General features: G+C 41.0%; 1 protein-coding gene across 1 annotated transcript; it reads left to right on the top strand.

The window, feature by feature from the left end:
• The first annotated feature begins 17950 nt into the window (after positions 1 to 17950).
• Positions 17951 to 60174, top strand: ZNF366 (zinc finger protein 366). Its single transcript, XM_064140226.1, has 6 exons — positions 17951 to 18038; positions 38934 to 39003; positions 45200 to 46525; positions 48936 to 49127; positions 54798 to 54972; positions 57488 to 60174. Exons 3-6 carry the CDS (start codon positions 45227 to 45229, stop codon positions 58018 to 58020), a joined length of 2199 nt encoding a protein of 732 aa, XP_063996296.1. The 5' UTR covers positions 17951 to 18038; positions 38934 to 39003; positions 45200 to 45226; the 3' UTR covers positions 58021 to 60174.
• Positions 60175 to 60948: the final 774 nt, after the last annotated feature.

Here is a 60948-nt window from a genome sequence, read left to right on the forward strand (position 1 = left end):
AAGCACCACATGACAGAGAGCCCATGCAAATGAGACTTCTTTTTTCATTGATTGTTGTGCTTCTAGCTGTTGAATCTGCCAAGTGATGTTGATTGATCACCTCCTCTTGCTCATCTCAGTAGGGTGGATTTGGTCAGGGGGCAGGCAGTAACATGATGCTGATTCTGACTGCAGTATAGGCAAGGAGAGCACTGATCCTGCTCTAGTTCCTGTCATGGCCTATGGTCCTTCTGTGGATTGCAGGTGGAAAACCTTCTCACTGCTCTGTCTATTCATAGAATCATAGGATGGTTTGTTTTGGAAGGGACCCCAAATATCATCTAGTTCCTATGCCCCACTGACATAAGCAAGGACACCTCCCACTAGAACAGGTTACCCAAGGCCTCATCCAACCTGGTCTTGAACACCTCCAGGGAGGGCACAGCCACAATCTCCCTGGGCAACCTGCTCCAGTGTCTCACTACCCTCACTGGACGGAATTTCTTCATAACATCTAGTTTGAATCTCCCCTCTGCCAGTTTAAACCCATTGCCCCTCGTCTTGTCATTACAAGACCTTGTAAATAGTCCCTCCCCAGCCCTCCTATAGGCTTCCTTCAGACACTGAAGGGCCTCTATAAGGTCTCCTTGAAGCCTTTTCTTCTCCAGGCTGAAGAGCCCCAGCTCTTGTAGCCTGTCCTCATAGCAGAGGTGCTCCAGCCCTTCGATTATCTTTGTGGCCCTCCTCTCGACTCACTCCAACAGTTCAATGTTATTCTTGTGTTTGGGGCTCCAGAACTGCACACAGTACTCCAGGTGGGGTCTCATGAGAGCAGAATGAAAGGGGAGAATCACCTCCTTTTCCCTGCTAGCCACACTTCTCTTGGTGCATCCCAGGACATGGTTGGCTCTCTGGGCTTGTCTGGAGGAAAGCAAAACAGGCAAGGAAAAGGAAATAAGTACACTTGTTTCTTTGAGACCCTACACACAGTTTTGGTGTAAAACAGCTATAGTAATAACAATAATTCTTCTCTTCCGTGGGTGCAAAGCAACAAAAGACGTGTCTGAAAGTTGAGGCCTCTAAAATAGAATAAACTAGCTTCTTATGTGAGTCTTCACAAAGCTTTAGTGGTAGTATTTTAATGCTGGTAGGCTTTAAGCAATTTGCTACAGCCTATCATTATGACCCATTTCAAATCAGAAGGTGCACTCTATTAATTCCACAAAATGTTATGCTGAAATGGGAAAAGTTTTGCAGGCTGTCAGAACTTCTGTTTTGTTTTCTTCCTTGCTCTGAACCACACTTACAATAGCAGCATTTCTTTCTCCACTTTGCCACAGTACATAAAAAAAAAAAAAAAAAAAGTATTTTGAACTAATTAATTATATTTATTTTAGCATAATTTATTTCTAAAATCAGGATTGTAAGAAAAGGATAAGTATTAAGCTACAGAGTTTCTATCAAGTACCCAGAGAAGACTGTTTTTATCAGATATGTAACTTTGGGACCAACATACATTAAAGAAAGGCAGCACACGATGGGGCAGTTCATCAGAGGAAGGTCAGATGCTGTAACAGTTTGCATGGAAATCTTACACAGAACATCTCTACTGTTTTTAGATTCCAATAGGTAATCACATACAGTTTCATATTCCTATAAGCAACCATGTGAACACGTTCTCAGGTAGTGACAGGACTAGGGGGAATGGAGCAAAGCTGGAGGTGGGGAGATTCAGACTGGACATGAGGAGGAAGTTCTTCACCATGAGAGTGGTGAGAGCCTGGAATAGTTTGCCCAGGGAGGTGGTTGAGGCCCCATCACTGGAGGTGTTTAAGGCCAGGCTGAATGGGGCTCTGGCCAGCCTGAGCTAGGGTAGGGTGTCCCTGCCCATGTCATGAGGATTGGAGCTAGGTGATCCTTGTGGTCCCTTCCAATCCTGAATGATTCTATGACTCTATGGTTTATGCGCCTAAATGTTCTATTTAGCATTTCAGGTCACAAATTGGACACCTTCCAACAGCTGGTGAGGAAGGTTTCACTTGGGAACCACAGCTTATGCAAGATACTCAAGCACAGACAATTGCTGTGGAGATGAAGACAGTGGTTCATCTTTGGGATTCTAATTTCAGTAGCTGACTCCTCTCCCTCTTTGTGAGCAGCAGAGGTCCCTACCAAGTATGTGGCTGATTGTCTCCACTTCTTCTTTTCAGTGATGAGTGGGGAATTCAGCACCTTGCAGGAAGTGTGCAACATTCAGAGAACAGCAGAATCACGTTTTGCTAAATTTGCTGTAAAGCTGAGGAAGAATTCTATTAGTAAATCATAGTGGGAGAATTATTTAAGAGTACTGCAAGTCAAATTTTTTTGATGCTGTAAACACTAGGACTGTTTTCTGCAAATCTGGAGTTTTATTCAAAACACACTAACAAAAATTACTGATTCATTATGAAATGCACAATGCCCCATAAGTACACAAAATCTAACTGGTTTATGTCAGGGAACAAGGATATGAAAGGCAAAGAATGCAATCCATGAACATGGCAATGCTCATTCAAGACTATGCTTTTCTAAGTATGGTCACTGTAACTATCCTAATATGGACAGTGTGCTTGCAATAGCAAATAAAATCATATTTTAACATTTTTGATTCAACAAAACAGATGTGACAAGAAAGGAATTGAGATGTTAACATTATTAGCTTGAACTGTTATTGTTAACATCCAGTTTTATGGCTGTGGTGAAAGTAATGAGCAGTCAAAATGGTCGCAGTGGAGTGTTACAACTTTTGTTGGAATGAAACTAGGAGGATTCAAAGCACAGTTTCCAGACTCTGCTGTTCTTGTCATACAACTGAGGCAATGATCATACCATGTAGTAGGTACTGACTTAAGAATACTTTACCTGAACTGTGAGAAACTTATTTCAAAGTCTGAAACTCACCAACTCCAGGTCATGTTATTTTATAATTTCCAGATATGATATTTAGTCTTGATCTAGACAAAGCGACAGATGGAATGTGAATATCCACTGATATTTTTTTCCACTTTTTTCTTTAACACACATCATAGAATATAGGTGTGAAATTTAAATATGTTTTGGGTTACAAAGAAGCTGATGAAGGTGGCAGGAATCCAAAAGAAGGAATATGTAATGTATCATACATATGAATATATGTAACAGATAAGGAAGCCTTTATTTTTGGGATCTGAAAGTAGTGACCCTGAAAAAATGGGGTCTGAGAACACAAACAAGCAGAGAGGGGAAGCAGCTACATATCTATGGGCTTGGTCAAGACACATAACAGTAAAAGTGAGAAAGTTCATGACAGGCAGAAATAAAGAATGTTTCACTCTAGCATTGTCTAAGGGAGAGGGAGAAAGAGTGGGGGGCATCTGGGTGTCCTGCAAGCTCTCTTCTACTGAAGACACAAAGAATATATCAATCTGAGAGCTCTGCAGAACTTCAAGGTGGCCTTTGGAAGAGGGGCTAAAATGATATTTCCCCCCTTTCTTTTCCCATCTACCTTTTATAAGGTGATTAATTAAGGAACCTGTGGCTTCCTAGTATGACATATTGGAGATGGGATCTGCTCAAGGTGCTGCTGCCCCCACTCCCTTATTCTTCATGCAATCCACACAGCAATGCTGTTTTTCCTATGTGAACCATCAATGAGAGACTATTCCTTTATTTTGAGATGGATGAATCATTGTGCCAGGCAGGACTGTTGACCCACAGGGTCTCTACACCCAGCATCCCCATGGGACTTCTCCTGTCCTAAATGCTGCAGCTTTGTCGTGGCTTTTCATTCTCACTACCAAGAGCAGATCCTCGTGTCCCAGCTGGAACAACAGGTCCCAGCATCAAGAAGCCTGATAGGATGGTCATGTGTGCGTACAGCTCATTCTGCATGCTCTTCCTCATATTCTGGGGTGTCTCAGGACATGGAGACTTGTTATGGTCAGGTCAATAAAGAAGTGGAACAGCCATGAGAAAAGCTAGAGTCTTGTTGGGTTCAGTTTCTCCTCTGAACTGTAGTCAATCCCTTGAACACTTCATAAGTCATTTAGAGTTTGTCAGAGGCAACATTAATGCACATGAGATGTATTTGCACTAATTTTAGATGTTTAATGCTTATGCTCTCATTAGTCTATTGAACTGCCCTATCTCTCTCTCCATCACATCTGTTGGGAGCTCAGGTATCCTTGTCATACAGTGGAATGTGTCCAAAGAAGGGCAGGGTCTAGAGCTACTGCAGGGTCTAGAGAACAATTCTAATGAGTTGTGGTTGAGAGAAATATTTTGGGTTTTATTTTTTTCACCTGGAGAAAAGGAGGCTCAGGGGACACCTTATAATTCTCCACAACTACAAGAAACGAGGTTATAGAGAGTGGGGGTCATTTTGCCTGACCAAATCACAGGTGACAGAACAAGAGGAAATGGCCTCAAGTTATGCTAAGACAGGTTTAGATTAGATATCAGGAATAATTTCTTTATTAAAAAGGTTATTAGGCATTGGAATGACTTACCCAGGCCAGTGGTGGAGTCCCCATACCTGGAGGTATTTAAGAGTTATATAGAACTAGTGCTTAGGGATATGGTTTGATTGAGGATTTGTGAGTGTTAGATTAATGATTTGAGATCTTAAAGGGCTTTTCTAATGTAGTCAGTATGTGATGGTGTGATCTCTTGCATGGTCCTTCACCATTACAAGCCCAAAGCAGCCCAATATATTGAGACTGCACAGCTGCAGAAGTCACAGATCTGGTTTTCTGATCTCAAGCACAAGGAGCTGCTAGCTGGTGAATGAAACAGAATGCCATCAGCATTTCTTGTTCTGATGGACCAGCCTCTGCCATGCATAGAGGGAGTAGGTCCAAGGAGGTTTCCCTGTCAGAGAGCATTGTTGAGTGTTTGTAACTACATGTTCTCTACAGTACTTACCTGGAGACTCCTTCCACATTATCAGTCACACTTGAACTTTGTCTGTCTTCCAAGGAGATGGCACAGAAACCCACGAGGTGAAGACTGTTACATTAAAGGCACACATAACACAATAAAAAGTCTAGAAAGCCAGCCTTTTGGCATGCCAAAGTGGTGGTGCAGCCATTATATGCTGTGGATGCAAGGAATCGGTGTGGTGTGGGCAGATGCCTGTCAGAGATTATGACCTTGTAACCCGCGTCTACTGTGCTCAGCATGCCACTGAAACCATCAGTGATCCTAGCTGCTGGGGAAACAGCTCAGAACACCTTCTCTGAGTACTTTTGTTTGGCTGGTTTTGTTTTTTTTTGGTTGGTTTTTTATCAGCTGAATTAGTGTACATTTCTGAAAGTAGGATCACATCCTCTTACAAGAACTGTCCCTCTCTTCCCTGCAAAATCTTACCTGATCTTAACTCATTTAATTTAAAGATAAAATTTGGATTTTTTTTTTTCAGCTACATTCATCCTGCAGATATTCAGGTAGCATTGTGGAAACAGAACTTTGATCTTGTTCTCTTTCACTCAGATTTAGCATATTTTCCCTGCTTTTCTAAGTTTCTATGTGAAAATCTTCAATCTTGGTGAATTGTTTCTAGGTTCTGAATCAGAATCAGAGTCAGCCTAAACAATCCTGTCTTTATTTCTGTTCATAGCAGAAATCTGTCATTTTGCTCCTGGGAGCTTTCTTCTCCCATGTGTGAGACATTTAAATATATATGTGTATATATATATATATATATATATTTTTTTTTTTTTTTTTTTTTTTCCCCATCTTGAATGTTAGAGTGAAGGAAATCAAACCATAACCAGAATCAGGCATTAAGCTTCTGATTTGCTTTCATCCTGCATGAATGTCATCCATTTCAGTAAGCCCAGTTAGCTTTTTCATCATACTCTGCCTTGGCTAGCAGTTGGAAAAGCCAGGTGTACTGCTCTGGGTAGCTTCCAGTGCAAACATGAGCTGGAAGACACTCAGAACTCTTCAATAAACTCATCCACCATGAAAAGCAGATACCCAGACCAGATGGACAGAGGTGTATCATAAGGCTGTGCACACATTCCTCTTGCACATAAAATCAAAATGTCAGGCTGTTGGAAATATAGCTGATTTAGGAGTTAAAGCCCATACAGCTCTGAAATCATAGAATCATAGAACCATAGAATCAACCAGGTTGGAAGAGACCTCCAAGATCATCCAGTCCAACCTATCACCCAGCCCTATCCAGTCAACTAGACCATGGCACTAAGTGCCTCATCCAGGCTTTTCTTGCACACCTCCAGGGACGGTGTCTCCACCATCTCCCTGGGCAGCCCATTCCAATGCCAATCACTCTCCCTGGGAAGAATTTCCTCCTAACATCCAGCCTATACCTCCCCCAGCACAACTTGAGACTGTGTCCCCTTGTTCTATTGCTGGTTGTCTGGGAGAAGAGACCAACCCCCACCTGGCTACAACCTCCCTTCAGGTAGTTGTAGACAGCAATGAGGTCCCCCCTGAGCCTCCTCTTCTCCAGGCTAAACAACCCCAGCTCCCTCAGCCTCTCCTCACAGAGAGGAGACTGAGGAAGCTGGTTTGTGTTCCAGGCCCTTCACCAGCTTTGTTGCCCTTCTCTGTTACCAGTTTAAGTTTAAAATTCTGTTAATTTTAAAACCAATTAATAAATAAGGGGAATTTTGTAAGCAATCTAAACAAGTTCCATTAGGAAGCAGCTAATGCAGAAACCAAAGAGAACATAGATGTATTGTTTTATTTTCTGTTGCAATATAAATTAGACCTCTAATATCTGTAATTTTATTTTCTTGAAATGTGAATAAATCAATTGTTACAAGAAAAAGAATTGATCACATTTTTTTTCATTGCTCTAGCAGCACAGTAAGTTAAAAAATACCCTGTAAATAAAAAAAAAAAAAAAAAAAAAAAGAGAAATGGTAGAATTCACAGGATTCATGTTGATGTAAGATTGTATTCACAGATAGGTTGGGCAGGCTGGAACCAAACTTTCCATGCATTATAAAATTCTTAATCCACTTTGCAACTTCATACGTGGAAAATTAACAAAACTAGTATTTCAGCTGAGCATAAAAATTCTCACTATGAGTTGCACCCCACTGACAGCTATTTACAGCATTGTGTCAAGAGTGCTGATTTGCTCCCACAGGCTGAAGTAAGAACAGAGAAGAAACTTTCTCCTTTTGTTATTGCTATTTGTTAACTGTCTGTTATTGAACCACTTGGGCTCATACTGTGCCATTATAACCTCCATGGATGGGATGGCTGCCAAGTGGAGAACATATAATTTCTCATTGTCTGCTTTTCATGCTCACTGCCTGTTTAATGCAAGTTTTTGCATTGACAACCTTTGCAACATAGGTGGGTTTGGATGACTAGAGAAAGGCAAACAGCATGTGTGTCTGAAAATGGAACAACAGCCTTGTCTAATGATTCAAGAGCTCATTTGGGTTTCTTTTCTATATCTCTATGTTATTAACCTACTCGTTGTCAGAAGCCTTATGACAAACCAAAAAGGACAATGCTGTATGTAGGCTGACTGTTCATCTTCTAGGTAGATGTCCCCAAGCTGATGCCTACTGGAGCTTGCTGCAGTTTCTGCCTAGGGCTTGTGTCAAGGTTCACTGTGCCACAGTGTTGAAAAGCAACTTTACCATGCAGAAATTCAATATAGGCAGAGTGTACAAGGACCTATGGAGCAGCCTGTGCAGATGAAGGTGGAGGATAGAGAACTTCTGTAGGCCAAAAAAATAGATTTTTTCTTGCTCTGAGACTCTAGTCTTACCAAAATATCTCCATGAACCACAAGAGTGAATTAGATCAGACAATGTTGTCTAAGTAGGATAGTATTCTAAGACTGAGCAAGGTTCTTGACCTGTGAGAAAGGAACATAGAACACCACTAATGATGCGCTAGTGGTCTAAATCTGCTTCTGTGAAGAAGGACCAGTTGTGATATATGATGGTAAGATAGTAAGAACCAGTCCAATGAAGTTAGGAGTCTTGGAACACCATAAATTAATTGGACCTAAGAGTGACCATTATGAAAGATTTCTTCTTGGAAGGAGATATTGAAAGGCAGCAGACTGTATGCAGATGATCACTGTGAACAGTTGCTGTGAATAAGTGATTTAGATGATTTAGGGAACCACTGTCAAAGGTCTTAGAAAAAGTGGTCTTAATGAGACATTGTAAAAGTGAGACTTAACAAAGTCCTGTAGAAAGAGTAACCATATTACTGTACAGGGCAAATATTTGACCAAGCTACCAAGACAAAAAAAATAAGTCAGGAAGTCACAAATCAAAATTACCAAAGCACACATTAAAGTTACCCAGACAAAATCAAAGCTACTAAGCCATAAATCAAAGTTACCATACGACAAGATTATGCATGCTGTCAGTTGTTTATCTGCCTCAAGGAGCAAACTTGATCTCAACAGGAGATCACTGCCATGCAGTCACACTGCCTAGCATGGAGAGCTCTAAGAAAGCTCACTCACACTGTTATGTTTCCACAATCATAGAATCATAGAATCATAGAATCAACCAGGTTGGAAGAGACCTCCAAGATCATCCAGTCCAACCTATCACCCAGACCTATCCAGTCAACTAGACCATGGCACTAAGTGCCTCATCCAGGCTTTTCTTGAAGACCCCCAGGGACAGTGCCTCCACCACCTCCCTGGGCAGCCCATTCCAATGCCAATCACTCTCTCTGTGAAGAACTTCTTCCTAATATCCAGCCTATACTTCCCCTGGCACAACTTGAGACTGTGTCCCCTTGTTCTATTGCTGGTTACAAACTCCATGAGATGGGAAAGGTAGGCATGAGACTCCTTGTATCTTCAACTGTCTTTGTTCTTCAGTAACTGAGTCTTGGGAAAGCCACCTTGCCATTCATGCATTACTCACATGATTGGTGTTCTGAGGCCATATGCATTGAGGACCACTATGTAATTCTGTTCTCAGAGAAGTGACTGGGACCAAAGGAGTTCTTAGCCCATTAACGGCTTAGGTCTTTACTTGTTTTTCAGCCTATACCAAACCACCACTAATTTGGCTAAGGAGTCAAGCACATCTGTCCAACAGGGCTGCTAGTAATAGACTATTTCTAATGGTCTTTCTCAGGCAGCAAGAGAAAGTGTCCACTGTTTCAAGTCTGTGGCCGACAGGACATAAAAAGCTGCAGAAAATTCAACACACAATCATGCAAGCCTAGCAGCTCAGAGACAGTAACTATTCTGTTGTTGGTAGTGCAGTTCTTCCATCTTCATTTTTAATGACCCACCTAGGACCAAGTGTTGCCACAAAGTAATGCTGTTGTCAGTAACTGCAGGCAGCCATGCACACAGATAGATCCTCCAGAAGCATTCAGAAACCGCGCAACACTGCTGTAACTTCTTAGAATGGATATCCTGACATTATACACTTACAGAATCATAGAACCACCTGGCTGGAAAATACCTTGAGATCACTGAGTCCAACCACAATCTAGTATCTCCCTGGACACAGCTGTTAGGCTATGTCACTGAGCCCCCCATCCTAACACCTTTTAAATACCTTCAAGGATGGTGACTTCACCACTTCCCTGGACAGCCTGTTTCAGTGTCTGATGACCCTTACAGCAAAAAAGATTCTCCCTAACATCCAATCTAAACAGTCCCTTATGAACTTAAGTCCACTTTCTCTTGTCCTGTCACCTGTTACCTGGCAGGGGAGGTCAAGCCCCATCTCACTGTAGAGAATGGCCACCAGCAGTGTTACGTCAGGGTGTGCTTCAGGTGTATGAATCAAAGTGAGCAGCCCTGATGAGCAAAAGGAAAATGCACAGCTGAATAAATCCCAGTGGCATTACTTCTGGTGCAGTCTGACGTCTTTCCTGTAAATAAGGTTTTTTCCTGTGCTTTAAGTTATAATCAAATTCTTTTCTACAAAACAATAGCAACCTCAGCAAAAGTGTTGTTTTTTAAATAAAAGGAGCAAAATCTGCTTAGATTTTTTTGAAGAACAGAGGAAGCCCAACAGACCTGAGTGCTGTGCTTTTATTTTCTCCTGATAATTCTTAGGTAGATATCTTAACACTCACTTTTTAACCATTGATAACTACTCTGAACTTCTCTGAGTCTATTTGCTAATCCATATACTCTGTCCCACACAGTTAATTAGTTTACAATCTTTGACTACTGGCTGTAGCCTTTAATACATGTGAGGCCTAACACAATTATTTCCAGTTGTGGCAAAGTCTTACAGCAGACAGTAAGAGCATCAAAGGAATGGGGACTGCAGCAGTACAGCATGTGCTCTGCCTGCTATTCCCTAAGTGCCAAGTTACAGAACAAACTAAAAAAAACAAGAAAATCCAAACATAAACCAAAAGGGTGCATATATATATATATATATATACGAAACCAGCAAATACCCTCAAGCCTAAACCTAAAGACAAGTAGATTTCTTTCTTTCTCTAAAGCACAAAGAGTTTTAAAAGATTATAGAGGGACTATTTATCATCATCCAAAGAGATGGGGAGTACTGATTTCCCAAGAGCTTTCTTGGCTCTACAGCCTAGCAGCTATAAATCAGAAGTGCACTACTTGGTAGCTGTGGTGGTTAATGTTAACTATCTTTATTTTAGTCCCAGAAAAGGCCCTTTAAAAAATACTCACAACACTTAATAACTGAATATACTGGGAAAAATATAATAAACTAAAGGACAAAAGCATATATTGAAAATTGCTACTAGCTTTACCTCATATGAGATGAAGATAACATTAGCTAATTTAAATGACTAAAATATGTAACATTAAAATTACTTCAATTGCTGACTGATTGAAAAAAAAAATCAGAAACAAAATATTTTAAAAAGAGATTAATTCTGACTGATGTAAAATTAATCTTGAAATACACTGCCTGGCTTCCAGGAGAGATACTGCCCTATTGCCAGACTGGACAAGGCAAAAACTGTCACTGCACATGGAAGAATGTGTTGATATTTTCTGAAGAGCCACACATTGTATAATATCAGATGTCCAGCCTAATACTGCAGCCTGGTTAAGTCATTTCGGGTGGAACATACACTTGGTGGACACTGGAGTACACAAACCCTCTTAATCAAGTGATATCACCAAGAAAGACTAGAGCAAATGCTCAATTATTTTCCCAGTCTAAGTGGAGGTAAAGCTGCAATCTTTACTGCTGTCCAATGGCCAGATTGAGAATTCACCCAAAAACTTGATGGATACTTTGGCCACTTTCTACATTATGGACCTTCAGATGCAACACTATGGAAGTCCGAGGGCAGCGCAGCAATATTTGAAGGCTGTCCTCATGTGCAAAGAGATGAGTAAGGAGACTGACCTGGCTCGGTACAGACATTTGGTTGCTGCTGAGGGAGAAAAGGTCTATGATTGTTAGAAGAAGAGGCAGGCCACTTGGGAGGGCTACAGGATTGTTGTGAGGCTATGCAAGGAGAAAATTAGAGGAGCAAAAGCCCAACTAGAAATTATTTTGGCTTCTGATGTTAAAGAAAACAAGAAATCCTTCTACAAATATATTAGCCATAAAGGGAGAACTAAGGAGAATCTCTGTCCTTTTTGTTGCATGCAGGGAGGATGAGGAAAAGGCCGAGTTACTCAGTATATTCATTCCCTCAGATCTTCCCAGTAGGACCAGTTGTTTGCTGGATACTCAGCCCCTGATCTGGAAGGTAAGCATGGGGAGTGGAATGAAAACTGCAAAATCCACGGGGAGGTGGTTAGTGACCTGCTGCACCACTTAGACATGTGGTGTTGGGTGATGTAAACCAGGACATGCTGAGGGAGCTGGTGGAAGTACTCATCAATCCAGGTGAGCACTTACCAGCATTTATCAGCAGCCTTGGCTAACTAGAGAGGATCCAGTGGACTGGAGTTTGGCAAACACATGCTTGTCTGTAAGAAAGGCTGGAAAGAGAATTTGGTGAGCTACTGATATTTCAGTCTGACCTTGGTGCTGGGGAAAATCACGGAGCAGAACATGCCAAGTGCCATTATGCAACATGTAAAGGGCAACCAGGTGATCAGACCCAGTCAACACGGGTTCATGAAGGGCACGTTCTGCTTGATGAACTTGACCTTCTTCTATGACAGCGACAGGCTTAGTGGATGAAAGAAAAAATGATTTTTATCTGGACTTCATGAAAACCTTTGACACTGTCTCCCAGAGCATCCTCCTGGAGAAATTGGCTGCACATGGTTTGGTTGGCTGGATACTTCAGGGCTCAAAATATGGCTGGGTGGTTGGGCCCAGTGATTGGTGATAGGGCCCAAAGAGTTAAATCCAGTTGGTGGCTGGTCACTGGTGGTGTTCCCCAGGGCTCAGTTTTGGGGCCAGCTCTCTTTAATATCTTTACCAATTATTTGGATGATGTGATTTGAGTAAATTTGTAGATTACACCAATTGGGGCAGGAGCGATGATTTGCCCAAAGGTAAGAAGGATCTGCAAAGAGATGTGGACATACTGGATGGACAGGCCAGTGTCAATTGTATGATATTCAAGGCCAAGGTCCTAAACTTGAGTCATAACAACCCATGCAATGCTATGGGTTTGTGGAATGGTGTCTGGAAAGCTGGTCAGCAGAAAAGGACCTGGGGGTGCTGGTCTACAGCCAGCAGTGTGCTCAGGCAGCTAAGAAGGCCAACAGCATCCTGGCATGAATCAGGAATAGCGTGGCCAGAAGAGGACTAGGGAAGTAATTATTTTCCTGTACTTGGTACTGCTGAAGCTGCATTTTAAATAGCATGTTCAGTTTTAGGCCTCTCACTACAAAAAGGACAATGAGTTTCTGGAGCTTGTCCAAACAAGGGAAGCAAAGCTGATGAAGGGTCTGGAGAACAAGTTGTACGAGGACCGGGTGAGGGAACTGGGATTTTTTAGTCTGGAGAAGAGAAAGCTGAGAGGAGCCCTGACTGCTCTCTACAACTACATAAAATGAGGTTGCAGTGAGGTGGGTGCTAGTCTTTTCTCCCTAGTGTCAAGTGGCCTCAAGTTGCTCCAGGGGAGGTTGAGATTGGATATTAAGAAAAATTTCTGTGCTGTAAGGGTGGTCAGGCAATGGAATAGGCTACCTGGGGAGGTGGTGTAGCCACTGTCCCTGGAGGTGTTCAAAAACATGTAGACATGACACTTTAGAACACAGTTTAATGACCACAGTGGTCTTAAGTTGATGGTTGGACTCAACGATCCTAGAGGTCTTTCCCAACCAAAACAACTCTGTGATTCTAGGACTCTATGAAATTCAAATATACTGACCAAAGCCAAATTCTTGTCCACCTTTATCCTGAACAGGGATTGCAATCCTGCTCATGTGTGTTGTGGAGGCAGGAATTAATGTGTGGCCGAGTCAGGAATTTATACAAAAATAGTTATTTTATTTTCCCAAAAACCCGCCCCCAAAACTATATATACAAAGATTAATTTAGTTTAATTAGCAGATTCAGTCGCATGAGAATTATCTACAGGGATACCATCAATAATCTGACTATTTTGGAAGTCAGAAGTTGGAAAAGGCTTTAGCTATCAATTAATAGCGGTTTTCTTATGAATAAAGTTAAGCTGAGCCAAATTAACTCACAGCCAGGCTGACTTGCTCGCGGTCTGTCTCTCTCGCTCCCTTTTCAGCGGCTGTAGGTGGATCGTTAGGAATCGTTAAGTTCTTACAAAGGTGTCAATGGGGAAGCAATCCTTTTGAAGATCTCTCTGCAGCCAAGGCGAGGGGAGAGTGGGGAAGTTCACAGGCAGGCGCGTACGTCCAGGCATAGGCAAACTCCAAAGCGGGAACCTCAAAGGCAGGAAGCCCCCAATATTTATAACCTTCACTAGACAAAGGGCAGAGTTACCACACCTTAGGCGTGAAAGCGCACGGCCAATCCCAGCCTGGCTCCAGCGCGGCCACTGCACAGGGCAGTCCTCGTGAGGGCAGGACCACTTCACTCACCCCCTTCACAGCTGCAGGGCAGGCGAGGGGGGAGGAAAACCCGGCGGCTTTCTGTCTTCCCCCGAAGTCCAGGCAGGAGAGGACTTTAGGGGTACAGGACTCCAGGACAATGTGTTAAAGTATTCTGCATGTTAAAATATTAAAACGCATTCTCTTAGTCATACCATCTTATTTTAAAATAGCTTTCAATGGTACTGCTTCAATAAAGGTAGTTGTGATGATTACATACAGGGTACAGGAAAAGCCTGCCTCTAAATGACTGAAGTCAATGTCATTTACCAGAAATGAATTTGTCACAGGATGAGTTATAAAGGCCACTTTAAATTATAATAAGGTGTTTATCACCAAGAAATCTCCTACTTTTTAGCACAAATTCCTACTTTTCTCTCCTCAAAACAGTCGGTGAATGTGATCGGTCCGAAGATTATTGGTCTACAAATGCTAATAGTTCATTAAAGTGATAATTACTTCATTCAGAAGTAAAAGAATATGCAGATTACAGAGCAGTATATCTAGTTGAACAAGCAGATAGTCACGAGAATACTTTGATCATAGTGTGCTCATGAAAGACAAACAGTAGTCTAAAATGTTTGGATTTTTATATGTATATATAATATTGTAATAGTTCCTAACCTGATAAGCTGTATTTACTGCTTACAGTATGACTGCAAGGTGAAAGAAACCACACCTAAGGATATATTATTATGGACCAATGCTCAGCAATGCAACAAACTGCAGTACCTAATGAACTGTTGGTAGCTAGAGCCGCGGTCTTCACACACTGCAGCAGAGGGGAGTCCTTTAGATTCAGTTCCATTTATCTCCGCTCCCATTAGCATTTTGCCAGCTTGTTCCTGTCTATGGTAAACACCCAAAGCATAAAAGAAACCAGGAAAGCACAGTAGACAGTGCTTATGGAAAACAATCAGATGTCCTTCAGCTTTTTTTATGTCTAAGTGTGAAGTGTATTATTTTTCTTAGTTAAAATGCCACAGGTATACTGTAAACTGGAAAGAAGACATTAATCTTACTTCTTCACAGGCAGTTCAGATATATATGGCTATTGTCCTGAAGCAAGCAAGCAAACTACTAATTGTCTCTGGGTTTTTTTTTGCCTCTGGTCTCGTTTAGTACTGCTGCTGCAGTTACCTTTCATGTGCTACATATGCTGCGTGGAGGTTCAGCTTTTTTCTTTAGCGTGCCGAATACGTTTGTTTCATTCTTATTTTGAACATATATTTACTTCCTATTGAAGATTTAAAACAAACAAACAAACAAAAAAAAAGGAAATCAAGTCCTTCATAAAATAGATACCAGTGTGTACCAGACTGGCTAAAAGACTAGTACTAGACGAACCTTCCTGATCCTCAGTACTGTTCCTGAAGATGACCACAAGTATATTTTTTCCTGCCCATCTCTTACAAGAGTCCACGTTGAGGCACAATGCTGGGGAAACAAACAAACAAACAAACACAAAAACCAGAAAGCAAACAAGCAAGCAAGAAAAGTAGCACTTCTTCCAGAAATACATTCCAAAAATCAGATGAACTTGTCCCTAAAGATCTGAATAAATACAATAAATACTTGGTTTACGTGATTTTAGATACAAGTAATTTTGGCCGCGATGTTATTTCTCCACAGTCAGTAACCACACAGGCAATGACCTTGCAAGGTAGTATTTTTCTGGCATGAAAATTACAATTTCAGTACCTCTTCATCACTGAGTTGTGATTTGCTGGCAGCAGTTGGGAGACACTGGCAGAAAAGCAAGTCAAGTACTATGGTGGCTGCACACTGGCAAGCAAGATTATGCTACCTGGCCTTGGATGGGACAACTAATTAAGTCCTGAGCATTTAGACATCAGAAAAGCTTCTGACAGTGGGACCTGAGGTAGGACAAATAAATACTTTACATCTCCAGTTCTCCTTGCTGAAGGAGAATTGCTGCTGCAATCAGAATAGCAAAGACTTGCAATCTGCTGAAGATGCCATGTGCATGTCAGGGTCCAGCTACTTAGTTTTGCAATGCTCAAGAAAGGAAAACCAGCAGGTTTGAAGAGGTACAGGGAATCCATAGACTACCACATACCCTCAGTAACTTATGAAAGGATAATCCTAATTTGACCTCATTGATGTTTATAAATATGTCAAGGGCGAGTGCCAAGAGGATGGAGCCAGGCTCTTCTTGGTGATGCCCAATGACAGGAAAAAGGGCAATGGTGGAAGCTGAGGCATAGGAAGTTCCATGTAAACATGAGGAAAAAATTTTTCACTGAGTGTGACGGAGCACTGGAACAGTCTGCCCAGGGGTGTTGTGGAGTCTCCCTCTTTGGTGACATTCAAGATTTGCCTGCGTGATCTCCTATAGGTGCCTGCTCTAGCACTGGGGTTTTAAGGTCCTTTCTAGCCCCTAATATCCTGTGACAGGATTTCAACTAAACTTCTGCAATGTTTCCAGTGGAGAGAGACAAAATGATAGGTGACGGCAATCTTCAGGATCTCTTGAACCTGGCATGTCTGGAAAATAAATCAGTAAAATAAATTTTAAAAGCCTGAAAGGTGTTACCATTTTTAAGACCTTTAAAAACAAATTAATAGGAAAATTAAATTTTCTTAGCTACTAAACTGACTTGACAGGACAATACATTAATTTGATGGCTTCCCATGCCTTTCTGCTTTTCTCGATTCTTAATATATGCTAGAGATCTACATCATTAAGGCCTGCAATCCAAAGCGAATACCAAGGAGATAATTTACAGTGTGTATCCTAGGATCATCACATTCTTTTGTTTTTAAAATTCACCCTGCTGGTAAGCTTTCACCCATTTCTTGAAACAGTCGTGATGCTGTAAAGCCAGAGACCACTGATAGGACCTGCACTGCCCTGTCAACTATTGACATCCATTAGCAGATCTTTCAGTCTCTGAACGTTAAAATAAAAGCCTCTCCAGCCAAGTTATTGCTAGTCATGCTCTGGAATAGCACCAGAAACTGCATGAAGCAGCACAGGTGGCAAGGAGCTACCGGTAGCTGAAAACACAGCCCTAGCAAGGATCTGAAGGGGATTACTGGCAAGGACATTAGAATGAGGGGAAAAAAAAAGTAAGGAAAAAAAAAGGAATGTCTAATCATAATAAGTGGACTGCTTCAGCTGACAGATAGAGAAAAACACACAAGGAAAGAAAAACACAGTGGAGCACGATGGACTAAACTTTTCCCAAGTATACCTCCAGCTGGCTGGCCAGTAGCTAGTTGTCGAAATATGTTTAATGAGGAAATAAAGAAACAAAATAAAATGTAAAAGCTGCCCTAGAACATAGCACATTTGTTTGGACAAGATGCTTTCTGAAATACAGTTATTTGAGATAAATTACTTGTTACTACAAATCCAATATCAATCTACGATCCTTACCATTTTTAACGTTCATCCTCTTCTTACTTCACAATAGTCTATAAATATCCACTATGCTATTTTCTTGTAATCACAGTAAATAGAGGTTCTAGGAATGTTTGTAGCTGTATCACCGTGGAAATGAGATACGTGTGTGCATCAGTCCTGCTTTAGAGTGAAAGGCTGCATTATCTGTGCAAGCTTATGGCTAACTATTCTGCATCAGATAGGAGTGTCGTATTCCTGTCCACTACTTCGGATATTGCTTTCATATAGTTGCACATAGGCAGGCTGTAAAGTAGGTTTTATGAAGCCAATAATGCAGATATTATTCTTGAAGAATTGCTTTTGGTTTGGATATATTTATTTTTCCAAACATTTTGTTTGAGAGAAAATGAGATTGCTATCTGCTGTTTCCTTATTTTTTTTGCAGGAAAGCAAAGGGTTGTTGACTTCCTCTCCCCTCCCTTCCTTCCTTCTTTCTGAAGGTACTGTACTCATCTAAAAAAAAAAAAAAAGAAAAAAAAGAACAAAATGATTGTTCCTGTTCTCTTTCTTAAGTCATTTGAAACACTGTCCCTGCTACTTTTCTAAGTTTACTGCAATATACGCACAGAGGGAGGGAGAGGGAGAGAGAGACGGAGATTACCAACATGAGAACAGGTAGGGAGTTTAGGTCAAGACTCCTGCCAACTTCAGCAACTGGTAAGTTAAGTTGAAGTGCTTTTATAGTTGACTCTTTAGAATTCCAATATGTATACTTTTGTATTAAGAAAAGGCATTAATCAGACACGCATTTATCTGATTACCGTGTGGGCTGACAATCAGTATATTAATGCTGTAGCTACCTATAATCTGTTTTTTAGATACTGATAATAGGAAATGGTTTAACCAATGCAGACAAGAGAAGCATTTGCCAGTGAGGCTGATAACATTCTTAACACAATCTGCTGTGAATTTTGCTTGTATAGCTTCTGCTAACAGAATATTATTGCAGGCATCACTAACTTTCTCCTGAATATCTCAAGAAGATTCACTGGGCTATTGCTGGTATAAAGAGAGAAGCTGTGTCGTGTGTTTCGTATATCATCTGTCACTGCTGAAGTCTGCTCCAACCCATCAACCTGTCCTACATAGTGGGGAAGAACAACTAGGGGTTATTTTTCCCTTCAAGTTGTACTGTGTTCATGATTAGACATGTTTACATCTACTCATCTGTGTATATGATCAGTCTAACAACAGTGACACTGAAGACAGTTCCAGGTTCACGTTGTGTAGTATATAACAACACCAAGGCTGATGATCAGCATCAGTAATAGGATGGACTCAGATGTGTGTTTGCTTTTTGCATTGTTGCAGATATCAGTAATAGTTGTCATGTTTGGTATAGAGTACCAGAATGATCAGAACTGGCACATGAAATGAGTGACTGGATGCAAAGTTATGTTTCAGTTTTTGGAAGACAAAAATCCCTCCCATCCATGCTTTTATAAGAGCAGAATGAAGAGGTGGGGGGAAGAATTAGGACAGGTGTCCATTTCTTTGAATGGGAGTTTGGTCATCTTCTGATCCAGTATTTCTTCAGACTGCAACTGTCTAAAGTTCAGAGTGCTCTGCAGGATGACCAGAGCTCAGACAGAGCAGCTCCAAATGGCGGACAGGCATCGTGGAGGTTGGGTAAGCAGCTCCAGCTGCCCTGCTTCTGTTCCCACTGGGGCACCTGGGCTGCACTTCTGCCTTGTGTTCCTACTCTTCCCTGAAGCAAAGAGTGGAAAGGACTTTCTTCCCTCTCTATGTGATGTCTTTGTGCAAGTTTTTCCATAGGAAGGAGTGATCTACCCCAAAGTCAGCCTTATTTCTGGGTAAGATGTAGATTCTCTTCACTTTAGAAGAAGCAGAAGGGTCCTGCCAAAGCAGGTGGAAATGACGTGTTTCTTGGGCTGTGTAGATTAATGTTGCATCTCGGTTTAGTTTGGTTCTGGTTGCTGAGTTTATTTGGTTATACTTAATCCGCAGTGAATCCTCTGCAAGTGGCAAATAAATGCCAGATGTTGTTGTGAAAACCACTTGCCACATCTTTCACTCAGGATATCTGAGTTTATGGTTTATGTGGCTAAATACTCATTCAAATTGAATAGATGATTTGGAGAGCTATTTTGACAGCTAAATGGCAAACATCTGGAAAATCAAGCAGAAGAGTTTCCTGAAACTTAAAAATACAAAGGCTCCATGTTTGTAGTGGTAGTTTGCTCAAACTGCACAGTGTTAATCTAGATTGTAGTCACCTTTAAGTGTTGTTCTGGTTAGTTCAGAAGCCCAGTTTACCAAGAGCCAGATGGAGCCTTTGGGTGCAGATTTTGCTTCAGATGGCACTAAACATTTATGTGTTCTTGATTTGGACCATATATATGATCAGTTCTTTCTCTGAGAGATTGTCTGAAATACATAAATAAGAATGTGTGCTCACACTCATAGCTGATGGGCAAAAGCTGTACATGTTATTTTAAAACCTGTTCCCCAATAGCAAGCATAAAGGAGGAGTGCTTTTAAAGGAATGCTTAATAGTTCAACAGTGAAAAATACATCTTGAATTTCTAACTTCATTCTTAGATTTCACCTGCCAGGTTTACTGTTCCTTCAAAGAACATATCTTCGTGCTTGTTCAGAGTTTTAGTGCTTTGGTTTGGTTTTTTACCATTGTATAACAAAATACTGGGATGAATATAACATGATTTAGTATGATGGTAATTCATAACACAACTGATATTTTCCTTGATGTGTCAGAAAGAGGAGATTTTTGTGGTAGATGTTGTCCTTATTCCAGATTGCTAAGATATTTACAGAGAAGTGTACAGTCTGCAGCTGCACTGAATACAGATCTGTGACCATCTTATGTTAGTGAAATTAGTTTCCAGTTGTTCTCAACGTTACAGGAAAAGTGTTTATTGAATCAATTAGCCAAGAATAGAGAGACCTCTGTTTATTTGACATGAAAACTTAACTGTCTTTGTTACTGAGGGCCATATAGCATGGCTCAGTTATTGGCTCTGAGCATGGCTCAGTGATCAGTTACTATATGTGTTTTACAGGGAGTTATTTAAGGCCATTATTTTAATTTGAGTTGTTCTCAATTACAATATTAAAAAATACACAGAGATATTTTTTTTTTGCCTTCCCCCCCCAATTAAAACCAAAAACACTACAACGATGGCAAAGATATTCCAGAAAAAAAGTTGTATCTGATGGAAATCTCAGATAAACAGATCTAATTCACAAAGCATAGAAACTGATAGAAGTCTTTCTGTAAATGTTAATTGCCTTTCTGTATTGAGGGCCAGCTTCTTTAATGGTGAAAACTGTTGAGAATGTGAGGTTTTGGCACAAATAGTAGTACTGATTTACATTTTGACATTATTGTATGTGTTTCTGACTGGGAGATAATTTTAATCTTTGGCTTTTAAGGAACTTTTCATTGTTTCAATACTTCTTCAGACAAGTACACCAGAAAGATGTGCCTTAGGACTACCTGCATATAGTGCAGGTACTGGTGGCCTGAAGCATGGCGTACATCTCAGAGATGAACGTAGTGGTGTCTCTTTCAGGTACCATTTCTCTAAGTGTCATGTAAGTACACAGGATTTAGAATGGGAGGAACACAGGGGGATGAAACATAGTAGTAACCCAAAACAAGTCTGGCACACAGAGGTAAAAGAGTATAGATTACACATAGCACTTAGATTGTTTGCAGTCTTTGATACTGCAAAGCCTCAAGGATGCAGAAAGATATCTATCCTAACGGACCGATCTACTCAGGCAGACATGTTAGCAGAATACCACCACAAGAAACAAAATCAATGAAGGCTGAATAAGATAATACAATGTTTCTGTTGTCATGGTTTAAGGACACCAGTCAGGCAAAGATGGGCAGGAAAAAGTGGATTCTTACTAGTTGATATGGAAAGATCTACATCTGCTGAGCACAAATGCATGTTCCCCAGTTGTAACTGAACCAGTGAAATAAATTGGTCCTTCAAGCAGACCTTATGAGTATGTCTGGGGGGTTTTGGTGGTAATTTTTTTTTAAATTATTTTATTTTATTTTATTTTATTTTATCTTTCTGGCAGGAGCTAGGTCTTCTTGCTTGGCTTTTAAAACACTAATGACCCAATGAAAACTATTATTTAATCTTTGTTTTATTTCCTCCCTAACTTCAGACTTTTGTGACTTCCTTTTCAAAACAAATAATTTTATACTGATCTTGATAAGCAGAACACTGCATTTTCCTTCTAAATCAACAGTGTTTAATGCATTGTCAAGACTGCTAGTGTCATTGGAAGTAATTAAGCTAACTAGTCATACATTAAAGAAAATATTTTTGTGCTTTGAAGATTATAGGAAGGAATTATGTGAATATTATTTTTTCTTCTCTTGATTTCCTGCTCTGTATACTAGGAAGGCATGTTATTAATTATTTGAATGAAAGATGAAAAAAAAAAATACTGTTCTTACATTCTTTTCCCTCCCTCTTCTACTACCAAAGCTAAATCACTGATGTATTTTCCTTTTGCTTTTACAGGTTTGTATGGTTTCATGTGATATAAAAGAAAGAAGCATAGGATAAAAAGTGTGCTTCCTGAAAACCTGTGTTCCTTTTGCAAACATTCATAAAAAGTAAACCCAAATAATTCCATCTTTCCAGCTGGATAACCAGCTCATTAAAAAGATTAGAATTCAGAGAACACTGGAAAATTGAAATGGTCATTTAATCTGATGATTCATTTAAGTACAAAAAGCTACAAGGTAAACTGAGATTCATACATTGATATAGCATCACTTTTCTTTGGTGCTATTGAGAAAAGTGGAACTGATCTGACACAGAAAGCAAGGCTATGAGAGTGGTCATACATTTTTAGGTGCCATTCTTAGATGATGCTGCACTATATATCAATGTACACCAAGCAGGCGTTGGGCATGCAGTGCTCTGCAGGTGTGATTGAGGACAGGAGCCATCTAATTTATGCTTGTGGAAAAAAATAATCTTGCAGAGTGGTGTTTCCAGGGTGAAGGAACAAGTGTAGGTGGCTATGGGATGGCATTTTTGCCCCTTTGCAGGGAGCAGTTTATTCTGACACCAGGCCTAAGAGTGTTGGCTAGGAGGGACGAGATGATTTCCAGTCGTCCTCCTTACTGGTTTGTTCCTATTCCTGACTGTGCAAAATCCACTTAACCTTGAGTTTTCTCTCTGAGGAGCTTTCTAAAGCAAATAATGTTTCAGCTTCAGGAAAAAAATGACATTTGAAAACAGGTGTCTTTTATATTGCACTCCCTGGTAGCACAAAAAGAATCTGTCTATTTTTTTCTTTAAAGTATTTAGAATAGATGTGTAATGGAAGTAATATTAGGAGGTGAGAAGGAAAGGGTTGAGCTCCTCGAGCTTCCGTGAGGTTCTATGCCACACTGAACTTATTTGAACCATCTTGTAGGATGGATTGGTTCCCTAGTGCAGGTTTCTGAAGCTATAAGGACTGTCTTGTATTTGTCCCAAACTGTTGTCCTTTGATAGGAATTCCAGGAAACGATGGAGGACCTCCTAGAAGACCAAGTTTAGAACAATGTGCTTGTGGGTTTAGCAGAAGCTAAACTCATCCATTTACAAAAGCGTAGTAAATACTTTTCCCCACACCACCACAGCAAAGAATCACATCAGCAAGAATGTTACATTCAACTATTCCTCTGCATAATGCTGCACTCATAATACAAAGTCATCAAAGTTTCCAGAATATTTTTTATGTGTCTCTAGATAACATTTTGCCAGGATGCTATAGAAGCAGTCACATACATCAGAGAAATGGTAGACTGACTGCTTCTCTATATCCTCCTCCCTCTGACAGAAAAATCAAAATACTAATTAGAACCTTTTGATCTCAAATATGTCATTTTCTTTTTTCATGTCCCACAAAAAAGGACTTAGGCCACAGGTAATAAAAATTCAGTAGAATCCAGGCATCACTGGATTCTGTTAGAAAATATTCAGGAGGGAAGATTTTCACTACCTCATTCATTACTAGACAGAAAAAATACAGGGAACAGCCACCCAGTAGAAGGCACTGGACATGGTTAGGACAGTAAGTCATAGAATCATAGATTCAACCAGGTTGGAAGAGACCTACAAGATCATCCAGTCCAACTTAGCACCCAGCTCTATCCAGTCAACTAGACCATGGCACTAAGCAGAATTCACAAGACTACTTATTTCCTGGGTAATGTCCCCCTTCCCATAACCACAAAACAGTCTGCTGTACCTCCCAAAGCAGAGCAATAATTTCTATCATATCTTCCAGATTTTTGTACATGGCATTTGACATTTTTCCAAAGAAAACACATGAATAGGGATGAAAAGGACAGGGAATGATTGGGGGAGACAGGGTCATCTGGAATTGGGAGAGTTATATTAACACATAAGGTATTTCCTTTGGCAAAACCTGATTTTATATTGCCGGCTGGCCATTTATTGTGCATGACAGTAAAAGTGGTTTGGTGGTTTGATCCTTTCCTTTCCTTTCCTTTCCTTTCCTTTCCTTTCCTTTCCTTTCCTTTCCTTTCCTTTCCTTTCCTTTCCTTTCCTTTCCTTTCCTTTCCTTTCCTTTCCTTTCCTTTCCTTTCCTTTCCTTTCCTTTCCTTTCCTTTCCTTTCCTTTCCTTTCCTTTCCTTTCCTTTCCTTTCCTTTCCTTTCCTTTCCTTTCCTTTCCTTTCCTTTCCTTTCCTTTCCTTTCCTTTCCTTTCCTTTCCTTTCCTTTCCTTTCCTTTCCTTTCCTTTCCTTTCCTTTCCTTTCCTTTCCTCTCCTTTCCTTTCCTCTCCTCTCCTCTCCTCTCCTCTCCTCTCCTCTCCTCTCCTCTCCTCTCCTCTCCTCTCCTCTCCTCTCCTCTCCTCTCCTCTCCTCTCCTCTCCTCTCCTCTCCTCTCCTCTCCTCTCCTCTCCTCTCCTCTCCTCTCCTCTCCTCTCCTCTCCTCTCCTCTCCTCTCCTCTCCTCTCCTCTCCTCTCCTCTCCTCTCCTCTCCTCTCCTCTCCTCTCCTCTCCTCTCCTCTCCTCTCCTCTCCTCTCCTCTCCTCTCCTCTCCTCTCCTCTCCTCTCCTCTCCTCTCCTCTCCTCTCCTCTCCTCTCCTCTCCTCTCCTCTCCTCTCCTCTCCTCTCCTCTCCTCTCCTCTCCTCTCCTCTCCTCTCCTCTCCTCTCCTCTCCTCTCCTCTCCTCTCCTCTCCTCTCCTCTCCTCTCCTCTCCTCTCCTCTCCTCTCCTCTCCTCTCCTCTCCTTTCCTCTCCTCTCCTTTCCTTTCCTTTCCTATAAAACTCTGAAGCAAGTCAGTATCCAGGACAAGTGTTTGGCATCACTAATGGTGAAGGATAAGTAGCACTACAGTGGTTTAGGAACTATCCAAAATTTCAGATTTCAAACTGCATTGAGTTTCATCTCTCTATATTTTTTTTAATCCCTTCCACAAAATAGTTTTAATTTGTTTGTAACTCTAGTGTCTGTTCCAGTATGTGCTGATGACATTTGGCTAAGTCTTAGCTGCCATTCCCACTCTGTGCACCGGTTTGTTGAATTTATTAACACTGGCATTTTAAATCTGTTTTAGTGTAAAATAACCCACCTCAAGAATTCTTTTCTGTTGATTTACTTAGAGATTTGTTTTTCAGCTGATCAAAATCACAGAGACAATGTTTGCTCTAAATTTCATATGGCCCTTAGTTATGGTAACAAACTAATCTTTGTTTTAGAAACTTTCTAGGATTTAAAATAAGCAGTTAAGATCTATAACATATAATAATAAATAATATACCACATTCATTTTGGATACCAGAGGGGAAGAACATGTTATTTTTGCTGTTCATTTGAGGAGAAGATTCAAGTTTGGCACCTCAGGTAAAGCACAAAGCCAGAGAGGGAGTTAATTTAAGTTATTTCCTTTGCAGGTACTTCTTACGACCAATCAAAAATACCACTTTACACTGGAACTGCAGAACTAACCACATTACTCTTTAAACACAATTTAGGTTTTTTATTAAATGAACCTCAATTTGCAAGCAATTGTGAGATAGATATAAAGGTGATACTTTTTTCTTAATGATAAATACATACCCAGCATGTTTTCAGTGCTTGAACACAGGGTCTATGCTATGTCAGTTTGGTAAGCAAAACCCTCTAGTCACAGTATGAGTATATATAAAAGTACTTTCCTTCAGTGCCCCAAATGCCCCAATAATTTGCCCCCACAGCCATTTTTAACTCTGTCTCATTGCTCACAACCTTTTTATATTTTTCCCCCTCCTTTTATTTTTTCTTATTTTTCTTTTTCTCTTTTTCTCTCTTTTTCTGTTCCTTCTTTTTTTTTCTTTTCCTTTCTTTCTCTTTCTTTCTTTCTTTCTTTCTTTCTTTCTTTCTTTCTTTCTTTCTTTCTTTCTTTCTTTCTTTCTTTCTTTCTTTCTTTCTTTCTTTCTTTCTTTCTTTCTTTCTTTCTTCTTTCTTTCTTTCTTTCTTTCTTTCTTTCTTTCTTTCTTTCTTTCTCTCTTTCCTTCTTTCTTTCTTTCTTTCTTTCTTTCTTTCTTTCTTTCTTTCTTTCTTTCTTTCTTTCTTTCTTTCTTTCTTTCTTTCTTTCTTTCTTTCTTTCTTTCTTTCTTTCTTTCTTTCTTTCTTTCTTTCTTTCTTTCTTTCTTTCCTTCTCTCTCTTTCTTTCTTTCTTTCTTTCTTTCTTTCTTTCTTTCTTTCTTTCTTTCTTTCTTTCTTTCTTTCTTTCTTTCTTTCTTTCTTTCTTTCTTTCTTTCTTTCTTTCTTTATTTATTTCTTTCTTTCTTTCTTTCTTTCTTTCTTTCTTTCTTTCCTTTTCTTTCTTTCTTTCTTTCTTTCTTTCTTTCTTTCTTTCTTTCTTTCTTTCTTTCTTTCTTTCTTTCTTTCTTTCTTTCTTTCTTTCTTTCTTTCTTTCTTTCTTTCTTTCTTTCTTTCTTTCTTTCTTTCTTTCTTTCTTTCTTTCTTTCTTTCTTTCTTTCTTTCTTTCTTTCTTTCTTTTTCTTTCCTCCTCCTCCTCCTCCTCCTCCTCCTCCTCCTCCTCCTCCTCCTCCTCCTCCTCCTCCTCCTCCTCCTCCTCCTCCTCCTCCTCCTCCTCCTCCTCCTCCTCCTCCTCCTCCTCCTCCTCCTCCTCCTCCTCCTCCTCCTCCTCCTCCTCCTCCTCCTCCTCCTCCTCCTCCTCCTCCTCCTCCTCCTCCTCCTCCTCCTCCTCCTCCTCCTCCTCCTCCTCCTCCTCCTCCTCCTCCTCCTCCTCCTCCTCCTCCTCCTCCTCCTCCTCCTCCTCCTCCTCCTCCTCCTCCTCCTCCTCCTCCTTCTTCTTCTTCTTCTTCTTCTTCTTCTTCTTCTTCTTCTTCTTCTTCTTCTTCTTCTTCTTCTTCTTCTTCTTCTTCTTCTTCTTCTTCTTCTTCTTCTTCTTCTTCTTCTTCTTCTTCTTCTTCTTCTTCTTCTTCTTCTTCTTCTTCTTCTTCTTTCTTTTTCTTTTCTCCATTTTATCATTGCAACAAACCCAGTCTTTTTGCAAGGAATGGCACTGACACCTCTAAATCCTTCACTGCACCCCCCCGCTGAACTTACGTTCAATAACTGACTTGCTACAGAGACAGCTTAATTGGAAGTACCAGAGGTTAATAGGGATTAATCAATATTTTCAGCCAAGTAGCCCGTTCAGCAAGAAAACTCCTCAGACCTGAGCTGAAATCAAATTTATTCATCTTCCTAAACAATTAGGGAAGTGTCATCTGGTAATTAGATTTTTGTGACCTGGACACCAACAGAAGTGTTTGTTGTCAGATATGTTTTTCCCAATTCAGTTAGTTTCTGCATGAATTTCTCCTCTTTCATTTCTCACATGATTCATATGGCATGTCTAACTGGAACACATGATACCTACCACTTAAGCAGCCTTCAGTTTCACTATCAGTTTTAAATTGTGTGAAACAAAGTATATGAGAAAAATAAATACCAACCCCAATGGTCCTGTTGCAGACATAATACTCTCCTATGTTTCAGTCAAACTACAGTTTCACTAAAAATTAACCCATTGTGGAGGCTTTATATGAAAACTTTCCTGCACATCCTCTTTCCAAATACATGTGCACATTTTACCTGACACTTTCCTTTTAGAGGTACCTATTGCTTTAACCATGTGATGTCCACAAAGTGCAGTCAATGGTCTAGGACACTGCTAGCAGGCTGGCTGGAAGAACTAAGGCTGAAAGTGGCCCTTGGCTACCCTTTAAGATAACAAAGAGGTGGGAGCAGATCAAACCATCTCTCTTGCCTCTGCGGAGGTGATAATCACATTGGGACTACAGTAGGAAGGAAAGCTCAATCTATTTCCTTTTTAAAGGTCATGAATGCCAGTGAAAGGCTTACTTTCAAAACAAATAGCCCAAGCAGGACAAGTTATAGAAGGGCATGTTTTTGTGATCATGTGTGTTCTCCATAGTGCTATCAATTGTTTCAAAATAATACTGCAATACAACTCAAGCCCCCTCTATCTCCACCTCACTCTATAGTGTTTACAGGTTGTGCTTTGTAGGTTGTGTCATAAGTACTCTTCCAAAGACTCTCCACTCTATTGCTGTTTTACTACCAGATCCTTCTTTACAGCACTTACGTATTCTGCTCACTTCCTCTGTTATAATATCTGTATAGATAGAAAAAAAAATAATCCTAAACCCACATTTGTGTTATGCGACAAATTTCCAGGGAGAAGCTATTTAATTCACAGGATTCCTGTGGTGCCAAAAATGTGCTACTTTAATTTGCAGTGGCAGATACTGAAATTGACAGGAAACAGGGATGGAGTGATTAGCACTTCTGTAAACACTGCTTAAAGTGACTCCACATACTTTATAAAGGCAGGGGCAGATTTGTGGTTCCAGCCTTGGGCATGAGAGCTCCCTTGTACACTAAAGACAAAGGAAGAACTTTGTCTTATTGGCATCACATAGCTGAGAATGTTGTTCTCAGCTACGTCCCAAGTTTTTCATAAAGACTTCAGTACAACGTGCATTATGCCAGGGAGAGAATCAGGACAGTTACTCAAGAGGAATTACTTCTATTGTTTGATTCAGTAATTAACTGAGATAGCCAACTCATTCTTCATTCCAATAACTAGGGAGGGCAGGAACAAATTGCATTTCCACCCAGCCTGCTGGCACCGGTTAGGCTTTGCACGTTTGAAGCTCTGCTCCTGGATGATGTCACCATCATGGCCAATCTAGTTTTGTTGGCCTTAAGGTCTGAACAAGGCCTGGGAACACCCATGCCCAAACGCTTTTGGGTACCCAGTCCTGAAAGAATATTTATATGAAACTGCATATAAACAACATCAAATTCAGTGAAAATGCAACCGCTACAAAGTGGAGGACTGAGTCATTTCCCTCCTCCCCTCTGAGGAGTCTGGACCTCTATCTCTACCCTCTTAAGCGAATTCTCTAAGTAAAGCCTGTGAGGATCACCCTATTCTCCTTTGCCTACAGGTGGGCCATTGGTTAGAAAAAAACCTGCAAGTGTCAAGGGGCAGAAAACTGAGAGAAGTCAGATTGTGTAGTCAGGGGTGCAGACTTCATCCCTCTGGAGACAGGTCTGTTCTCCCCAGAGTCAGGTGTCGTTTCTCCAGATTTAGTGAAAGTCAAAGGCACTTCAGCCTCCCAAATGTTGAATTTATGGCTTGCCTGCTGTGTTGTGCTCCTTTCAATTTATTCTGCCCCATAACCACTCTGCACTGTGCCAAAACTCCAGGAGAAGAGCCTGAGAGTTAAGTATGACTGAGTGCAATTTGCTAAAGTACACCCTCAGCCTAAACTCAGTATTGTACTCATTTCTTGGTGAACAACTCTCATCAATCAGCCTTGCATTTCTGTTTTCTTTTTAAAGCAGGCAAAACTAGCCTGGGGTCCCTAATTAAATCTCATCTTGACATGAGCAAAAGAGCACCTTCAAAAACAGTCCTGTATCACACACTGGCTAGCCTGCTTGAGGTAATAATTTACCCCTGCATATCCTCCAATTTTCTTTTCATATTATGAATGTATTTTTATTTCCTGTTTTGGTGGCAGAAAAAGCACAACAAAACAAAACAGAAAAAAAAAGGGGAGAAGCATTGTGTATTGAAAAAACAATAAAGACTATGCAGTTAAAGCCTTATCAGCAAAAATGATCCAGCTTTACAGTGGCAAAATAATGTTTTCTGAGGTTGGGAGAAGTTGAAGCAGTACAGGGTCAGCTGTTTAGGTAGCTGGTGAGGAGACAGAAAGTGGAGCATGAGTGATCTGTTGGAAGGTAGGAGAGCCCTGCAGAGGGACCTGGACAGGCTGGATGGGTGGGCAGAGGCCAATGGGATGAGATTTCACAAGGCCAAGTGCAGGGTTCTGCACTTTGGCCACAACAACCCCAAGCAGCACTACAGGCTGGGGACTGAGTGGCTGGAGAGCAGCCAGGAGGAAAGAGACCTGGGGGTACTGATAGATAGTAGGCTGAAGATGAGGCAGCAGTGTGCCCAGGTGGCCAAGAGAGCCAATGGCATCCTGGCCTGCATCAGGAACAGTGTGGCCAGTAGGACAAGGGAGGTTATTCTTCCCCTGTACTCAGCACTGGTCAGACCACACCATGAGTCCTGTGTCCAGTTCTGGGCCCCTCAATTCAAGAAGGATGTTGAGGTGCTGGAACATGCCCAGAGAAGGACAACAAAGCTGGTGAGGGGCCTGGAACACAAATCCTATGAGGAGAGGCTGATGGAGCTGGGGGTGTTTAGCCTAGAGAAGAGGAGGCTCAGGGGTGATCTTATTACTGTCTACAACTACCTGAAGGGACATTGTAGCCAGGTGGGGGTTGGTCTCTTCTCCCAGGCAACCAGCAATAGAACAAGGGGACACAGTCTCCAGTTGTGCCAGGGTAGGTATAGGCTGGATATTAGGAAGAAGTTCTTCCCAGAGAGAGTGATTGGCATTGGAATGGGCTGCCCAGGGAGGTGGTGGAGGCACCGTCCCTGGGGGTCTTCAAGAAGAGCCTGGATGAGGCACTTAGTGCCATGGTCTAGTTGAGTGAATAGGGCTGGGTGCTAGGTTGGACTGGATGATCTTGGAGGTCTCTTCCAACCTGGTTGATTCTATGATTCTATGATGATTCTATGAAATAACCTACAGTACAAATGTGTTCCGGACGGCTTTGAGGAGCAGAAATACAGGTGTTTCAGGGAAAGGTAAATTGAGAAGAGTGTAGGTGGGCATCTCTTCTCTTGTATGGTGCTGCTTCCACTGCCTTAACTCCTCTCTAAATCTCTGGAGTTACAAGATCCAACATCTAATCACTCAGAGATATCTCACTCTCCAGCACACAGAACTATCTCTATATGCCACTCAGCTCACAAGTGTTTAACAATAAATTTTATCCACATCCATCCTTCATGGACTAAGGAAAAAATCAGAATGTAACATCTTTGAATGAGAAAAGTTCTGAGCCCCAGACAGCTGGAAGCTTGAAGACATGATAACCTCTCTGGTTTCTTATAGTCTTCACAAGATCAGTATCTCGAGTTAGTTACACTAACCAGCCTGAGCCAATACCACTGGTTTTACATCCTCCTGTAACTCAATGGCAACTCTGTTTTAGGCTACACTTGGCAGGTTGCTATGAAGAAAGAGTTTAGGCCAGAGCCCACCCTGCTGTGGATATAGATGGTGCAGGGCTACGCTGTGAGCCCAGAGGCAAGGATCAACAAATGTTTGTTTCTTCTCCCATTCCTCTCCGCTCAAAGCAGCCTCACAATTCCTTGTGCATGCCAGAGGATCAGGCAGGTGGAGGTGCTTAGACAAGGATTGTGCCTGTTTACATGCTCCAATACCAGACAATTTGCTGTGCTTTTCATCATCCCACCATGTGCAGCTGTGGTTTGTCACAACGTTGTGCAAACAGCTAACACTTCAGAGCCTGTAGTCTTACCCACTTTGTTATTCAGGTTGTCTATGTATTGCCTGACTGCTGCAGCAGACGAAAAAGAGAAGCAGAGAGGGAGTGAACCACAGATGGAACAGAGAAATGAAGTGGGAACGAAACGAAAGAGAAGAACTAAGAAAATACACAAGGAGGAAGAAAAAAAAAAAGGGGGGGGGGAAGGAGAAAGGAGGATAAGAAATAGAGAAATAAAGAGCAAAGCCAGTACAAGCCTACGATGTACTGAAAGAGCATTTTGTATGTACATTGAAATGACTAGAGATAGTTCATCAGGCATAAGGACTGTCATTACCTGTAAAACATTACTGCAGATGCTCAGTAGTTCATCTAGCCAAGTTGCTCTCTGACCTCCATCTTGTTAGGCAGCAGCAAAGTAGTAAGAATGATGGCAAAGGTTTTGCTAAACTAAGGACAGTGCACACGTAAAAGCAATGAGAGGACAGAGAAAACCCATTTTGCTAAACTGAACTGAGTACACAGCACTCACACTGGAGAGAAGGAAAGTATCTACAGCTACCTCACTACAGCACGAAGAACTTCTTTTATTCTAATCAATGCCAGAAGCAAATTCTGCCATAAATCACTCCATCAGCTTGTCTAATGCCACAAACAGTGGCCCCAGCTTTGGCAGAGTAGCTGGTGGGCCTCCTCCAGACTTTCAGTGAATGAAATCTCAGGGTCTAGCTTAACATTCTCAGTAATTCTCAAAACAAACATTATCCATAAGTTATAGGAAAGTGAACATGTATTAAGTTTTATAATATTATTTTCAGCAATTTCTCTATTACAAGAAATACTAAAGTAACTACACTCCTGTTAAAGTAGTTGTAGTGTCTTGCTTCCTAGAAATTGGGTACAAACCCAAATTCAACATATACCTGTGATGACCCCAAAAGATACCCTATGTGCAATGTAGGGAAATGTGTCCCAAACTTCTGTGTTTCCCAGCTAAAATAACACTGAAATCATGTAAGTTAAAATGTTAACATGTTAAAAGGCAGTTCAGGGAGGGTAGTCCTATTGCACAGGTTTGTGGGAGAAGACATTTCTTTGTACTGGTGTCATCTCACACAGTATTAATGGAGTTAACACTGCATAGGAAGCCCTTAGAGCAGAAATAATATCTTAAAAGGACCAAGTTTCAAAACTGAAGCAGGGAGAACATGTCAAAACACCTAATGAAGGGGGTGGGGAGAAGAGATTATTTTATATTATTATTTTATATGTATACACCTATGCAGCTTTGAAAGTTTATTGTGTGTTGCATCTGTTTACTGAGTCATGTTAAGCCATTTAAATATGTCAGATTTTTCTGATCAACAAAGATATTTTTCCCTATGTGTATATGATAAATCATAAATAAAACCATGAGGTTTTAGTCTTGGCATAGGTAGGTTCACAGCCCATTGGACAACAGAACTCATAGCAAGTAACAAGTGTGCCCAGGTGGCCAAGAGAGCCAGTGGCATCCTGGCCTGCATCAGGAATGGTGTGGTCAGCAGGAGCAGGGAGGTCATTCTGCCCCTGGACTCTGCACTGCTTAGACCACACCTTGAGTACTGTGTTCAGTTCTGGGCCCCCCAGTTTAGGAGGGACATTGAGATGCTTGAGCGTGTCCAGAGAAGGGCGCCGAGGCTGGTGAGAGGCCTTGAGCACAGCCCTACGAGGAGAGGCTGAGGGAGCTGGGGTTGTTTAGCCTGGAGAAGAGGAGGCTCAGGGGTGACCTTATTGCTGTCTACAACTACCTGAGAGGTGGTTGTGGCCAGGAGGAGGTTGCTCTCTTCTCTCAGGTGGCCAGCACCAGAACAAGAGGACACAGCCTCAGGCTGTGCCAGGGGAAATTTAGGCTGGAGGTGAGGAGAAAGTTCTTCACTGAGAGAGTCATTGGGCACTGGAATGGGCTGCCCGGGGAGGTGGTGGAGTCGCTGTCCCTGGGGCAGTTCAAGGCAGGATTGGACGTGGCACTTGGTGCCATGGTCTAGCCTTGAGCTCTGTGGTAAAGGGTTGGACTTGATGATCTGTGAGGTCTCTTCCAACCGTGGTGATGCTGTGATACTGTGTGAAAATTGTGTAGGATTAGTTTGAGATTTCTTTGGAAGTCTTTCCACAAGCTTTAGTAAGCTCTGATTGTGGCCTAGGAAGAACTACCAACTTGATATTTTTTTTCTTTACCAAGCATTTTCTGAGAAAAAAAAAAGTCATACATTTACTGATGGAAAGAAGAAGTTTTATCCTGAAGCTTGATAACAGTAGATGAAGGTAATTTCCCAGGGAGAAGTGAAAAGACACCAAGATCCTCAGTACTACCATACTAGTAGGAAAAAAACAAAATGAAACAAAAAATCCCCACCAAAAAACTGATCTGATCCACTTCTGGTTTTCAGTAGTTTCAGATAATTTTAATGAAAAAATAATGATGGTAATTCAAAAGGAGGAGAGGAATATTTATGGCAATATTTTTATCTTAACAGTGTTCTCCACTTAAATAGACATACCTGCCCCATAAAAGGCATGGGACAAGGAGCCTTCTTTCACAAGACAAGCTGAGGATTAAACCATGGTTGACAGCAGGTCTACATGCATGTGAGAGAGAGAGAAAACAAGTGTTTGCAGAAGTGGTACTGGGAAAAAAATGACTAAACACCACAGCAGCTGTTATTTCCAGCTCAAGGCTGGTATGTCAAGACTTCTGCAACATTTGTGTCTCCCCACTCAGTATCTGCCCTCACTGATTTTGGATAATTTCCTTAAATCAATGTTTGTTATTGCAAAGAAGAGCAAATTTCTGTCTCCTGCTCCACATTGTGGCAGAAACAATGCTCTCTTCACTTAAAATGAAAATAATATTTTAGTTCAGCTTCTAAATGAAGTAACAGAAAGATTGCAAGGCTGATTTGGATCTATCAACATACACACAGTTTATCTGTTTAGTCACCCTGCTGAGACCCCACCTGGAGTACTGCATCCAGTTCTGGAGCCCTCATTACCAGAGGGATGTGGAGATGCTGGAGTGTGTCCAGAGAAGGGCCACGAGGATGATCAGAGGGCTGAAGCACCTCTCCTATGAGGACAGACTGAAAGAGTTGGGGCTGTGCAGTCTAGAGAAGAAGAGGCTCCAAGGTGACCTTATTGTGGCCTTTCAGTACCTGAAGGGGGCCTACAAAAAAGCTGGGCAGGGACTTTTTAGGCTCTCAGGGAGTGACAGGACAAGGGGCAACGGAGCAAGGCTGGAAGTAGGGAGATTGGACATGAGGAGGAAGTTGTTGAACATGAGAGTGGTGAGAGCCTGGAATGGGTTGCCCAGGGGGGTGGTTGAGACCCCATTCCTGGAAGTGTTTAAGGCCAGGCTGGATGAGGCTCTGGCCAGGCTGATGTAGGGTAGGGTGTCCCTGCCCATGGCAGGGGGGTTGGAACTAGATGATCCTTGTGGTCCCTTCCAACCCTGACTGATTCTATGATTCTCTGTGTAATCAATTTAGAGATGTTCTGGTATGGGTTTGAACGTGGTCTTTTACCTTCTGTGATTCTCCAATGGCTATAGGTACTCAAGTCTAGGGTAAATTAAATGTCTTAATATGAAAAAAAAAAAAAAAAAAAGAATACAAATAATCCACTACTGAGTAGCAGTGGCAGTTTGAGTCAGCATCTAGCGTACCCATTGTGGAAATATCTCCAGATCTTTTGAGCATATTTAGAACTTCTGCACCACTCACCTCTGCAGCACCTTCAAATAAAAATTTGACTCTAGAAATAGCAAGCAAGTAGATTTTACAAACATGGAACATCATTAATCATCTAGTTCAGCTTATTATTCAAGACTGGGCATAAACCCATGAAAACAAACAAGATACACTTGGAAATGGCAGGTTAAAAGCATCCACATGATTGTTTTCCATCTCACTGAAATGATGAAATTCGCAATAGACAAGAACATGAAAATGTCAATGTTATTGCAAAACTTCACTCGAAGCAACAGAAGAAAGAGTGGAAGAGAAAGAAAAGAAGTGACTTAGGGAGGGTTCATGCTGCTATTGTAGGAAATAGCAGGGAAAATCATGAGTAGGGTTCAGATGCGTACTAATTGAAAACAGCTGGTTAGCAGTAGCAGATACATTCCTGTCTGCTCAGGTATTCCTGCCAATTTCAGAGGATGACAAAATAAATTTGCTAGGGGACACTGATTTGCAGCTGAAATGAGAGGAATTCACCACCGAGAGTTGGAACTAGGTGATCTTTAAGGTCTCTTCCAGCCCAGATTATTCCGTCACTCTAGACTAAAACTCCTCTTACCAGATCCAGAGATGATGTGATTTTTAATTTGCATAAATAGCAAATGACTGGAAATTAAGTAAAGAATTTGGTCCTCAGTTCAATGTCTTTGTGGTTGAACATAATTGAAACCAAAGCCTCTTTGGAATTGTGAGCTGAACAGAGGAGATCCCATTAATCCTGGTAAGATAACCATAATCATCCCTATAATAACAGTTTACAAATGTCAGTGGCTGACAGAAGCAAATAGCTTGTTATTCACTAAGGCTGAAGCTCTCCAACTGCTTAACTTTAGCTCAATATATCACAGTATCACAGTATCATCAGGGTTGGAAGAGACCTCACAGATCATCAAGTCCAACCCTTTACCACAGAGCTCAAGGCTAGACCATGGCACCAAGTGCCACGTCCAATCTTGCCTTGAACAGCTCCAGGGACGGCAACTCCACCACCTCCCTGGGCAGCCCATTCCAGTATCCAATTGTCATTGAACCTCATCACATCCAGTAGAGAAGCAGCTGCTAGATTCCCTTTTTTTTTTTTTTTTTTAAAATAGATGTCAATATTTCAGGCCCCAAGTGAAAAGCAGATATGCACTTTCACAGGGAATGGTTTCTACATTCATACATGCTCAATTAAACATAAAATTTCTCATCAAGCATAGAGAAGTGGTTCAGCCTCTTCTGAAACCTCTAGATTCCCTACACTTTCCTCTGTTTCATCTTCTGAAACAGCAAACAAAAGTAATAAAGCACCTGGTTTTGCTTTGTCAGAAGGTACATCTAACTTTCACTCATCTTGGTCTCATTTCTGGTTTCACCATTGTGTTGATTGAGAAACTTAACCTCACATTTTTATGGCTGGGATTACTGTTCGGTTATACGGAGCAGGCACTTTCATTCAGGACTCTTGGTTCCTCTGAAGTGTAAAGAAAAAAATGCCTTTGACTTCAATATTGAGTATCAGTTGGGGAGTGTAACAATAACATGTGGTGCAGCAGACATGCTGGAGGGCAGGGATGCCATCCAGAGGGACCTGGACAGGCTGGAGAGGTGGGCACAAGCCAACCTCATGAGGTTCAACAAGACCAAGTGCAAGGTCCTGCAGCTGGGGCAAGGCAATGCCAAGCACAAATACAGGCTGGGCAGTGACTGTCTGGAGAGCAGACCTGAGGAGAGGGACTTGGGGGTGCTGGTGGATGAGAAGCTCAGCGTGAACCAGCAGTGTGCATTTGCAGCCTGGAGGGCAAACCAGATCCTGGGCTGCATCAGGAGAAGTGTGGCCAGCAGGTCAAGGGAGGTGATTCTCTCCCTCTACTCTGCTCTGCTGAGACCCCACCTGGACTACTGCGTCCAGTTCTGAAGCCCCCATTACAAGAGGGATGTGGAGATGCTGGAGTGTGTCCAGAGAAGGGCCACGAGGATGATCAGAGGGCTGGAGCAGCTCTGCTGTGAGGACAGACTGAGGGAGTTGGGGCTGTGCAGTCAGGAGAAGAGGACACTCAGAGGTGACCTTATTGTAGCCTTCCAGTACCTGAAGAGGGCCTACAAAAAAGCTGGGCAGGGACTTTTTAGACTCTCAGGGAGTGACAGGACTAGGGGGAATGGAGCAAGGCTGGAGGTGGGGAGATTCGGACTGGATGTGAGGAGGAAGTTGTTCAGCATGAGAGTGGTGAGAGCCTGGAATGGGTTGCCCAAGGGCGTGGTTGAGGCCCCATTCCTGTAGGTCTTTAAGGCCAGGCTGGGTGGGGCTCTGGCCAGGCTGATCCAGGGTAGGGTGTGCCTGCCCATGGCAGGGGCATTGGAACTAGATGATCCTTGTGGTACCTTCCAACCCTGACTGATTCTATGAGTCTATGATTCTATGAAATAGGCTTGCACAATGAATAGGATGGTTTGCATACTTTAAAAAAAATCCTTTATATATAGAAATGTGATGAGTGGAAAAGAGACAGTAAATGATGATTCCTAGTCTGCATCTTCCTCTTTCATGGAATCAACAACATTATTAGCTGCTGCATAGATATTCTATTTGGGAAATATCACAACTATCTGAACTTGCAGTGCCTTTTCTTTTGTTTATTTTATTTTATTTTATTTTATTTCCCAAGAGATTTTATTGGAGGTTTTATTTTTCAAAATAGGGTATTTATCAGTATATTATTTAGCTAAACAAAGAAACTCTGAAGTTGTTTATCTCTCCTAAAGAAATGAACATTTAGTAAGCTCTGGAGTGGTAGTTTAGGGTTTTGGTTTTTTTGTGTGTAAGTGCCAATACAGAATGGCAACCTCTGCCTCAGTAAGCTTTCCAGTCAGATGCTTCAAAACTGGGGAGATGAAATACTACTGATAAAATCTAGTATTTTTAATGTCTGTACAGGTTTAAACTAACCACAATATATAGACTCACACAGCATTGTGCTATGTAGCATTACGTTCCAAATACAAACAGCCAAAGGGAAGGGGGAAAAAAAAGTATTTTGAAGTGCTTATACAGGAAACACAAAAGAACTCTATGAAATACTCAACACAAAAAATTCAGATCACCCCTTCATATTTTTCCATGGTTATTAAATTAGATAGTCTCTTCTGCCAGGCAACCAGCAACAGAACAAGGGGACACAGCCTCAGGTTGTGCCAGAGGAGGTATAGGCTGGTTTTTAGGAGGAAGTTCTTCCCAGAGAGAGTGATTGGCACTGGAATGGGCTGCCCAGGGAGGTGGTGGAGTCACCGTCCCTGGAGGTGTTAAAGAAAAGACTGGATGAGGCACTTAGTGCCATGGTCTACTTGATTGGACAGGGCTGAGTGCTAGGCTGGACTGGATGATCTTGGAGGTCTCTTCCACACTGGTTGATGCTATGATTCTTCTCAAGTCAAATAGAGCAAGATTACTGGGGAAATGTGTTACTAAATGCTTAAAAAATCCTCTAATGCATTTATCTAAAGAAGAAGGGACAGCTCCTTAACTCTTTCTTGAGTGGTGGTTAAGTCTGTAGTCTCTTCTATGCTTTTTTTTCTTTCATGGAAAAGTTCTAGTCAGAGCAAAGATTACACCTCCATTCCAATTACCAAGGGTTTGCTGGCAATGTAAAAGGTGATGATAAGCTCAGTAATTTTCTACAGCACAGGGTTTGGAAAACTGAAGAGGATGGAAAATAAAAAAGAAAGAAAAAAAAAAGGCATCAAGGCGATCCATATTTAAACTGCAAATCCATAACTTCTCTCCCATGTAGGGTACTGTTTTGTTGGGTTATATAGCACCTCCCTGATCATGCTAGCCACTGACTCTTTAAATGCTTTTACTTGCAGACTTGGTCCTGTGATGCATGTTGCCCTGGGCAGTGGAATAGACTCGTGTACTGAGTGAAAGCAGCTAAAGGTTAGTATTGCAAGTGAATTTCTTTACTAGCAATTTCAAGCAGTTCTACAACCTCTACCATATCTCTGTGCTCCAGAAAGATTGAAATTTTGCATGACAGGCTGTGGAAGAAGGGAGAAACTGGCACTCAAGAAACAAGAGAGCAATTAGGTACAACCCTCTGTCACTCTGCGTATTTCTGGCAGCATTTCAATAACCTAACAAAGGCAGTAAATAACATTGTTGGATTCTTAATTGCTGTGGGTTTTCTGCAGCATTTTGTACCCATCATGCAGGGAAAGAATCATGTACAGGAAAAGAAAGATATCTGACGGACAGGCACATAATTTGAGGGGGAAATTTTGGTGTAAAGATGCATTTTACATTCAAATTGTGTGAGTTTAGCTTTGGCTAAAAAGAACTAAAACAAAACAAAACAAAACAAAAAACAAAAACCAAAACCAACCAACCATCCAAAAAGAAGTAACATTTCCCTTCTGGAGAAACAATAGGAATTTTTTGGTGCTATAAATATTAATCTATTTAATATTCCCCTTCTCTCTTCTTTTATAAGTCAAGGCTTTGTACCCAAAGAATCTTCAAGATCTAATTGATCATCATTTTGCACAGGGAGTTAGTGTAACAAAGAAACTTACCCCCAGTCAGAATCACAGTATTGCACAGAATCATAGAATTAATCAGGTTGGAAAAGACCTTCAAGTTCATCAAGTCCAACCTATTACTCGACACCATCTAATCAAATAAATCATGGCACCAAGTACCGCATTCAGTCCCCTTTCAAACACTTTCAGGGATGGTGACTCCTCCACCTCCCTGGGCAGCCCATTCCAATGGCCAATCACTCTTTCTGTGAAGAATTTCTCCCTAACATCCAGCCTAGACTATCCTGGCACAGCTTGAGACTGTGTGCACTCATTCTGTCACTGGTCTCCTGGGAGAAGAGCCCAAACCCTATCTGGGTACAACCTCCTTTCAGGTAACTATAGACAGTGATAAGGTCCCATCTGAGCCTTTTTCTGAATATATGTTGCCTAATATCCAATTTACATCTCCTTTAGCTCCACTTGAGGCTGTTTCCTCTTGTTCTATCCCTTGTTTCATGGGAGAGGAGACCAACACCCACCTTCCTACAACAACCCTTTCTGATGGAACATGCACTCTTAGATATATTACACTTATAGCCTCACATACTGAAAAATATGCTGTATACGTATATTGTTTATATATATATATAGAATAAAAGAATCAACCAGGTTGGAAGAGACCTCCAAGCTCATCCAGTTCCAACCTATCACCCAGCCCTATCCAATCAGCTAGCCTATGGCACTAAGTGCCTAGTCCATTTTTTTCTTAAACACCTCCAGGGATGGCACAACTTCCCCCACACAACTTGAGGCTGTGTTGCCTTGTTCTGTTGCTGGTTGCCTGGGAGAAGAGACAATATACATGTATATGTATGGACACTATCCTTGTATAATTATTAGATACTTGTCTTAGATTTAAGCATTTAAAAAATTATTTCCCCACTATCAGATGTGGGGTTTGAATCAGCAATTTAGAGATCCTACAATTTTTGCTTCAATTACGACTCCTTTGTGCATTGATTGATTCTTTGTCTAAATTATCATAGAATCATAGAATCACAGAACCAACCAGGTTGGAAGAGACCTCCAAGATCGTCCAGTCCAACCTAGCACCCAGCCCTAGCCAGTCAACTAGACCATGGCACTAAGTGCCTCATCCAGGCTTTTCTTTAACACCTCCAGGGACAGTGACTCAATCACCTCCCTGGGCAGCCCATTCCAATGCCAATCACTCTCTCTGGCAAGAACTTCCTCCTAACATCCAGCCTGTACTTCCCCTGGCACAACTTGAGACTGTGTCCCCTTGTTCTGTTGCTGGTTGTCTGGGAGAAGAGACCAACCCCCACCTGGCTACAGTCTCCCTTCTGGTAATTGTAGACAGCAATGAGGTCAGCCCTGAGCCTCCTCTTCTCCAGGCTAAACAACCCCAGCTCCCTCAGCCTCTCCTCATAGGGTTTGTGTTCCGGGCCCCTCACCAGCTTTGTCACCCTTCTCTGGACATCTTAAACTTTTGTATCTGAGCCTTTGGGTTCATACAGTCTCTCAAAGATTATTTCACAGTCTTACAGTGCTAAGAGGAAAACAATCTGTTTGCAAGGAAGTTTTTAAGATGCTTTGTCTTGTCCATGTTCTAACTAGGTCAAAGAGATGTGCTTTTATGTGACTTGAAAAGTAAGGTTGTCCATCATGGAGATTTCTCAAAAACAAACTAGAGTGTTGTTAGTGATCCAACAACCACCTTCATGCTCTCCACCTAGCATTTCCAAAAAACAATCTTACAGATAGCATTAACATGTCACAGGTGCCAGAGGGAAAATCTGTCTAATTTCCACCCCAGCTTTTTCTTGATTGGACAGACTGATGGACAAAAGAAACACAGTCATATTCAGGTAAGTTCATCCTTCAGATGCCCTACAAGGATGTCATGAGGTTATGCAGGGAGAAAATTATGAGGGCCAAAACTCAACTAGAGCTTAATCTGGTTATTTCCATAAAAAACAATGAAAAATGTTTCTGTAAATGTTTTTTATTTATAAAATAAAACCATTTTAAATTAACAATAAAAGGAGGACTGAGGAGAATCTCCATCCTCTACTGGATGTGGGGAGAAACACAGTCACAAAGGGTGAGGAAAAGGCTGAGGTAAAAAATGCCTTCTTTCCCTCAGTCTGTAATAATAAGACCAGTAGTTCTTGGGGCACTCAGCTCCTGAGGCTGGGCAATAAGCACAGGGTAAGAATGAAGCCCTCATTATTCAGAGGAGGTTAGTGACCTTCTACATGGCTTAGACATCACAAGCTTACAGAGCCAGCATAGAGCAAGCTGGCAGAAGTGCTCACCAGGTCACCTTTCATCATTTATCAGTTATCACAGTATCACAGTATTATCAGGGTTGGAAGAGACCTCACAGATCATCAAGTCCAACCCTTTACCACAGAGCTCAAGGCTAGACCATGGCACCAAGTGCCACGTCCAATCCTGCCTTGAACAGCCCCAGGGACGGCGACTCCACCACCTCCCCGGGCAGCCCATTCCAGTGTCCAATGACTCTCTCAGTGAAGAACTTTCTCCTCACCTCCAGCCTAAATCTCCCCTGGTGCAGCCTCAGGCTGTGTCCTCTTGTTCTGGTGCTGGCCACCTGAGAGAAGAGAGCAACCTCCCCCTGGCCACAACCACCCCTCAGGTAGTTGCAGACAGCAATAAGGTCACCCCTGAGCCTCCTCTTCTCCAGGCTAAACATTCCCAGCTCCCTCAGCCTCTCCTCGTAGGGCAGTGCTCAAGGCCTCTCACCAGCCTCGTCGCCCTTCTCTGGACACGCTCAAGCATCTCAATGTCCCTCCTAAACTGGGGGGCCCAGAACTGAACACAGGACTCAAGGTGTGGTCTAAGCAGTGCAGAGTCCAGGGGCAGAATGACCTCCCTGCTCCTGCTGACCACACCATTCCTGATGCAGGCCAGGATGCCACTGGCTCTCTTGGCCACCTGGGCACACTGCTGCTGGCTCATGTTCAGGTGGGTATCAATCAGCACCCCCAGATCCCTCTCTGTTTGGCTGCTCTCCAGCCACTCCGACCCCAGCCTGTATCTCTCCATGGGGTTGTTGTGGCCAAAGTGCAGCATCCTGCACTTGGAGCTATTGAACCCCATCCCATTGGACTCTGCCCATCTGTCCAGGCGGTCAAGGTCCCGCTGCAGAGCCCTTCTGCCCTCCAACCCAGCCACATCTGCCTCCAGCTTGGTGTCATCTGCAAACTTGCTGATGACTGACTCGATGCCCCCATGCAGATCATCAATGAAGATGTTAAAGAGGATCCTGGGTCACTGGGGAGCTGCCAGTAGACAGGAGGTGAGCAAGTATCATGCCTGTCTACAAGAAGGACTGAAAGATGGATCTAGGGACTTAGTGGCCTTTTGGTTTGACCTCTTTGCTGGGGAAGGTTGTGGAGCAGATAATCTTAAGTGCCATCACATGACATGTGAAAGATAACCAGGAGACCACACACAGTTAACAGGACTTCATGAAGGGCAGGTCCTGCCTGATGAACCTCAATCTCCTTCTGTGTCAAAGTGACTCACTTAGTGGATGAGAGAAAGGCTATGGATGTTTTTTATCCAGACTTCAGTAAAACATTTTATACTATCTCCCACAGCATCCTCATGGAGAAACTAGCTGCCCAACACTTGGATGGGCCTATGCTTCACAGCATTAAAAATGGCTGGATGGCAGGGCTGAAAGAATGGAGTTAAATGCAATTGGTGGCTTGTCACAAGTGGTGCTCTCCAGGGCTTGGTACTGGGACTAGTTCCCTTTAATACCTTCATCAGTGACCTGGATGAAGGAGTTAAGTGCACATTCAGTAAATTTGCAGATGACACCACCAAGTTAGGAGCATTGATCTTCTTGAGGGTGTAGGAAGGATCTACAGGAGGCTCTGGACAAGCTGGCTGTCTGGGATGAGGCAAACTGTATCAGGTTTAACAAGAACAAGCCATGGACCCTGCACTTCAGCCACAATAACCCCATGCAATGCCACAGGCTTGGGGCAGAGTGGCTGGAAACTTGGCCAGCAGAAAAGGAGGACCTGAGATCTTAATATAAGCCAACAATGTGCAACAATGTGCCAAGAAGACCAAGAGCAACTATTTTTGATACAGTGTGTTTAGGAAATATTGTGGCCCCAAGCAGGGAAAGCTAGGAAGGGACTTTTTAGAATGTTGGGTAGTGATAGGACTAGGGGGAATGGAACAAAGCTGGAAATGAGCGGATTCAGACTGGATGTTAGGAAGAAGATATTCACCATGAGGGCGGTCCCTTCCAACCCTGACTGAATCTATGATTTTGTGATCCTATGAGCTGAAGGAGATTTGTTTTCAATATTAGGCAACATTTGTTCACCAAAAGGTTTACTAAGCATTGGAGCTGGCTGCCCCTGAAAGTGATTGAGTCACCATCTCTGGACCTATTTAGAAGACATATAAATATGGCACTTAGAGACATAGTTTAGTGGTGGACATAAAAGTATTAGGTTTATGGTTGACCTCAATGATCTTAAAAGTCTTTTCCAACACAAATGATTCTATAGAATCAAGGCAAAAGGTGGCAGCCTTATATAAGATAAACTGAAATTCAGAATGAATATTCGGAACCCCCAGATTCTGAAGAAGCTCCCCATATGATCAGTGGAATGTAAAAGTTTGCCAGAAGAAAATTGTTAACCTGCCTTGTTGCACTGTACCAATAGAAGGTCTCAGAGCCTCTTTAGGTGTCAATTACTTTGGAGACCTTTAGGGCTGTTGACATTAATCCTACATTTAGTTTTATACTGGAGATTTTGCCAAACTAGTCAGAAACAAAACCCCTCTGGATTAAGTCTCTAAATATGAATATAATTTGGAGAGTTGTCAAAGATCTTTCCTCCTCCAAATATGCCAGGTAAATGTCTCTGGGATTAAAACAAAGAAAACAAATTAATCCCTGCCTTCTTATTACAACATAAAGTGAGAGAAGCCAGGAAATACAGCACAAAACCTGATGGGACACAGTGTCCTTAGATCACTTGGCCATTGTTTTCCTCTCACAGTAGAACATGTTAATGATACAAAGAAGTTTAATATTTTTTTGTCTTTGGATTTTCATGTCACAACTATAATAAATGTGCACATTATTGTTTGTATTACCATGTCCTTTAGATGCACTGCCAATTTATACAGCCTGTGCATGCACAGCCAAGGGTACAATTTTGCCCACAAATGGCCCAGCTGAATTGAGTTCAGCAGAAACTTTGCAATACAGGTTCAGCTTCAAAGTAGTATGTCATGGTACAGCATATTTATGTTGCAAAGATATTGTATGGGTAAATCTGATTGAAAACATCAGTTCTACAGCAGGAAGACTAAGGCTTCTTTGTTCTTCACTAACCAGTTTCATTCTGCTTTAAAGTGCACTGTCTTATATAGGCCTAAGACATCCTTACTTGCATTTAGTTGGGAAAAAAATCAACAACCTTCAGAACAAGAAATTAGACAACAAAATATTAAATCCATTAGAACAAGAAGAAATAAACTGGAAGAAATAAACTCGTTTTTTGTTGTTTTTTTTTTTTTTTTTTAAGGAACTTGGACAATATAAAAAATCAAATATGATGAAAAACGAGGAACCAAGTTTTAACGTGAACACTACAGGAGCCTCTCCCTTCTCCCGTTGCCTGCAGCGGCTGAGTCCTGTCACAAAGCCACACAGAACAACTCCATTTGGTGAAGAATTCAGACCACACCTCTCACACTTCCGCTATGGTCCCCCTCCTCTTGGAGACATGGAAACGTTCCAGGGATCCTTGGAAGGAAGGTCTCGGAAACGCAAGAGCATGCCAACGAAAATGCCTCCTTCTCTCCCTGTTGAGGGTTCCTCATCACCATCTGACAGACCTGAAGATCGCAATGACATAGGCTCTTCTAGTCTCCCCTTGGTGTTCCAACAGCCAGCACAACCCAAGTACAGCTCCCAGATGATTGACCTCTGCAACTTTGGTTTTCAGTTCTATAGAACTCTGGAGCACTTTGGAGCCAAGTCCATCAAGCAAGAACCGGTGAAGCCTCATATGTCATGGCCCAACAGTCCAGCATTCATGCAGGGTCCTTACTCTTATTATCCCAAAGTTCACCCTGGTTTAATGTTTCCTTTTATTGTGCCACCCAACTTCCATTTCAGGAATCCCTTTCAAATGAAGAGACCCCCAGAGCCACCATTCAAGAGAGCTGAAGTAAGAGAAGGTGGTGAAAACAAGCAGAAAGTGGAAAGAGTAGATGTCAACCTTCAGATAGATGACAGTTACTATGTTGATGTTGGAGGTGAACAGAAACGCTGGCAATGTCCCATGTGTGAGAAGTCCTATACATCCAAGTATAATTTGGTTACTCACATCCTGGGACACAGTGGCATTAAGCCACATGCTTGCACCCGATGTGGCAAGCTTTTTAAGCAGCTGAGCCACTTGCACACACACATGTTGACACACCAGGGCACTCGGCCACATAAGTGCCAGGTGTGCCACAAGGCTTTCACTCAAACCAGTCACCTTAAGCGACACATGATGCAACACAGTGACATCAAGCCTTACAACTGCAGGATCTGTGGCAGAGGTTTTGCCTACCCTAGTGAGCTGAAAGCACATGAGTCTAAGCATGAAAGTGGCCGAGAGAACATTTGTGTGGAGTGTGGTCTGGACTTTCCAACACTGGCTCAGCTGAAGAGACACTTAACAACCCACCGTGGTCCTATACAGTACAATTGCACTGAATGCGATAAGACCTTCCAGTACCCAAGTCAGCTGCAAAACCACATGATGAAGCACAAAGACATTCGCCCATACATCTGCACTGAATGTGGCATGGAGTTTGTGCAGCCCCACCACCTCAAGCAACACTCCCTAACTCACAAGGTAAGCCAGCACAGGTTGCACTTTCACCTTGTGTTGGAAGGTAGCACAGGGATTGCATGCTAGTAAAGGCGCATACGTACCTCCTTGGAAAGAAGGTAATCAGTCCATGTTGGCTCATGCTGGCTCTCCTCCAGCTGGAGAGTTTTATGCAGAGAAAAATCTGTAGAAGTGCTGGCAATAGGAGAAGCTAAACATCCCTCTCAGTCTTGAAAAGTGCTTTGTTATAAAAAGGAGGACATCTAAAACACCTGTGTTACTTCTCAACACTCTTTTCATGTCTCTCTGTTCCCAGGTTTTGCCTTCAGTATGACCTTCTGTAACATAATTCTATAGACTTGCGTAGCATGTCCCAAACCTTAACAGAAGTATTCTACTAAAAAACAGTTCTACTGCTTTGCTGCCTTAACTGGGAAGTAGGTGGATTTGCAGTAGACCAAATGTATGCTGTGAATCTAATTCTCAGTAGATTTTGAAGGAAAAAAACAGCAACTTAACAAGCTCTCTCCTTTGTGCCTAGGCTACCCAGAAGCCAGTCAGTAAAAGTGGACAGATAGGACCATAAACCCTGCCAACACATATTAACTGATTGATGGTCTTGCCACTGCTGATGTCAGTGAGAGCAGACTCCAAGCCAGGAGAAGACTTTGGAGTACCTCCAGGGAGATTGCTCTCAAAAATAGGGAAAATCTAACTGTGTCATTGAAGGAAAGTCTGAAAGTGGCCTATCAACTTCCAAAACCATGTTATTAAAACATGACCCCACACATTACAGAATTTTGCTTCTAGCTTTGCATAATTTTCCTTTTAACACTTGAATTTTCATTTTTTTTATGTGGAAAACATTAAAATATAGAAAGTCACATAATTTCAATCTTATGCATACATTTTCTTTTAAAAGCTTACAACCACTACCTTCACACTTGCCTTTTCTTCTACTAGGTGATTGTGATCCCCTGTGCCTTTTGGAAATTCCCTCTGGTCTTTGGATTCACTACAAAAATTCTACTAATTTAAGACTTGGCAGATTTTTGCCAAAGGAAATGCAATGCCCATGAGAATTTAGAGAGCTTCTGCTTCTTTATCCACAGCTGCACAGGGGCTCAGCTGTAGACATAATTAACAGCGCTTAGCTGACCAAATGCAACCTCACATCAGATAGGCACACATTTAAAGCCAGTATTAGCTTTCCAGTTAACTGAGAAAACCACCGATTGGCTTGAAAGCACAAATCGTTTCAAGTCTTCTTTGTAGTGGGGGCCGGAGGGAGGAGTGATTGCCCTCAGAACTTCACTAATCAATCCCCATTACCTTCAGCAGGTCATACTCAAAATTGCAAAGTGTATAATCATAAATTGATCTGTTTTCATCGCACCTAAATAAATTTTTTAAGAGCTGGAAGTTAGATCACCTGGCTGAGAGCAAGAACATTGTATTAGACACAAATAAGTTGACTGGATGCTAGGGATGTTCTGTAAGCACCAGACAACACGAGATCGCCCCATTGGTGGAAGTCTCACTAACAGTGAACATTTTTTTCCTGTTCATTGAATCTACTGTGAATTTACCTTTGTGACATCACTTGACTGCTTCTCAGTTACTTCAGATATTTTTCAATAGCTTTCTCCCAAACAGGGCTATGTCTTTTTTTCAGAAGCAAGTTCCACTAAATTACCTAGGGCAGGCACTACTTTAGAATCATAGAATCATAGAATCAACCAGGTTGGAAGAGACCTCCAAGATCATCCAGTCCAACCTAGCACCCAGCCCTATCCAATCAACTAGACCATGGCACTAAGTGCCTCATCCAGGCTTTTCTTGAAGACCCCCAGGGACGGTGCCTCCACCACCTCCCTGGGCAGCCCATTCCAATGGCAAATCACTCTCTCTGTAAAGAACTTCTTCCTAATATCCAGCCTATAGCTACCCTGGCACAACCTGAGGCTGTGTCCCCTTGTTCTATTGTTGGTTGCTTTAGTCTCTTAAGTGGTTAATTCTTGGTCAGCAATTATATACATATGTCGAATACTTTACATAAGCAGCAGAGTAGGATAGATAAGTTCTGCTGCTGACTATATCACAGTATCACAGTATCACCAAGGTTGGAAGAGACCTCACAGATCATCAAGTCCAACCCAACAGATGTGCAGACTTACAGAGGGAAACACCATTAGTTATTTCTTCAAGCTTACATTTTGTTTTCCTTTTTTCTTCTTAAATTCTTTAAAGAATTTACCAGAAAAAAACCCCACACAAGTATGTATGTTTTGAACAAATTATGTTAAAAGCAAAAGAATTTATTACCTGCTTTGCTAATAGAGAGTAAATAGTTTGCATATTACTGTACTGCAGATTACATGATCCAGAAAATTTACCATTCACAGAATTTTCATATTGTTTTCTTTTCCTACAGGGTGTGAAAGAGCACAAATGTGGAATCTGTGGCCGGGAATTCACGCTACTGGCCAATATGAAGCGACATGTCCTCATCCACACTAATATCAGAGCCTATCAATGCCATTTGTGCTTCAAGAGCTTTGTGCAAAAGCAGACACTCAAGGCCCACATGATTGTTCACTCTGATGTCAAGCCCTTTAAATGCAAGGTAAGTTTATTTGATGGCAGAGGCAGTAACTCACTAGATATTTCTATGATGTTATTATCCTGTGATACAGTAGTATTGGGAAAACAAGATTTCTTGATACAAATTGCTGTTGCATTTAAATTGGCATAAACCAACCTGGTTTCTTTTCTTTACCCAGATTCTGCTTATATAGCACAAAATAATAGAGGTAAATACCTGTGCTTTACTCCTTTCCCCTTCTGCATTACTAACTTGAATCATCAAATACCTTTTTTCCTGCTTCACAAGCATTTAAATGGTGTGGCATTTTGAGGACAATAAACACGCCTCACTATTGCTTATCACAGAAATCTAAGTGTTTAGTAGCTTGAAATGCTGACTAAAAGCATAGATCAAGTTGTGCATCCGACAGAGGACCACCAACCTGCTCTTAAATGCCATAGTCATGGAAACAGCAGCAGTCACAACTTCTCAAAGAGATGCTGTGCAACATTTCAGGGAAGGACTCAAAGAGAGCTGCAGCACAGTACAACTGCAGAAGAGAATTGAATGGGCCAAGTGTAATTACTGAACCTCAGAGCAATGTACCAGCAAGTTAACAGAACAGTCTTGGAGACTGTTTAGGACGCTGAAGACTAATCTGGACAATGTTTCTCAATTATTTTTTTAATCCAACATAGTTATGGAATGAAATATTTTCTTAAAAGGGAATGTCTTACTGAGAAGCAGAGCTGGATGAAAAAATTGTAAATGAATTTATTTTCTCTTGAAAAATGCACAATGTCAAAATGTCATAGGAAAATGCAGAATTCAGTGGTAGTTTTAACAGCAAGATGTCAAGATGAGTCTTTTTGGCTTCCTCGTTTTCTTTTGACAACTTTAAAGCATTTCACATTGAGGAATAATAGCAAAATCTTTCAACTTTAGCATTTTGTATGATTTTAATTTATGCCCTATTAACTTGTTGTTGTTGTTTCTGTTTGTTTGTTTTAAATTCTAGCTCTTATGCTATTCTATATTGATAAAAAAACTGTTACTGGTATGATTGGGCAGTTCATATATCAAGTCTGCTGGAGATTTTCATTGAGAACACCAGCAAGCCTGTCTTTTGGTCCTCATTTGGACAAAGTCCTCCTTTGACCTCTCAAATTTCAGAAAAGAAACTCAATTGTTTGATCAGCTTTTCTGGACTTTCTCAAGTTATGTGCAGCTTAAGTGGAAGTCTGTATTCAGGACAGGATTCGATGCTGGCAGACTATTAAAGCTTGGAGATGGCAATAGTTTGAACTGGGAACTGGAGCACTACCAGTCTGTTTTCCAGCCAGCAACAAAAGCTCTATGGGAACACCTGTTTTTCTTATTTTTCATATCTCTGTCCCCACCCAATGTCCCTAGGAGGAAAGAAAAAAGTAAGCACAGTGAACCAGTTTCTCCTGTGGGTAAAGGGGAATGAATCAACATCAGCGCCCCTGAGCAAAGAGGAGATGGTAACAACAAGCTAAGGGAGAATCAGGCATTCCTTTTTGGCCTTAGGAACATATATTGCCTCTCTGGCAGAGCCCTTGAAAGACTCAAGCAAGTACTTCTGGATGGTATTCAGAGGGTTAAGGCAATGACCAGATAGCAGCCTTTTGGCACCAAGCTCCTCCTCAGCAGAAGGAAGGATATAGCTGTATGAACAGGCTGCTTAACAATGCCTCACATGTCCCCGGGGAACCGCCTGCAAATAGATTTCATCTTGCTTTCTCTTGTACTTTTCAAAGCTTCCTGTTTTCTCACGGTCCTTTTGGACAGTTTACAGTCTTTCTCCCTCTCCCTCTCTCTTTGAGGAAAGGAACACCCTTCTTATGAAAAAAAAAAAAAAATTAAAAAAAAGAAGAAGAATAAGAATGAAAGGGAAAGAGAGCACAGCAGTAGCCTTTTCTACTTCACCACATGCAATGGTTTTCTTTACCCTTTTCTCACAGCAAAGGAAAACATGAGGCTTCCTATCTGTCTAATCACAGCTAAGCACAGACTATCTGAAGCAAGGGAGCAGCAAATAGTTGTCCCTTCTGTTTCCTCCTCCAGCTGCAGGCTGTATCTGGTTTGAATTTTCTCTGAAGAGTGAACTTCTCTGTAGCATTTAGAGACCTTAGCCCATGCTGTCTTATTTCTGTTTAAAAAAACCCCCACAAAACACTGAAGAACTCTGAAGGAGTTGCACCAGTCGGTGCATCAGTTCTAATTTCTGAAATTTACAGTTGCATTTAGTGTTGGAATAGGTAACTTTTCAGACCTCCAAAAAAGAGTACGACGACATTTTCTTCAGACCAGCCAAATACACTTTCCAGCAGATGTTTTGAACTCCCATTTTTTTCCATCTAAAATCGTGAGTTTTGATAGGGAGACAAAAGAAAACGTGAGAGATAAGCACTATGGGAAGAAACAAAACAAACTGACAGATCTAGAAAGGTGATACTTCATGTAGTGGCTTAGGAAGACAAAACTGAGTGCTGAACTAACTCAGCCTTTCTAGCAAATTGTACCGAACTCTGTGTTTCACCAGCCAGTGTGAAAAAGCGTGTTCAGCAGACTTGCAGCTGAGATCTTTCTCTTCAAGGATTGAATTTTATTTTGTTTAAAGTGAACGGCCTAAAAAAATGTCCACAACTGAATCATGTTGTTCTTGCTGTCTCAAGGTCTCTTATGTGACCTTTGCATCTCCCTGAGCGCTAAAGTGCTCTCTGGCGAGTTCTTCCGCAGCTCACTTCCATGCAACTAGGTCGTCTTTCACACTCCACTCACCATTGCTCACATGCCTGCCCTGTCACAGAGATAGAAAGCCTTGTACACTTTCCTAGCTTGGTCTTCAGACTCAGGCTGTTTTTTAAGCATTAGCTGTGAATTCAAGCTAGCTCTGAATTGCTATATTCTGACACAGGAGCCCAAGACCTGCTCCGTCACTCTCTGGACCATGGACATTCATCTGAACATTCTCTCGTGTGTTTTGAAAAGGATAGGCTGCTGAGGGGCTGTGCACACCAATCCATCATTCTGAAAAACAGTTTTAGTTCCTGTATTTATTTAATTTTCTGTCCAAACCTCTCCACTCTGGTACCATTTCCTCATGCCCCCAAAGGAGGTTTCAGGATGAGAATATATTACACATCCCTAAGACTGGGCACAACTTTGGGAAACATAAACCCTATATCCTTTGTTCAGAGACACAAAATTTATGTGCTGCAACATCTACCCTTTCTAAAATCCCCTGCCTTCATTATGAAAAAAGAGTAGCCTCGACAGAAATAAATGTTCATACTACACTCATTTTTGTATTCCATACCTTAAAAAGATGTAAATTTGCATAATGTACACTAGCCTGTCAATTTTTCAACCTGTTTGGTGTTTTTTTCATTACCATTTTATCTAGAGAAATAAGGACCTCTTCATCAGACAGCAAAAGCTAGTGAGAACACAGCAGATACAAGCAGATAACCAGATGCTTTCTGCTGAAAAGTATTGCAGAGGTATCATGACTGACATTCACATAGCTAGAAAGATGTGGATATGCCACAGGTTATTCCCACAGCTGTCAACATATAATCAGCTGCTGTTATTCCTTGCAGGTTTTCTGTACTCTTGCCATTCAGTGAGAGTTTTTTAGTACATTCACTTCCCTGAATGTAAGTCATCTAGCATATTAGCTTTCTTTGAATGCAAAAAGTTCTCTTCCCTAAGTGGATGGATGACCCTTCTAATCAGATATCTTACTTTAAAAAATAAATAACATTTTCAGGGACTATTCCTTCTCCCACCTCCTCTGTCCTGGTGAACACTTTGCTGATAAATTTATTTACTAGAATGTTCAATTTAACAAAATCACAGAGAACCAATCACAGAGCTGAAACAATTTTTTAAATACAAAAATGAATGAATGTTTCCAGACTCTGTCTTTTCTGATTGCCTCAACCTCAGCTTTTATTTGAAAATAATACCCCTGATTTTTTTTGTAACAGTGAACTACTTCCATTTTCCCTTGAGAGATGGTTTAAAATGCAAAGGATTTTTCATTATTTCACTAAAGATCATTCCACTATCTATGTTTCATCTAGATATTCTAGGTGATGGCTTCATGAATTTGAACCAAAAAGTACCACAGCAAACCTGTACTACCAAAATTAATTGAATCAGAAGTCAGATTAGACCAAAAATTAGATAGATTTTCAGTAATTATTTGTTTCTGTAATTTTCTCCAAGGCGAGTAAACTCCTTGATGGAAATTTAACTTACTCAGCAATGGTGATTCTGAGTCATACAGTAATACAGATCAGTAAAAAAAAAAAAAATAAAATTAAAGTCTCATGATAAAACTATTTGTCTAAAGCCATTCAAAAGAAAAGAAAAGAAAAGAAAAGAAAAGAAAAGAAAAGAAAAGAAAAGAAAAGAAAAGAAAAGAAAAGAAAAGAGAAAAGAAAAGAAAAGAAAAGAAAAGAAAAGAAAAGAAAAGAAAAGAAAAGAAAAGAAAAGAAAAGAAAAGAAAAGAAAAGAAAAGAAAAGAAAAGAAAAGAAAAGAAAAGAAAAGAAAAGAAAAAAGAAAAGAAAAGAAAAGAAAAGAAAAGAAAAGAAAAGAAAAGAAAAGAAAAGAAAAGAAAAGAAAAGAAAAGAAAAGAAAAGAAAAGAAAAGAAAAGAAAAGAAAAGAAAAGAAAAGAAAAGAAAAGAAAAGAAAAGAAAAGAAAAGAGAAGAGAAAAGAAAAGAGGAGCTGGGGCAGAAACAAAACACAAAAGTTTGCAGAGGATGGAAATAGCCACTTGAATGTGAATAAAATTATAAATCCTGATAAGGAAAGACAAGAGGACAAGTAAGACTAAAAGCATGTCATATTGATGTCAAACTCTCATGTCTTGAGAATACATTTGATTTATAAGGGGCCACACTTTACAAAAAGAACCCATCTAGATAAACAATCACAATGAAAAAAAGCCCTTTTATTGTTTCATCAAAGACAGACTTCCACAATCAATAGCATGAGCTGACAGGAACAGGCTTCAGGGAAAGCTGAGTCATTCTTGTAGCCCCATGACTGTTTAAATTCCAGCTTACTCACCAGGGATGCCAAAACACAGAAATTAGCAAACAGAAGATAAAAGGATGAGAGAAAAATGGGGGAGCATAAAACAAAGGAAATAAAAGGAATTGGTTTTTCTAGCTTTAAGCAAAATGTGCAGCCATTTAATTTCCACCTAAGGAGAAGCAATATTCTGCTTGAATGTTTCACACAAACACGTCATTGGTTTTATTTTGTCTCTCCATGCCTACCTGATGTTTTTATTGACTAAAGGCTAGAATTACAAGCTACAAATTAAATGATTCACGAGGGCAGAAACTTGAATTTCAATCAAGTCGAGAAACTTCCAGGTTAGACAGTTGTGCCTCTCTCCTCCTTGCAACATTCCCCACTTTTTGAGGGTATTTGATTGTGTATCCTATACATCAAATTTGAATAATGGCAACAGTGCAGTAGGCCCTAGGTAGGTCAGGCTAAAATCCATATTCTTGTCTGTAGGATTTTTGCCTGTATATTTGAATAACAGATTGCAGCCAGAAGCTGCCAGGGCTCAAGTTGAGAAGAGTAGGCCCTATTCCCTTTTAAAATGTTCTTGGAAGTGCTCCTTTGAACTAATACTTTTCATTTTTACTGTTTTTACAGCTGTGTGGAAAGGAATTTAACAGAATGCATAATTTAATGGGACACATGCACTTGCACTCAGACAGCAAGCCTTTCAAGTGCCTCTACTGTCCCAGCAAGTTCACCTTGAAGGGGAACCTAACCAGGCACATGAAAGTCAAACACGGGGTCATGGAAAGAGGATTTAATTCTCAAGGTAATATTTTTCAGCAGGGATATTCTCCAAGAGATTTGAAGATACGTATCCATAAACCCAAAAGGGCATTGTACAACAGATTCACTGCTATTGGATGAGACTGAAGTGCATAAGCCTGGGAGGTTGCTATTAACTGTCAATATTACTCCAGTGCTACAGATCAGAGATCCCCAAAATAGCAACCCTTGTCTCAGAGACCTTTCTGACTCAGTTTGTGATGACACGGAGGCGCAGATCAGGATAGAGGAGTAGATGGAAACAAAATGAGATGGTATTCAAGACGACAGGGAAATATTACAGCACACTAAATAGCTGTCATCAAATGTTAGAGAGAATATGCTCAGTAGTGTGACAGCAGAGGATTTGTCAAGCCATAATAAATGTTGTTGTACTTAAAACCAGGACTTCCCATCCATGACTGTGAAAGGTTCAATATCTACAGCACTACAGAACCTCTTGCAGCATGAGGGTAATCCAAGACACAAATGAGAGTGAGTTGGTGGAGACTCAGCATTAGTGAGGCTGTAGCACATGTAGCTGGACAGAGGATTGGATGATTGGATGACATAATCTTCCTGCCTGAAGGTGTAATTTCATTATTTTTAATGTTACAGTTACAAGGGGCTGGATCCCCAGAGGCTGACAGAGAGCAGCCTAGCAGACACCGGCAAGCAGACCTTTTTTGCTCAGAACCATCTGAGCAAAAGGAGTTCATACCTTTTCCCTCATTTTGGAGTTAGACCAAAATTGCTAATTAATTCAAAGCTGAAAGAAGCAAAAGGCATAGAAGATTTCATGGGTCACTGCTTATTGCATTCTAGTTTGAAATGGGAATGGAAGCCTGAATGAGGTACCATGTGCAAGAGCTTTGGCTACTCTGTACCATGTTGATATAAATGATGTTAAGCAAAGATCATAAGATCAAATCCCAGTTTGCAAAGAAGAGTGAGAACAGGAGATGTCTATTTCTTGTATTTCATAATATATAGATTTTTGACTACCCAGTGCATCCTGCAAAGCATTTCTTACATCCCATTTAGCCCATACACTTCCCAAAGTCAGCCTTAGGTTGCCTACACATGCCAATGTTATCTAAAGAAGTGGGTGAACAAGGAAGGATTGTTTTTCGAGTTTGAGTATCCAAAACTTTACTGTTTGTTAAGACTTTCTGGACAAACAATTATTTAATGGGTAATATTTCTTAAAATCAAGCTTTTGGGTGGCCTAGCATGTCTGCCAAATACACACTCCAGTGTCATTTAGCTAAAAACTAGTGAAGGTAATGAAATAAACGGATCTTTTATCCTGTAGATCTTCTACCACACCATGCTAGTTACACAGTTACATATAATTGAACATAGCCTAAGAACTTTTCAGTGTACTGAGATTCCTCAGCCCTTGAAACTTACCAGACACAAGACAAATTGCAAAAGCTGCCACTTGCTCCTGAACCATTCTAACGGCCACAGCCTGCTGAGAGTTAGCAACTGTAGCTAACGAGGCTGCATAGGTGCTGGGGAAAAAAAAAAAAGAAAAAAAAAAAAAAAAAAAAAAAAAAAAAAAAAAAGGATTCAACCAACGAGGGGAAAATCCAAAACAAATCAAAACAAACTGCATAAAATAGTGGCTTTCATACATACTTGATACGGATGAAACCCTCATGCCAGCACTCTCGCTGTTCTTTTAAATAAAACGGTCACTTTTCTGTTAATTAAGATGAACTATGCCTTTAGACTCTGAATCTTCTTTGGTTCATCACTATGCTTAAAGATGCCTCCTGGGTAATGTCTTGATTTCCAGCAAGAGACAAGACACTGACAAATATTATGACAAATCAGAAACAAGACTAAGCTCAGGCTTAGGCTAGACTGGTAAAAAAAAAAAAAAAATCACCTTGAGCTTATAAAGATCTCTTGAATCTGAAGTTTACAGTGGCTTCTCAGTGGATGAAAGACAGAAAAAATCAAGGGGAGTGTAGGTCATTGACTGTTGAGGCTTGATTGGTGTTTTTTCTTATTTTTAAAGTAGGAACTTTGAACTAGAGTGTCCATAGAACAAGTATATTAACATGTTTTTATTCTCTTCCACTCTGAAAAAAAAAAATGCACAAAACCTGGGACTTTGATTATGGCTTGTGATGCTTTAGATCAAAGTTTTCATTTTTTTAAAAAATAGGAAGGAGGAAATGGGTAGGTTCACTGGCAAAAATAGTTTACAGGAGGCCAAGCCACTTCACTTTTATTCCTAGCTCCTTCATCAAGTGTTTGGCATGTACAGCACAATGTTTTGTGCATTCTGACCTAGCTGTGAAGTGGATACAATAGCACTTCTTTTAACAGCATCTCAAAGGAGATGTCATGAGATGTAAACAGAAAGTACTTGGGGATAGCTGAGTGAAAGACAAAAGTATGAAATTGAAAGCCATCTCATGTTTTATTTTTTAGCCAGATATCGTGTGGTAAAATTTCCCATATAGAAATTATTTCTTTTCTCCTCCCCTCAAAACTAATACAAGGTTTTGGAAGAGGAAGAATTGCTCTGTCCCAGACAAAAGCCTTGAGAAGTTTGGAACAGGAAGAGCCCTTTGATCTTTCTCAGAAGAGCCAAGGGAGGGGATTCTCATTTCATTCGGATGGTGAGACTGTCAAGGGAAGCTCATACCAGGAAGAGGAAGATAACAGCTATGAGGCAGAGCGGTACAGTCCTGACATGTATCTCCACAGTGACAACAAGCTGTATGTGGCTCAAGATCTGGCTCATGGCAAACCCGAGTGCGTGACAAAGGGCTTCAGAGAGTCCTACTGCAATGAGAAGGAAGAAGAGCTAAGTGAGGGACAACTGCAGGAGAGACTAGGAAGTTCAGACAAACAGGAGAGCCAAAGAGAGGGAGACCATGCAAACAACAAGCACCTCAGCATCAGATCCTTTGAAAAGGCCAGACTGGGCCACTCTCTTTCTGATTACTTGTATTTCAAGCACAGGAACAAGAACACGAAAGAATTGCTGGAAAGAAAAATGGAAAACCAAACAATGCTTATAGGCATTTAAAATGGACATTTGAAAACAGCTGGAAGATGGGAACCAGATAGCTGTTAGCACGAACTGTAATTTATCAAAGATTGGAATTTTGTAGTAGTCTTTAGACATAAACAAGCCAAAGTGATAAAAATAATTCAAGGTAAACCACATATATTAATGAACAAAGCAGTCCAAGGTCCTGCCATCAAGAAATGCAATAGATCATGAACAGTAATCCTTTCATACTTATTCATTTGATGCATAAGCAGACAATGCAGTGGGTACAGAAGTTTATTTTTCTGTATTGGAGTGATAGAGATTTACTCACAATTTTCTAGTTATCAGAAAGCAATATACTTTAGTATTGGTTTATTGTCTGACTAAACATATATGGACATTTCTAACCACAAGTCTCAAAAAAAAAATAACCTGAAAACAGTAAAAATATTTCACAGTATAAGCAAGTATACTATTAAACATAGTATGCATGGAGGCGCTGTCACTCTCAGAAATAACAGTCTCAATACTTTCCTTTACTGAAGTGTTAGTTCAGTCACTTACAATGAGAAATAAGAAACAAGAGCAAATACTAATGTCTTCTGAGATAGTGAAAGGCAGCTCTGTAAGGCTTTAAAAAAGACTGGAATTTATTACAGTCAGAGAAGCTCTTCCTCTGGCACAAGGGATATTCGTGCTTTGCTGTGTTTCAGTCAGTATGGGAGTTCTCAGCAGCTCTTCAAATGCAGTAGCATGGACTGTGGTCACACTTTGTTTAACGGACTCTTCAGTCCGATACACTTAATGAGCAGCAGCATGTAGCATTTGCAGGTCTTGCTCTAATTACACATAAAGCAATACAAGCAATTTAACTGAGAAAATTATGAATTTTGCCTTTTATCTCTCCAGTTCATCTTGGCTAGCAAGGACCATTTTAAAATACACAGATCTGATCAGATTTTAATTTAGAAGGTATGCTACAAATTAAATAGTGCTGTCCAACAGGGTAAGGAGTACCTCAGGAGGAAAACTAGCTCTGGATTTCCTCTTGTTGGAGTCAGAAATTACTCTTATCAACATGGTTTGACTTTCAAGCTCCAGGCCTTTCAAAATTCCACTTACATTGTGTTTGATGAGTAATTTCCAGTTTCTCATCCTCTGACTCCCATTCAATGGTAAGTTCATAACAAAGCTGTTAAAAGCACATTCAATTAAGTACATTCTATTGACTGTTTCACCAGGACCTTGATTCATGCTTCTTCAAGGCAGATGAGAAAAAAACCTATATGATCTTGTTGCTTACAAGGAAATAAAGATTTCATGTAATTTAATTAGCTATATTCTGGCATCACATCTCAAAAAGTTAAAATCCATATATATGGTACAACTTTCCCAAATATTACTACCTTCTTCACCTACCTGCCAGCTTCTTGATTTGAAATGCCTTGCTATCATGCTCAATATATAGCAAGTTATAGTTAAATATAGTCACATACTTATGGCTCACTAGGGCTAGAGTCATGTAGCTACAGCTCTCTGCCATTATAAGATGCCACTCACCTTACAGAACTAATGATTCTCACACCCACCAGTTAACCATTGTTCACAGGGCAGTTGCCCTTATTCATCATGTAAAACTGGAGTGTAGTCTGAGGCTGCAGAAGGGTGGTTTCATTTTTCAGGGTATAAACACAGAGCAATAAATACTTTGAATGAAGAGCAGAGATCCCCACCTCTATTTGAAGGTGGGCTGCAGGATACTTGGAGAAGAACTTTTTACAAAGGCATGTTAGTGACAGGATGAGGGGTAATGGCTTCAAAGTGGAAGAAGCTGGGTTTAGATTAGATATTAGGAAGAAAATTTTCTCTGCTAGGGTGGCGCGGCACTGGAACAGGTTGCTCAGAGAAGATGTGGATGTTTCAACCATGAAGTTGTTCAAAGCCAGGCTGGATGGGGCCTTGAGCAACCTGGACTCACAGGAGGTGTCCCTGCCTGCAGGAGGGGGATTGGAACTAAATCTACTAAGTCTGAACTAAAACCATTCTATGATTCTATGATCTGTGATGACTCTATGAAAAAGGTATTGATAAAATAAGCTGTATCTTATGGGTGACTCTTACAAATGTAATTAACTCCAGAGCTGATGTACATAATTTTTTTAAATAAAAAGGGGATATCAAATTGAAGTGGAATGTATGTCACTTCAGGCACAGAATTGAAATCAATGATGTCTTTCAAAATGAGGCACTTTTCACTGGTACATAGTCATGATTGTTCAGTGATGAACTGTTTTATCGTGCATGTTCAACTTCCTTGCTCTCAGGGCAAGATAACTCCTCTTGAGAAAGGAGTCAGCTTCATAAAATAAAAAGGGGATACCAAATCAAACTGGAATGTACATCACTTCAGGCATAGAATTGAAATTATGCTGTCTTTCAAAATGAGGTGCATTTCAGAGGTACATAGCCATGATTGTTTGGTGATGAACTGTTTTATCATATGCATTCAACTTCTTTCCTTGCATGGCAAGATAAATCCTCTTGGAAAAGGGGGTCAGCTTTAAAAAATAAAAAGGGGATACCAAATCAAAGTGGAATGTACATAACTTCAGGCATAGAATTGAAATAAATGCTGTCTTTCAAAATGAGGTGCATTTCAGAGTACATAGCCATGCTTGTTCAGTGATGAACTCTTTTATTGTGCATATTCAGCTTCCTTGCTTCCAGGGCAAGAGAACTTCTCTTGAAAAAGGAGTTAGCTTTATTTAAAGGAAGATGTTGTCAAGCAGAAGAATCAGAAAATTTTCATAGCAATGTGTGTAACTACTTTGTTATTTTTTTTTTAGATGAGAGGGGAAATTACAAGGTAGAAAGAATGTCAGCATGGTGTAGGAGATTGTCTCTTAGAAATGGAAACAAGTCCTTTGGTTATTTCTTGGCAATGTCTCATCTCTGCCAAAC

Source organism: Pogoniulus pusillus, chromosome Z, assembly GCF_015220805.1.
Source record: "Pogoniulus pusillus isolate bPogPus1 chromosome Z, bPogPus1.pri, whole genome shotgun sequence".
Classification (NCBI taxonomy): Eukaryota; Metazoa; Chordata; class Aves; order Piciformes; family Lybiidae; genus Pogoniulus; species Pogoniulus pusillus.

Coding starts and splice junctions, on each gene's coding strand:
- ZNF366 (XM_064140226.1), top strand. CDS start 45,227: ATGATGAAAAACGAGGAACCAAGTTTTAACGTGAACACTACAGGAGCC. Junction 46,526..48,935: donor AACACTCCCTAACTCACAAG/GTAAGCCAGCAC, acceptor CTTTTCCTACAG/GGTGTGAAAGAGCACAAATG. Junction 54,973..57,487: donor AAGAGGATTTAATTCTCAAG/GTAATATTTTTC, acceptor AACTAATACAAG/GTTTTGGAAGAGGAAGAATT.